Source organism: Alligator mississippiensis, chromosome 6, assembly GCF_030867095.1.
Source record: "Alligator mississippiensis isolate rAllMis1 chromosome 6, rAllMis1, whole genome shotgun sequence".
Taxonomy (NCBI): Eukaryota; Metazoa; Chordata; order Crocodylia; family Alligatoridae; genus Alligator; species Alligator mississippiensis.
The window spans coordinates 66,886,999-66,959,087 of NC_081829.1; the positions used below are offsets into that span (position 1 = coordinate 66,886,999).

The 72,089-nt window shown below is 46.3% G+C and overlaps 1 protein-coding gene across 1 annotated transcript; it reads left to right on the forward strand.

The window, feature by feature from the left end:
• Positions 1 to 37,646: 37,646 nt before the first annotated feature.
• On the forward strand, positions 37,647 to 59,783 carry LOC102576001 (lysosomal acid lipase/cholesteryl ester hydrolase). Its single transcript, XM_006268177.3, has 10 exons — positions 37,647 to 37,723; positions 40,317 to 40,455; positions 42,899 to 43,013; positions 46,000 to 46,198; positions 48,688 to 48,797; positions 49,468 to 49,604; positions 51,757 to 51,897; positions 54,627 to 54,698; positions 55,422 to 55,493; positions 57,627 to 59,783. Coding segments are annotated over exons 1-10 (1,221 nt in total). The 5' UTR covers positions 37,647 to 37,721; the 3' UTR covers positions 57,861 to 59,783.
• Positions 59,784 to 72,089: the final 12,306 nt, after the last annotated feature.

The window sequence follows — 72,089 nt, forward strand, 5'->3', positions numbered from 1 at the left end:
CAGGTCCTCCTTCCTCCCCTTCTTGAAAATGGGGACCACGTTGGCCCTTTTCCAGTCCGCCGGGACTTGGCCTGTGCACCACGAGTGTTCAAATATTCCCGCCAGTGGTTCTGCAATGATGTCGGCCAGTGCCTTCAGCACCCTCGGATGGAGCTCATCCGGGCCTGCTGACTTAAAGGCATCCAGTTCTTCCAAGTGACTCTGCACCATCTCAGGGTCTACAATAGAAGTCTGGCACGTTGCTGCTGCCTCTCTACAACCCCAGTGAGAGACTTGTCGTGCCCCTCGCTTAGGAACACTGAGGCAAAGAACTCATTGAGGAGTTCAGCCTTCTCCCCCCTGTCCGTCACCAATTGCTTCTGCCCATTTAGTAGAGGTCCTATTCCACCCTGGGCCTTCCTTTTACTCCCTATATATCTAAAGAACAATTTCTTGTTGTCCTTTACTTGGGATGCCATCCTCAGCTCCATGGTAGCTTTGGCCCGTCTAACTGCCTCTCCACAAGCATGAGCAGAGGAGGTATATTCGTCTTTGGTGATCTCTCCCTGTTTCCACTTTTTATGTGCTCCCCTTTTGGCCCGTATGCTTCCCTGGATTTCTGCGGTCAGTCAGGGAAGACTCCTGGCCCCTTTCCCTCTTTTACCCCGCATGGGGATCATCTCACTTTGTGCCTGAAGGATCGTTTCCTTAAGGCACAGCCACCCTTCTTGGGCTCCCATCATTTCATAACTCCTACTCTGCAGTGCGTCCTTGACTAATCGCCTGAGTTCATTTAAATCAGCTTTCCTAAAGTCTAGTACTTTCACCCTGCTAGTTACCTTACCCACTCAACGTCTTATGAAGAATTCTATTATTAGGTGATCACTGTCCCCCAGATGGCTACTGATCTGTAGGTCCCCTACCATGTCATCCCCCGTTGCCAATACCAGATCCAGTATGGCATTCCCCCTAGTGGGACCATGTACCTCCTGTGTCAGGTGGAGGTCCTGTACACAGGTTAGAAACCTGTGTGAGCGGTGGGACTTTGCCATCTGTGTCTCCCATCAGATGTCTGGGTAGTTTAGGTCCCCCTAAACTACCCAGGTGGTGGTGGATGGGTCATATTTGACCTGGGGGGAAGTGGGCAGCGGAGTCCCCCAGGGCTCGGTTCTTGGTCCCTCACTGTTCAATTTCTTTATCAGTGATTTGGATGAAGGGGTGAAAAGCAACCTGTTCAAATTTGCTGATGATACCAAAATTTGGGGTGAGTGGGCATGCTAGTAGGGAGGGAAAGACTGCAGAAAGACCTGAATAGGTTGCAAGGGTGGGCTAAAAAAACAGGATGCGTTTCAATATGGACAAGTGCAGGGTGCTGCACTTGGGCAGTAATAGTCGGCAGCACACTTATAAGATGGGAAACTCCCTTCTTGAGAGCACAGAGGCAGCAAGGGATCTTGGAGTCATCATTGACTCCAAGATGAACATGAGTCAACAATGCGAGGTCATGGTCAGCAGGGCTAACCGGACCCTATCGTGCATTCACAGGTGCATCTCAAGTAGGGCCAAGGAGGTGATCCTCCCCCTCTACGTGACACTGGTCAGGCTGCAGCTGGAGTACTGTGTCCAGTTCTGGGCACCCCACTTCAAGAGGGATGTGGACAACATTGAGAGGGTCCAGAGGAGGGCCACCCGCATGATCCGGGGACAGCAGGGCAGACCCTATGTGGAGAGGCTACGGGACCTGAACCTGTTCAGCCTTCCCAAGAGAAGGCTGAGGGGGGACCTTGTGACCATCTATAAACTCACTAGGGGGGACAAGAAGGGTTTGGGGGAGACCTTGTTTCCCCTACCGCCCCCCAGGATAACAAGGAATAACGGCCACAAGTTGTTGGAGAGTAGGTTTAGATTAGACATCCGTAGGAACTACTTCACAGTTAGGGAGGCTAGGATCTGGAACCAACTTCCAAGGGAAGTGGTGCTGGCTCCTACCCTGGGGGTCTTTAAGAAGCAGCTTGATGCCTACCTGTCTGGGGTCATTTGAGCCCAGTTTTCCTCCTGCCCAGGCAGGGGGTCAGACTTTAAGATCTACAAGGTCCCTTCTGACCCTACTTCTGTGTGATTCTGTGAGTGTGAACTCTGGTCCTCTACAGGCCACCAGTCTGAAAAATGTTGTGGGGTTAAGATCATGTGGGGTTCTTCTGGGTTCTTAATGTAATGAATTTTGATGTATGTTCTAAACAATACTTTACTTGTATTTCCCATACTTTATTACCATTAGCAATTTAGGGTTATAATGGCAGAATGATCTGCTGGTGTCTTGGATTTACAGTCAGTCTAATATCCGAATGGCTAGATTTTTTCTATTGTATATTCCCTAGATAGGGTCTTGTGTCACATGTTTCATTCTACTCTTCAAGAACTTTAGCTTTGATTCCTATTATATTTCTCTAGGTTTACCTTATTTTCTAGAATTTCTCTAAAGTAAAAATCAAATAGACCAAACACATACCAGAAATGTTTCTGGTCTATCCTTGGTCACACTGCAAGCCATTGCGAGTTTTGACCTTGGCTTCATGAGATAAGATAATGCCTTCTTTTTAAAAAGTTTTTGCTTGTAGTTTTACTTTCTCAGCATTGCTCAATAATAAGAAAGGGCTATAATACATCCAAAACCCCTCCTTCAGATAGAAAGTCTTATTTTAGTTCATCCAACTTTAAAGCCAGTCTATCTCCCATGCCTGCTCTACAAATAGATGGGATACATGAGGAGAGGGAGAGGTATGGAAGAATTCTGCACAGCCACAAACATCTTTCATTGTTTTAGGATTTGCTATGGTTCCTTTACCAAAGGTAGAATTTCGAGCTGACCAGAAGAAGCTATAAACTGCCATCATTGTTGTTCTCATTGGGTGTTATTGGTGGTGCATTGTCAGTGTTAACGTCTTGCAGACTTCAGTGCTGGCAAAAAGTTGCATCCAAGAGATCCCAACTGATGTCTTGTCTTGTCTTAAATAAAGACCATAGACTTGGTTCAGTGGCAAGGGCTTTGCCAGGTTTACTGTCTATAATGCATGGCCCTAACACATTTGTGATCCAAAAGGCAAGGTGTTAACAATGTATGCCCATGGCAAGGTATTGGCACAACACCACATGGACTCCCCATGGCCAATACCAAGTTCCCATGATTTCTAATTCTGCTCTTTATATGGTGGTCAAAACAAATGACATATTACATATTACATTCCTCCATTAAGATATTTTGAATATCTTAAGCTGTCCTGTACCATGTGCTTGTTCAACATTCTGCTCTGTGTGTTCCTATTCCAGCCTTATCATCCTAGTACTGGACTATCCTACATCTTGTGCAGCCATCTCCCCCTCCCTTCTTCTGCCAAGTTTTGTTTCTGTAAGGAATTCATGCATTGGTCAGGTTCAATAATCAGAACTACTCTGACCAATGCTTTAAAAAATCATTGTGTGAGCAGTATATATATTGATCAATGTTCCAGGGTGGCCAACATAAGAAGCTTAGGCACTTATCTGGTTCTTTCCCAAGGAGGGCAGCGGGGCAAATACAGTTTTGTCCTCCACATCAGGTGAATCTTCCCCTGGAAAAATCTATCTCTTTCTGCTTCTGGCTTCCAAACAACCCTCTAACCTTCATCTCAACATCAGAAGCAAACTCTCCTCTGACCAACAGGCATCAAATAGGATGCAGCCTTGCCTTGGCAGAAAATGCTTAACTGGTCAACGTACCTCCACTGCCTCTACACTCGACCCACCCATAACAAAACCATCAAAATCCATGGATTCTACACATGCCTTCCCAGAATGTGAAATATCTGACCCAATGCACCAAATGTCCTCCTGGCAACTATCTGAGTGAAACTAAATAGCAACTATGCACCAGGTTGAACTGTCACAGAAAAGCACATGAAGGACAGAGACTCGCATACCACTTTTAGGGTCACATTTACCACAGACCAACCACTCTGTCTCTGACCTCACTATCCTCATACTCAAGGAAAATCTACCTACCACCTTTAAAAAGTGAACATGGGAGCAAAAATTAATAAGCTGCCTGGACACTAAGAACAAGGATTTAACACTTATATTGATTTTATTGCACCTTATAATTTACCTGACTCCTGAATTCTTTCCACGCATGAGAATCACCCTCCTCCCTTTTCATAGACCTTGATCTCCCAGTAATCAGCTTCATTTTTTTTTTCTAATTGTCTGGTATCCTTGGCAATATCTCTCCTCTCCCTCCAACAACTGGATTTTATTGTGCTGTGCCTGGCTTGTACTGGTCAGCCTAATGAAGAATGCATTGCATTCAAAAGCTTGTCCAACTTATCCCAGTTGTGCAGTTGGTTCTATAAAATACATCACTCTAAGAAATCTTGCCTACCATAAGAAACAATCAGAGAATGAGTTTTTAAAATTATAGAGACCATACAAAACCCCAAGGGAGTTGATTCAGGTTATATTTTTTGTATATTTCATTTTTTGTGGCTTCTGAAAGAGAGAACACTTCCTCATAATTGAGTTTCTAGCCTATAGTTTCTGAGTTACTATCTGCTATTCTGGCAAAGAATCAAATTTGTCACTGTCATTCAGAAGTAATTGCTTCCTTCTTATTATATGTACAGATTTATATGGTTTTTGTCAGTGATTCAGTCAGCTGAGGAGTCAGCCTGAGAACTGTAGACAGAAGGGAAGACTGAGACAAGAGAAGAGCGGTTAAGTTGCTGGGTAGGTGCGAGTTCACAATTCCTTTACTCTGGAGTCTAGAGAGGAGTAAGAGTGAATGTAGATTCCACTGCTTCTTTCAGGAGGCTTCATTGTGGGGTTATAAAACTCGTTTTTCTCATCCATGTGATTTTTGGCATATTACATATTACATTCCAGATGGGTTTATTCATGAATGGATGTTTGCCTGCTTGAAATGGGTAAAAGAAAATAAATATTTTCATCTTCCTCTGAATACTTGAACTTAAGTATTAGAGAGTTCAAGTCCTTGCTCCACAAGGGTGCAACTATACTGACTTGACCAGGACAAAAATTAACAGAGGTGTACCTGAACTGGTGAGAACAATGGTGGAAGATGTACTGAACACAGGATCGGCAAGGTAAGTCTTGATGGTGGCTACCCTATTGGGTATTGGGAGCTCAGCCCATCCATAGATCACAGGATGGATGAAAACGGTAGATGCTTTCTTCAGGCTTCTTTTGTAAATGCTCATGGCTGTTACTGAAAAAGTTCTATGTAGCCAGGATGGGATGTATCTTACCCTCTCAACAGTGATTGTCAAAAGAAAGCAATAAAGGAGGGTTGGCAATGTAAGCCCTGACTATAGGAATCTGCTGTGTTGCTAGGTGGTATTGACTGCTTGGTTTATCCCTTACATACTTCGTTTTTATTTAGATGGGGAATGAAAACAATCTGCCAAACAGTTTCCTGCAACAACAGTTACATAGTTGAGTATTAAAGTTACACTTGGGAGTGAAACTGAGCCTGAACAATTCTTTAAGTCAAGTGATTTGCATTTTACAGAAGTAATTTTCCTCCCCCATATCCTTCCCACCCCAAAAGTTGACAGGTACTTTCCAATGCCACGCATCCTTATGCCTAGTTGAACTCATATCTATAGCTCCTTCCCACTTCATAGCTGAACTATTGGCTACTCTTAAGTTTGTCTTTAGTGTGTACAAACACTATCACGCTTCTTACAGCAAACCTCACTGAGATGTTCTCATGCTTGCAGAATTACTTTGAGATTCCCTTGGCAAACATAATTAGAGAGGCTGGCTTATAAATTTCTTTTCCCTTTATAGTGTAAGTCACCAGAAGGGATCTTTCCCATCAACTAAAATGAGCTAGGAGAGCTCTTTCAGTCATTGCCAAAAGTTTATTTTATTTAAGATTGCACAGAAACATGACCCTAGGAGTTACTGCTGCCAGGTGATACTCCACTCCAACAAGGAAAGAACTCACCACCTCAGGAAACACAGTCAGAACTAAAGAGTAATGATCTGTTAACAGCATGAATCTCTGCAGTAGGTGTCTGCTATGGTGCTATATGGTATTACATTTTCTTGCTGTTAGTAATAAACTAAAGGATTGTCTCCAAATAAAAGGATAACCTGAATTTAAATACAGAGATAGCCTTTTTTTTAGGTCCCAGGGTAGTCTACTCTAGACTTTTTAAAAAGCCCCTAACTAAAATTGCCTTGAGGAATTATAGCCTATCAAGCAAGCTATGCAGCAGTAGTCAGTTTCCTTAACACATCTTAGGAGAGCTCCTCTCCTCCCTATCTCTCCAGGTCCTGTAAGGGAGAAACGAGCAGGACATCAGCAGAACCCCTCCAATTTTGCTACCAGGTGACAATTCACAATGCATCCTGGTGGAAAGGATTTACCCACATGGATCAGATTTTCTGTTTTGACAAGCAATTTCCAGACATTTTGAAAAGTCTAAAAGATGCTGTTGTCTAGTCTTGTGGGTGTTCTGGGAAGGAGTGAAGGGGCCCGAACAACCTGGAAGAACAATAAGCTTTGATGAGATAAGTTTAAACCAGCAGTGTCTAATGATGATGCATAATTATTATAATACTTGTCTGGACATGAAGTTTGCCAGTATTTTTGTTTCTCAGGTGTAACCGGTCTGATATGGTAGTTACTAAAGGCATCACATGTCAGAAGCATTAGAAGCAAAAGTGCTGCTGCTTTTCACCCTCACTGTTAAAACTCATTTCTGAGATTTCTCATTCAGGTGAGAGAAATACTAGTGGTCCATTTGGGAACTTCCCTTTTGTGTGGGGAAACTGGAAAAATGATCAAGTGTACGTCTGCATTACATACCCAGAACTCCTGCAGACATTGCTCTGGAGCATGACTTGTCGTCCATCTTTCACTCACACATGCCAAACTAGAGGATGACATGGTGGGCATGTGTAGACAAAACAGGGGCCCTATATTGAAACGGTGGGTTTTAAAAAACACCACTTCAGTTTAGGGCTGATTAAACCCCCGTGTTGTGCGCACACCCCACTGACTTACCTGCCTCCCTGGCAGGGAGGGGAGGGCAATCTGTCTGCAGATGGAACGGTCCCTGGGCTGCAGGGGGACTGGTGCTTCCCTCCGTGGTTGTAGTGCCTCTCCCTCAGGCGGCACCTACCCACAGGCACCCAACTCAGGCAGGCCCAGGGGGCACTGCAGCCACAGAGGGAAGCACCAGGCCCCTGTGCAGCTCAGGCAGGCAGGCACGTAGGACCCAAGTGGGGGAGAAAAAAAAGGTTCAGACTCACTGCTTTTCTTGGGCAGAGCTGGCTTCCCGGGCTGCTGCCAGGCCGGCTGCAGGGCTTCATAGACTCATAGATTCATAGATGTTAGGGTCAGAAGGGACCTCAATAGATCATCGAGTCCGGCCCCCTACATAGGCAGGAAAGAGTGCTGGGTCTAGATGACCCCAGCTAGATGCTCATCTAACCTCCTCTTGAAGACCCCCAGGGTAGGGAAGAGCACCACCTCCCTTGGGAGCCCGTTCCAGACCTTGGCCACTCAAACTGTGAAGAAGTTCTTCCTAATGTCCAATCTAAATCTGCTCTCTGCTAGCTTGTGGCCATTATTTCTTATAACCCCCGGGGGCACCTTGGTGAATAAAACCTCACCAATTCCCTTCTGTGCCCCCATGATGAACTTACAGGCAGCCACAAGGTCGCCTCTCAACCTTCTCTTGCAGAGGCTAAAAAGGTCCAGGTTCTCTAGTCTCTCCTCGTAGGGCTTGGTCTGCAAGCCCTTAACCATACCAGTGGCCCTTCTCTGGACTATATCTCCAGGTTATCCGCATCCCTCTTGAAGTGCGGTGCCCAGAATTGCACGCAGTACTCCAACTGCGGTCTGACCAGCGCCCGATAGAGGGGAAGTATCACCTCCTTGGACCTGTTCGTCATGCATCTGCTGATGCACGATAAGGTGCCATTAGCTTTTCTGATGGCTTTGTCACACTGCCAACTCATGTTCATCTTGGAGTCCACTAGGGCTCCAAGATCCCTTTCCGCTTCCGTGCCACCCAGCAGGTCATTTCCGAGGCAGTAGGTGTGCTGGACATTTTTCCTCCCTAGGTGCAGCACTTTGCATTTCTCCTTGTTGAACTGCATCCTGTTGTTTTCTGCCCACTTGTCCAACCTGTCCAGGTGTGCTTGCAGCTGTTCCCTGCCCTCCAGCGTGTCCACTTCTTCCCATAGCTTTGTGTCATCTGCAAACTTGGACAGAGTACACTTCACTCCCTCGTCCAAGTCGCTGATGAAGACATTAAAGAGTATCGGTCCAAGGACCGAGCCCTGTGGGACCCCACTGCCCACACCCTTCCAGGTCGAAACCGACCCATCCACCAAGACTCTCTGGGTGAGGCCCTCTAGCCAATTCGCCACCCACCGGACTTTGTAGTCATCCAAGTCACAGCCTCTTAACTTGTTCACCAGTATGGGGTGGGATACCGTATCGAAGGCCTTCCTGAAGTCTAAGTATACGACATCCACCTCTACTCCTGTGTCCAGGCGTTTCGTAACCTGGTCATAAAAAGAGACTTGATTAGTCAGCCATGATCTGCCTGTAACGAACCCGTGCTGGTTTCCCCTCAGCGTAATTTGTCCTGCCGGGTTCTCAGAAATGTGAGCCTTGATAATTTTTTCAAAGACTTTGACAAGGATGGAGGTGAGACTGACTGGCCTATAGTTGCCCGGGTCCTCCTTCCTCCCCTTCTTGAAAATGGGGACCATATTGGCCCTTTTCCAGTCCTCTGGGACTTGGCCCATGCACCACGAGCGTTCAAATATTCCTGCCAGTGGCTGTGCAATGACGTCGGCCAGTGCCTTCATTACCCTTGGATGGAGCTCATCCGGGCCTGTCGACCTAAAGGCATCCAGTTCTTCCAAGTGACTCTGCGCCATCTCGGGGTCTACTTATGGTAGTCTGGCACCTTGCTGTTGCCTCTCTACAACCCCAGTGAGAGACTTGTCTTGCCCCTCGCTTAGGAACACTGAGGCAAAGAACTCATTGAGGAGTTTAGCCTTCTCCCCCCTGTCCGTCACCAATTGCTTCTGCCCATTTAGTAGAGGTCCTATTCCACCCTGGGCCTTCCTTTTACTCCCTATATATCTAAAGAACAATTTCTTTTTGTCCTTTACTTGGGATGCCATCCTCAGCTCCATGGTAGCTTTGGCCCATCTAACTGCCTCCCTACAAGTGCGAGCAGAGGAGGTATACTCCTCTTTGGTGATCTCTCCCTGTTTCCACTTTTTATGTGCTCCCCTTTTGGTCCATAGGCTGCCCTGGATTTCTCTGGTCAGCCAAGGAAGCCTCCTGGCCCCTTTCCCTCTTTTTCCTCCCATCGGGATTTTCACCCTTTGTGCCCGAAGGATCATTTCCTTAAGGCACAGCCACCCTTCTTGGGCTCCCATCACTTCAAAACTCCTACTCTGCAGTGCGTCCTTGACTAATCACCTGAGTTAATTGAAATCAGCTTTCCTAAAGTCTAGCACTTTCACCCTACTAGTTACCTTACCCACTCGACGTCTTATGAAGAATTCTATTATTAGGTGATCACTGTCCCCCAGATGGCTATCGATCTGTAGGTCCCCTACCATGCCATCCCCCTTTGCCAATACCAGATCCACTAAGGCATTCCCCCTAGTGGGACCATGTACCTCCTGTGTCAGGTGGAGGTCCTGTACACAGGTTAGAAACCTTTGTGAACTGTGAGACTTTGCTGTCTGCGTCTCCCAGCAGATGTCTGGGTAGTTTAGGTCCCCCATGACTACCGCCTCCTTAGCTTTTATGGTCTCTGAGAGCTGCCTCAGGAGCCCCAAATCTAGTTCTTCCCCTTGGTGTGTGGGACTGTAGCAGACCCTGCAGAGCTGCGGAGTTGCATGGAGCCTGGTGCTTCACTCCGCAGCTGTAGGGGCAGCAAACTAAAATTCCTTGTAGGAGGTTTAGTTTGCTGCACCCCAAGTCATTTAAGGTACATTATACCTCCCAATTTCCTGCAGTGGCTGTAATTAATGTGCAATACGCCACCAAGACGTTCAAACACTGAGACCATTAAAGCGATGCAAAAGCATTTAGCCTGCTTTAAAGTGTCGTGCACACACGCCTCTCTTTTTGTCTATGCACAGCCTGTGATGCTGCTTTAGGACACACCTGCCTTGTCTCTCAAGTGTATCAGAAGTACAGATCTCAAAAGCGCTGCTTCACCCCCTCACTTTTGGTCCATGCATGCAGGAGTGGCTGAGTGGGTGTGTTTAAGAACAACTCCTTGGGAGTGCCAGGGAAACAGTATGCACATGCTTCTAGGGACTATGTACCTAATAATCAACACTTGGACTCCCTCTGAATGTTATTGTCAAGGGTATCTATCCTGTAATGCCATGTGTGGGATCTCTTGGCCTATGTTTCCTTTTCTGTCCCATTTGAATGACAGACCTACAGAGAAGGAGATTCAGGCTTTGAAGTGAATCTTTTGTTGTATGTCAATGAATAATGAGTCAGTGTCTTATAGTATGTTTTTTTTGTTTCAGGAATCCAGGCAGGGGCCACTACTTAGACACTTTAGACCCAAAGAAAAATTGGATGGAACTGGATCTGGCCCTTGATGCTATGATCTTATTCATCGGAGTCATACACAGAAAAACTTTTCTGTGATCTTCTGTTGACCACAAGAAGAGCATGTGGTGTAATCTAGCCTCTACATGACAAAGGCTTGGATTGCTGTGGATACAATGAGTATTGCCTTGTAGCAATAGGAAAGTTCATGGTCATTTTTCCTACGCGAGTTCCTAGGAGTGTTTCAGTAGGAGTCCCACTGCTCATTCCTCTGTCAATTTAATTGCAGGTGGTCTCTGCAGAAGGCACAGGCAGAGTTACTGACACTTTTCCAAAATACTTTCTGCAGTTCTTGAGGTGTCCTGAGCTTGAGGGAGCAGTTCCCCATGCAGGTCTTCTATTTATTTCTTTATTTATAGACAACACCAGAGCACAGGACTTTTCCCTGTTGTTGCTGCAGTAGGGTACTAGAAGTGCCCTCTTCTCCTTCATTTTTTGCTTCTGGGCATTTTTCATGTTTCAGGTTTTGTGCTTTGCAGTTGTGTAATACAGTAAAGAAGTAATTTTGCAGATTTCTTGGGTAAAACTTTGCTTGCAGACCTAAGGGGCTGAGTCCAGGAGCTCCATTATTATTTCCTTTCTTGCCGCAAAATGATAGAAAAAATATACAGAATGTTCACTTCATTCCTGTTAACAGAGACATGTGCTGTTTCATACAGGCCCAAGATGAGGTGGCTTATGGTGTTTCCTTGGTTCCAAGCCATTACATTTTCAGAAGAATTTAGAAAACCATCTACTATGAATTTTGAACAAATCTTAATAAAGAAGACTATGAATCCTGAAAGCTTCATGAATGTCCCAAGTTATTTTTATGTTTTCTTTAAAAATGGTTGGCATGACTGATAGTTTGATGTCATTGATAATGCTCTCCATTAATATGCTCAAGGAAGATGGCTAAAAATATTCCCCATTCTAACATTTTTCACTGTGTTTCCAAACAGGTTAGTTTGACTAAGGTCCAGATTCTGGTCTACCATTCAGACGCACGTGGAATAAATCTGATTCTAATCAGCCTTGGTCCAGTCTCTAAAAATATAGGAGCGGTCTAGTCTAGTAGAGCTGGCTTCTTTTGACATAGCCTAGCATTTTGGGACACTGCAGATACTGGAAAGGAATTAATGTTTTGGGGAAAATTCCCAGTTACACCAGAAAGGTAGGATATTTCAGGCTGGAGACCTGGAGTCTTTTTTTAAAGGATTTTACCTGCCAGGCCAATAAATCCACTTGTAGCAAGTAAAGGGTACAGCAAGCCCAGAGATAAGCTTTTTTTGTAGGAGGTAAGGAAGCTTAGATGGGTTGATGTTTGAGCAGCAATGACCAGAGTGTGAGAAGTATTAAAGATATCCTTCCAAAAAAAGGAACCAGCTAGCAACCTGAGCCCATAACCTGGCTTTCTGCATTGTCTCAAATTACTTCCAAGTTAAAGACAAGGGCCAGATATTGTTCCATGTTATTAAAGTTGAATTGATCCTTTAGCTGCACACCTCTCTCTGCTACTTCACCACTGAAAACAAGCTGAAATGTACCAGAGTGGCCAGTTTCTTCACCCACGGCAACCCAGCTCCACCTGCCTTACTTCAAGTCTTGCCAGCTCATAGTAGAAGAGATTTTCCCATCTTAAAGAATCACATACTCAGTCCAGATTACACTCCCCTCCTCTTTGACATGGAAAACTCCCATCCCAAACTTCTGGGGCACTATGCCCCAAATCAGCAAAACTGCCAACTAGAGGGTGATGGCCAATGGTCTGAAGTCAACCTTATGATTAATCAGGCATCTTTTGGACTTGTATTCATAATGTACCAGGGTATTGACTTGAGAAGCAAGACCAATGCTCAGGATAAGCAATATTGGTTTATTAGACAGGGGTGCAACTACACAAACACAGAAGCATAAAACAAATACAACCTCCCTCCCCTAAAAATAGGTACAAGAAACTGTTGATTCTCTGCTGCCCCCCGCCCCCCACACTCATACACTCACATACACACAAGTACTCACACACACAAAATTTAACTGTGGGTTGTTCCCTATCTGGGTTCAAAGCCCAGATGGAAGATGGGCTAACAGTTGTCATTTTCCCATTGATGAGGGTCCCACCTGGTGGGACGTGCAGTTTCAAAGTGTCAATTCTTCTGACTGTTTTGGGTATGGAGTTTCTTCTCTGAATTCACAATGAGGGTTGTGCTGGGTTATTGGAAATCTATACTGTTCCTGATTGCTTCCTGGAATCTTATTTCCAATTGAATGCAGGGCTGCTCCTTGTTGTTTCCACCTTTGTCGGTATAACACACACACAGCCTCAATTCATTCAGGGACCAACTTTTAATATAGGCACAATTGACATTACAATGGGGTTACAACATGTCTTGACGAGCAAGGGGAGAAGCCGGTTACAACATAACAAAATGGAAGCTTGACATTACAAAATGGGGCTTGACATTACTTTGGTTAACCATAGTAATAATCAAAAACAGACCTGAGCCATGCAAAACTGGCACAAAACAGTAAAAATCAATTTAAAAATAACAGCAATCTATACAAAACACTGAAATACAAAACAGTGAATAACATATGGGGACATACAGGACATTTTGCATTAATACAAGAGCTTATCCTATGTCTTAGCTTCACTATGTCTTATCATAACTACTTATAAGGAATAGAGAGGCAAAGGGAAAGTCAGAAATGGTTGGGGAAGGGAGGGGAACGTATTTTTACAAAGAAAAACTGGGGGGTGGGGGGAGGTTTCATCATCATCATCATCCTGGATCCAGTGACTGGTTTCAACTGAGTGGTACTGTTCCCTGTATTCAACAGCAGGAGAACCTTATTCCAAAGTTTCATAGTTTCATAGTAGTTAGGGGTCAGAAGGGACCTGAATAGATCATCTAGTCTAACCTCCAGCCTCTGGTTGGAGCACATGTTGGGATCACATGACCCCAGACAGGTGTTCATCCAACCTCTTTTTGAATTTACCCAAGGTAGGAGCAAGGACCACTTCCCTAAGAAGTTGGCTCCAGATTTTAGCTACCCTGACAGTGAAACAGTGCCTCCCAATCTCTAACCTGAACCTATTCTCCAGCAGCTTCTGGCCATTGTTCCTCATCACTGCTCTCTTCCTCGTTCCTCATTCCTGTTGCCCAAATTTTGCACCATCTTCAGTAGAACCATAAGCATTTCATGGGTTTCCCCTGAGTTTCTTCCCTGCTCTGCTGATGTATTTGCTTGCGTTCCCCCTCTCCCAGAAAACCTTTCAGCAGCCACCACTGCCCTCCCCCAACTAGCAGCCCTCTCTCCCCTGAGTCCAAAATGCTTGTTTGTTGGGACTCAGGGCCATGGTTCTCAAGCTATTTGCAGAGGATTTTACTCCCTGTTCTAGTGTAAACTCTGCCTAGTTTGAGGCTGCACCTATGGTATTCGCAGCAGAGAATCAATTATCTCAGACTGCAAGGATACTTCTCCAGCCTCCCTTCAGTGGAAACTGTCAGCTTCTGCAGCATTGGAGTTTCATTAGGTCCATTTATAAGTGGACTTCAGTAACTAAGTGTGATTCTAGCCCACCCCATCTATGTACCTATGAATCCATTACTGTACTTTTCTAACACAACATCATCTCAAGAATGAGCCAGAAAATGTGATGCAGGAGGAGGACCCACCCACTTTCTGAATCAACAGTTTCTCAGCAGGTTGGAAAACAACACTCAGATGATTAAGTTCCCATACTTGCCAAATAGATGGAATAAATCTAGCCCAAGAGATCCCCGTGTATGTTTCACAATGTAATTTGCCATGTTAAATGATCCACCCTTTGCTACCTTGATTAATGTATTTCTTGCAAAATTGTTATGCAACAGTTTTAAGGCAACAGCTTCAATGTGCCTCTCAAAACCCCAACACACTTAAATGAATAACTATACCCTGTTTGTGCTTTTCAGAGGAGTTATTCTTTGACTGTTTGCTCAAGAAATCAGTGAATAGTTTTTGCACACCTGAGGGAACAGTGAAATCTATCATCTGATTTGTTTCCTAAATCACCTGTGGGAGATGATGGTATTGACTTTTGTAGAAAGAGGTATAATATGTACCAAAGAGGGAAGGGTGGGTAGTCAAGGCATTTCTGAGCTGCAGTGATCACCATAGGGCCATTGTCAGTCAGCGTAAGGTACAGCACCAGGTAGTTGAGCCAGCACCAACATCCTTGGGAAACAGACAAACACAAAAAGGCCAGACTTTCTCCTTGTTCCTAAATCTCCTCACCTTTTTCACTGAACAATAGTGGCTTGGACCTGTGGGCTGGGACAGCATTGACTCCACAGGGATCCCTGCTTATCAACAAGGACATTCTAGAAGATGTTAACAAGAAACCTTCATTTGACTTCCTGCGGAGTGAAATTATCAGGTATCATGGATACCCCAGTGAAGAGCACGAAGTTGTGACCCAAGATGGATATATCCTGAGTGTTAACAGAATTCCTGATGGGAAAGACAGTGGGACCAGAAATAAGCTTTATTTTGCTGAAGTAAGAAAGTTTTGATTGGGTGGCTTTTTTAAAAACATCATCTAACTGCCTTTTTTTGTATATGTAGCTGCATATTCCACATCTTTCAGTTTTAGGTAATGATTTTGGACTGATTTTTGAGCCTGTATCAAATCTCTAAATTAGGGTTTCCTGAGACCTTTTTCTGTATTCCTAGTTCTTACCTTTGACCTCATCCACCTAATTGGTCATAGCCTGAAAAATGCTCTTATCCTTAAAAATGTTGAATGACATGAATTAAAGGAAATGTAACTTCCATTTAACAGTTTTACTGTTTCATTGTGCACTACAAACCTCTAGATAGAAGCTCTTAAAGTTATAGCATAACAACATTACTAAAATAAAGTGGATATAAAAGGGCCTTTTTTTAAAAAGGTGGACTCTCAATCACTGAAGGTGTTCAAGAAAATGTTCAAAAGCTGCTGGTTCTGGATTAAGTGAACATATCTATTCATAGGCAGAGGAAGAAAAAAAAATTGGGGGGGGATGAGTGTATGTGCACGCATGCATGCACACCCCCCCCCATGGGAAAGTCTGAGGGGGGCGTGGAAGGACCAAGGGGGATAGTGGCATTCGTAGATTCATAGATTCATAGATGTTAGGGTCAGAAGGGACCTCAATAGATCATTGAGTCCGACCCCCTGCATACGCAGGAAAGAGTGCTGGGTCTAGATGACCCCAGATAGATGTCTATCTAACCTCCTCTTGAAGACCCCCAGGGTAGGGGAGAGCACCACCTCCCTTGGGAGCCCGTTCCAGACCTTGGCCACTCGAACTGTGAAGAAGTTCTTCCTAATGTCCAATCTAAATCTGCTCTCTGCTAGCTTGTGGCCATTATTTCTTGTAACCCCCGGGCGCGTCTTGGTGAATAAAACCTCACCAATTCCCTTTTGTGCCCCCATGATGAACTTATAGGCAGCCACAAGGTCGCCTCTCAACCTTCTCTTGCGGAGGCTGAAAAGGTCCAGGTTCTCTAGTCTCTCCTCGTAGGGCTTGGTCTGCAAGCCCTTAACCATACGAGTGGCCCTTCTCTGGACTCTCTCCAGGTTATCCGCATCCCTCTTGAAGTGCAGCGCCCAGAGTTGCACGCAGTACTCCAACTGCGGTCTGACCAGCGCCCAATAGAGGGGAAGTATCACCTCCTTGGATCTATTCGTCATGCATCTGCTGATACACGATAAAGTGCCATTAGCTTTTCTGATGACTTCATCACATTGACAACTCATGTTCATCTTGGAGTCCACTAGGACTACAAGATCCCATTCCGCTTCCGTGCCTCGAAGCAGGTCATTTCCTAGGCAGTAGGTATGCTGGACATTTTTCCTCCCTAGGTGCAGCACTTTGCATTTCTCCTTGTTGAACTGCATTCTGTTGTTTTCTGCCCACTTGTCCAACCTGTCCAGATCTGCTTGCAGCTGTTCCCTGCCCTCCGGCATGTCTACATCTCCCCATAGTTTTGTGTCATCTGCAAACTTGGACAGAGTACATTTCACTCCCTCGTCCAAGTCGCTGATGAAGACATTAAAGAGTATTGGTCCAAGGACCGAGCCCTGCGGGACCCAATGCCCACACCTTTCCAAGTCGAAACCGACCCATCTACCACGACTCTCTGGGTGCGACCCTCTAGCCAATTCACCACCCACCGGTAGTCATCCAAGTCATAGCCTCTTAACTTGTTCACCAGTATGGGGTGGGATACCGTATCGAAGGCCTTCCTGAAGTCTAAGTATACGACATCCACCCCTCCTCCTGTGTCCAGGCATTTCGTAACCTGGTCATAAAAGGAGACTAGATTAGTCAGGCACGATCTGCCTGCTGCGAACCCGTGCTGGTTTCCCCTCAGCATAATTTGTCCTGCCGGGGTCTCGCAAATGTGAGCCTTGATAATTTTTTCAAAGATTTTGCCAAGGATGGAGGTGAGACTGACTGGCCTATAGTTGCCCGGGTCCTCCTTCCTCCCCTTCTTGAAAATGGGGACCACATTGGCCCTTTTCCAGTCCTCCAGGACTTGGCCCGTGCGCCACGAGCGTTCAAATATTCCTGCCAGTGGCTGTGCAATGACGTCGGCCAGTGCCTTCAGCACCCTCGGATGGAGCTCATCCGGGCCTGCTGACTTAAAGGCATCCAGTTCTTCCAAGTGACTCTGCACCATCTCAGGGTTTACGCATGGTAGTCTGGCGCCTTGCTGCTGCCTCTCTACAACCCCCGTGAGAGACTTGTCTTGCCCCTTGCTTAGGAACACTGAGGCAAAGAACTCATTGAGGAGTTCAGCCTTGTCACCCCTGTCCGTCACCAATTGCTTCTACCCATTTAGTAGGGGTCCTATTCCTCCCTGGGCCTTCCTTTTACTCCTTATATATCTAAAAAATAATTTCTTGTTGTCCTTTACTTGGGATGTCATCCTCAGCTCCATGGTAGCTTTGGCTCATCTAACTGCCTCCCTACAAGCACGAGCAGAGGAGGTATATTCATCTTTGGTGATCTCTCCCTGTTTCCACTTTTTATGTTCTCCCCTTTTGGCCCATAGGCTGCCCTGGATTTCTCTGGTCAGCCAAGGAAGCCTCCTGGCCCCTTTCCCTCTTTTTCCTCCCATTGGGATTGTCTTGCTTTGTGCCCGAAGGATCATTTCCTTAAGGCACAGCCACCCTTCTTGGGCTCCCATCACTTCAAAACTCCTACTCTGCGGTGCGTCCTTTACTAACCGCCTGAGTTCATTGAGATCAGCTTTCCTAAAGACAAGCACTTTCACCCTACTAGTTACCTTACCCACTCGACGTTTTTTGAAGAATTCTATTATTAGGTGATCACTGTCCCCCAGATGGCTACCGATCTGTAGGTCCCCTACCATGTCATCCCCCTTTGCCAATACCAGATCCAGTAAGGCATTCCCCCTCGTGGGACTGTGTACCTCCTGTGTCAGGTGGAGGTCCTGTACACAGGTTAGAAACCTTTGTGAACGGTGGGACTTTGCCGTCTGTATCTCCCAGCAGATGTCTGGGTAGTTTAGGTCCCCCATGACTACCGCCTCTTTAGCTTTTATGGTCTCTGAGAGCTGCCTCAGAAGCCCCGAATCTATTTCTTCCCCTAAATCCGTGCTGCATCACCCCGTTCATCTCCCAGTCTCAGCTCCAGCTACCTCCTGCCCCTGAGTACGCCAGCCCTGGATGCTGCACTAGCCGCAGCTGCCTCCCAGCTCTGGCCCCAGCTGCCTCTTGGCCACACCTGCCCTGCCCCGCCCCGCATCATCCCCAGGAAGGGCCCAGCAGCTCCTCCAGAGGTGCGGCACGAGGCAGCCAAGGCTGGTTAGGGCACATGGCCCCCAATCTTTGCATGGGTGAAGGTGGGCCACAGCTGCGACCTGGAATCAACCTCTGCTCCTTGTCTCCACACCTCATCACCATCGCTTCAAAAGTGGCAGGCACCACCACGTGCATCGTGCCACTGAGCAGGCCGAGCAGTGAGGCACACAGCGATGCCTGCCACTTTTGAAGTGATGGCGGTAAGGCATGGGAACACAGAGCAGTGGCTGAGACCAGGTGTACAGCTGTGGCTCACCATTGCCTGTGCAAACATTGTGGGGCCACGTGCCCTCCCCACCTTGGCTGTCCGGTGGGAGGATCCACTGTGTTCTGATTGTTCCGTGATCTAGCCGGGCCACATTGTGGGACAATCCCCACAGTGCAGGAGGGAGTGGGCCTGGGGCAGGGGTGAGTGATTCGCCTTTCCCCTACCCCACTCTCTTCTGCACTGTGGGGGTCTTGATCTGCCCTCCCCCCAAGCCCATGGATATAAAAAAATAGATTTAAAGAAACTTACCTGCCTGCAGCTGGGCTGGCTATGATCCTGGCTGCAAGTGCGCAGGGTAGCTTAGCATGCCCGCCCCTCCCCCCAGTACTGCAGGACCCTATGGCTGGGCTGCCCTAAGACAATGCCTACTGCTGCCCTGTGTTTGGGGGGGCTGAGCCCCATTAGCCAGCCCCCTTCTGCCACCTATGTAGCTATTCCTGTGTTCTGCTATGAGTATTTCCCTTGCTTTAAGGCTTTGCTGGTTGCTGCATGGTGCATGGAGGTAAGTCAGCCCATTTTGCTCAACTGCTGCTACATGTGTCATGTGACAGGGGGTTTTAAGCTTCCTTCAGTGGTATTGGGTGTTGGCTGCTGCCAAGGATAGGGATTTTGACTGGGGTGTGCCAGTGCTCGACCTTACCCCTACCCCCTTGCCTGGGGTCCAGAGCCAGAGGAAAGCAGTGGCTCCAGCAACAGCACAAGCCAACCAGCTGATGGACTCAGCCTGCACTGACAGAGTTCTAGCAGGAGCCCATGCTGAACAGCCAAGGGTTCAGAGAGCTCATTGTGTATCCATAGCACAACTTCACCCCATGTGTGGATACCTTTAAGAGTGTTACAGAGAAATTGTTACATTTGTCCAGAGATTGCAGGATGCAACAGCAGAATTGTAGGCAAGGTACAGCTCTCTAAATAAACAAGCGTTATCATTCTTTAGCTTAACTCCTTGGTCTTTTGAGAACAACATGTAGTACCAGGAGTGGGATGTGAAGAAAGACAAGAAAAATGGCACATCTCAGAATTCCAGAGGAGTTAAAGCTGTCCAGCAATGCAGCAGAAAACTGGAAGAAATTTAAGCAGTGCTTCACCATATATATAATGGCTAGTAGAGCTACAGAGAAGGTAGATTCACTCAAGGTAGCTATTTTTTTTTTTTTAATATAGCAGGCCGGAAGCTCTGTGTTTTTATAAAAGCCTACAACTGTCAGAAGCAGAACAGAAAAGCTATGGCACAGTAATAAAAAAGTCTGAGGAATATTGTATAGTCAAACAAAATGAAGCCTTTGACTGGCATAATTTCCACATGAGACACCAGAAAGAATGTGAGACAATAGACTACTTTGTCAAGGACCTCAGGTGGCTGAGCCAGACATGCAACTTTGGAGACCTAAAAGAGTCCATGATCAGAGACCAAATAGTATTGGCTATAAGGAATACAAGCCTCAGGAGAAGACTGCTAGTGGACCCTGAGCTTAATTTGTAAAAGGCAGTTATAATGTGCCAAACAGCTGAGATAACAAATGTCAGGCTACAAAAGCTGGAGGAAAAAGCAGAACAAGCTAAACTAGACAGGATTACAAGACTGCAAAAACCTAAGGAAATGCATAAACAATACAGAAAGGAGGACCTCACTGTGAAGCAGTCAAGCAGAGGCCAAGAGAATTGCTTGAGGAAACAATGGTCAGCTACAGATGTTGTGGGGGTTTCCATAAAACCATGCAATGCCACAAACCCATGCAATGGGTTTTGGTAAACACTACAACAAATGCAAAAGATTCAATCACTTTGCAAGATTTTGTAGAAAGGAGCAGGAATCAACACAAAAAAACAGCAGGTGCTTGCTGTATGCAACAAGAAAAAGGAAGAATTCCTCATTGACACAATGCAAAAAATTCATTCTTCTGAGGATTGGACAATCACCCTGGATACCAATGGAATAATGGTAACCTTTAAAATAGATACAGAGACACGGGTCATTGTAATATCAGAATACATTATTAAAAAAATGAAAACTAAACCTGTGTACTATGAGAATAAAAAGTGAGATTTAAAGCATATAATGGGCACATGATTGCAACCAGGAGTGTTTGTGCATTGCATGTTAGACACCAGGGTAATATAGTAAAAAATTTAGTTTGTAAGAGTCCCAGAAAAATTAGTCCCAATTATTGGGTTGCAAACATGTAAAACTCTAGGTTTGATTAGGAGAATGGATACCATTGAGGGTCTAGAAAGCAAGAACATAAGAGTTTTATGATGCGTTTCAAGGCATGTCAACTGAGTACAAGATTGAATAAGAGAACCAAATACTCCCACCATACATGCTCCAAGAAATGTTCCCCTTGTACTAAGGGAGAAACTGAAAAAGGAATTAGATAGATTAGTTAACATGGACATAATAGAAAAAGTAGAGCAACCAACTGCTTGGGTTTATTCACAGGTCATAATTAAAAAAAAAAAAGATGGATCCTGAGATTTTGCCTGGATGCTAGGCAAATGAACAGGTACATCAAAAGGGAGCATTTTCCCATTCCCACCAGGGAAGAGGATTTTAGCAATGTGGCAGAAACTAAATACTTCTCCACTTTGGATGCCTCTTCTGGGTTTTGGTAAGTTCCCCTAGAAAAGAATAGCGCCAGATTATGTACTTTCAATATGCCCTTCAGAAGGTATTGCTTTTGTAGGCTACCTTTTGGACTGTGTTTTGCATCTGAAATATTTCACAGAAAGGTACAACAAATTTTTGAAGGTCTTCATGGAACTATGGTTATATTGATGATGTATTAGTTTGGGGAAATACTATGCAAAACATGACTTGATGCTTAGAAAGTCACTAGAAAGAGCTCACAGAGCAGGTTTGAAACTGAACAAATACAAATGCAAATTCAGGGTTAAAGAAATAACATATCTGGAAGAAAAGCTCTCTGAGAAAGGGTACACATTGATCCATAGGTGATGCGTAGGGGTGGCATGGGGGGGACATGTCCCCCCTGAGATCGGCCCTCACTGGCCAGGGAGTGGGGCTGCTGAGTGAAGTGCCAGCCTGTGCCCTCCTTAGATTGGCACCGGCCAGCACTGAGAACCACCACCGGCATTGAGAGAAGACCCCACCTCAGTCAGTGATTGGCTAGTGGGAGACACGCCCCCCCCTTTTAGCAGTCGGCCTCTGGTGCCCCACAGACTCTTGAGGCACCAGTAGCCCATGTATTGATTCTGCAAGGGTTAAAGCCATTACAAACATGCCAACTTTACAGATAAAGGAAGGAGTGTAAAGATTACTGGGAATGATCAATTTTGTAGGGAAATATCTACCTAACTTAGCAGATCAGACCAAACACCTTAGATCACTTCTACAAAAGAACTCTCAGTGGATATGGGAACATGAAGCTGAATTTAAAAACTTTCTTGGAAAATATAATTAAAGTGCTAGTACTAAAATACTATGACCCTAAAAGGCCCATTATATTGTCAACGGATGCTTCTAAAGAAGGGACTGGAGCAGCTTTGCATAAAAAAAATATGGGGATAGCTGGAGACCAGTAGCATACACATCTAAGGCACTCTCTAAATCCGAGTGTTTATATGCACAAATTGAGAAATAAAGTTTAGCTCTGGTATATGGCTGTAAGACATTTCATATATTCCTCTACAGGATGCATGTGATAGCTGAAACTCCTCATAAACCTTTGGTAACTATAGCAAAGAAAAGTTTATCAGACATGCTACCCAGATTAGAGAGACTTTTCTTTCAACTGCAAATACATGATCTAGCCATATAGTAAATGCCAGGAAAGCATCTACTTATTACAGATGCATTGTACAGAGCATATGATACAATGAAAAATGACAGAATTCCAGACTCAGATGTAGTACATGTTAATCTTATTAAAAGCATGATTCCTGTCACAGATAAAATGTGGGCACTAATTGCAGAAGATACTGCTCAGGATACCACGTTGCAAAAACTGATAATAGCTATTTGTGCTGGTTGGCCTGGAAAACATATACCTAGCCCTAAGCAATTGTTGAAATGAACTACAGATTCACACACCAGTGTTTACCTGTCACTCATAAATTACAGGGCAACACCCATGAAACATGAATTGTCCTAGAAGAAATGCTGTTTAACAGGAAACTCAAAATCTGGCTGCCAAATCTTATGGATGATGCTCATCAGAACAAAAAGCAAGATGTGAAAATAACAAAGATATGGTGCATATTTCAGATGGACAAATGTACAAACAAAAAGCGCAAGTTTCCTATCAAGTAGCTCCCAGATCCTATCAAGTAGTCACACTGGAAGGACAGTATTAAGAAGGAATAGATGACACTTGCCGCTCGTAAAGGGGAGAAAAGAAGCAGCATCATGAGATTCACCAAAGAAAACGGAGCTAACGTCAAAGAAACAAGACTTGACAGAGGAGATTCAAAATGACACAGAAGTAGAGACATCAGAACAAGGAAACCAAACAAGAAGTGAACCGATAAGGATTGAGAATGCAGAGAAACTGAGAAGGTCACTTAGACCTAAAAAGCAAACACAAATACTAATAGAGACCTGCTAAAATGTGCTTGAACTATGGGTTGAACTAAACTGCCAATATTAGTATTACATGGGAATGTTACATGTAAAAGAGTAAGATGAATGGATACCTTTAAGAGTGTTATGTAGAAGTTCTTACATTTGCCCGGGGATTGTAGGAGGCAACAGCAGAATTGTAGGAAAGGGATGGCTCTCTAAATAAACAAGCTTTATTATTCTACAGATTAGATCCTTGCCCTTTTGAGAATAACACACCCCTCTCCTGCATCCACCCATGTAACTTACAGTACATTGTACACCACCTACACCTGGGACAAGATGCTCTGGTTTAGTTTTCATATCCTGGCTGGAACTCTGCCAGCCTGCAAAGGAAAAGTTACAGTTTCCACATTTTTCTCCTTTAAAGGAGAATCCATTTTTAAAGTTTGTCGATCCATTTTTAAAGTGTGTTCATGACCCTTTCATATATTCTTGTGACCCACTTTTGGGTCACAAACCACAGTCTGAGAACCACTGCTTTAAGTGTTTCTCTCCCAGAACTGTCTTCTTTCCCCTTCCCCACTCTTTCCTCTCACTCTTGCTTTTTATATTCACATTCAAATTACTCTCTCTACAGCATCTGATGAAGTGAGCTCCAGTTCACAAAAGTTTGTGTTATATATACATATATGTAACTAACTAATAACTAGTTTGGCAATATATATACATATACTTTCTGTATAAGTGTTCGTGTGTGTGTGTATAATATGTATGTATTTATGTACGTATGCGCGCGCGCGCACACACACACACACACACACATTAGGCCTGCGCGAATTGAGAACTATTCAATTCAGATCCAGATTCAGCCAATTCAGATGCTGGCGATTCAATTTGGAGCTCCAAATTGGTTTTCTGCTTCAGTTCAGCTGAATCGGCTCCGAAGCTTCGGAGCTGATTCGGAGATTCAACCATAGAGTGAAATGGGGAACCAATAAAATATCTATAACTTTGTTGTATTTTGGCTGATTCATATTAAGCTTCCAGGGATGGTAGCATCTGCTGAGAGCATGAAGTCTGCCAAGTTTCATGGTGATAGGTATACGGGTTTCTGGGAAACTGCACCTCAAAGTCCTGAAAGAAAAACTCATGTCACATGTGTGTATTAAGCCACAGGGGGGTGAAAACTGCAGAGATGGTAGCGCTAAATGAGGCCACAAAGCCTACCAAGTTTCAAGGAGATAGGTGTGGGGGCTTCTGGAACACTGCACCTCAGGCTGCTGACGAGCAAAACACGTGACATAGGTGACACTGTGTATGTGTTAAGGCACAGGGGGGTGAAAACTGCAGGCATGCTAGGCCCTGCTGCAGCCACAAAGCCTGCCAGCTGTCAAGGAGATAGGTGCAGGGGGAGTCTGGGTTCTGGGGCCCTGCACCTCTGGCCACCAACAGGCAAAACTCGTGACATGGGTGCTTGTGCAACTGTGTCTGTGTTGGGGCACAGAGGGAGTGACATCTATTGCAGGCCTGGATGCTAGGCTCTGCTGCAGCCTCAAAGCCTGCCAGCTGTCAAGGAGATAGGTGCAGGGGGAGTCTGGCTTCTGGGGCCCTGCACTTCTGGCTGCTAACAGGCAAACTCATGACGTGGGTGGGTGACACTGCGTGTGTGTTAAGGTCTGCCCTCACTGGCACTGGGGCCTCTACACAACCTGGTAGTGTGCCCCAGTGAGGTCTCCTCCTCCCCGACAGCCTCAGTCCGGTCCATCACTTTACATGACAACAGGAAAAATAACTTAGTGACTGACTGAACACTAGCAGTAATACCAGCAGCATCTCAGGTAGCCAAACTGTCAGAGAGCCCTTCTTTCCTCTCAAGTAGGAAATGCTTCTTCTCTAGCATGTCTGGTAAGCTGTGCTCTCACTGTGTGTCTATGTCTGTACACTTGTGTTCAGGTGCGCCTTCCCTGGCACTGGGGCCTCTGCACAACACTGCGGTGTGCCCCAGTGAGGCCTCCTCCTCCCCTACAGCCTCGGGCCAGTTCATCACTGTAAATAATGGCAGATCAAAATACCTTAGCTGACTCAACACCAGTAGCATCAGAATTAAAGGTACCCAAATGGACCTGTCACGTAGCCTTTCTTTTTATAAAAGGAATTGACAGCAAGAAGTAAAAACATCGTGTTGTGTTGGCTATATGATGTTACTCATGGTGTGTGATGGCTCATCTTGTGTTTTTATGTATATATGTGTATTATGAAAAAAAAAAAAAGGAATACTTAACAAAAAAATACATCTTAGGAAGCTTTCAGGTTGAATACCCCTTTGTCAGGCAGAGGAAGTACCTGCAGTTGGTCCTGGATGGAAAAAGCCAGGGTGGCCTGGCATGTAATGCAGGCAAGAAAGCCAGTCAGTGAAAATGGAAATGGAGGCATTAGGGGGTGAGGGACAGGCTGGGGTGGGGGGTAGGTGGGAAAGGGGGATGTAGCAGCGCAGGTAAGAGTGCAGAGGTGCCTGGGGTGTCAGATGTCCAGCAGATTGCAGTGTCAGAATTCCACTATCTACTGTATATTGAACCCATGAGTTTCTGTACCTACTACCTAGGCAGCTGATGAAGTGCAGTTCATAGGCCCAGCTGTGAAAAGTGGTTTGTACATTCAAACAAGCACCTAACCTCATCACCAGAACTGAAGCCAACTTTCTACATTTGGCAGGTTTTGTGTTTTATCTCCAGTACCCCCCCAAACTGTACACCAGAATCTATCAAAGACAACAAAACCCAACTACCTGGGTTGGCACATTCCTCAACAAAAAAACTCTGCATCCAGTCTCTCAGGCCTGATCCTGAGAGGGAGCAAATTACAATGCAAAACACTTTTCACAGCTGGGCCTATGAACTGCATTTCATCAGCCTCCTAGGTACAGAAACTCATGGACTCAATATAGATTAGACAGTGGAATTCTGACACGCTGCAACCTGCCGGACACCTGACTTGCCAGGCACCTCTGCACTTTTAATTTCACTGCTATATCCTCCTTTCCCCCCACACCACCTCCCACCCCAGCCTGTCCCTCACCCCCTGAGACCTCCATTTCCATTTTTACTGACTGGCTTTCTTGCCTCCATTGGGTGCCAGGTCAGCCTCATAGATTCATAGATGTTAGGATCGGAAGGGACCTAAATAGATCATCGAGTCCGACCCCCTGCATAAGCAGGAAAGAATGCTGGATCTAGATGACCCCAGCTAGGTGCTCATCTAACCTCCTCTTGAAAACCCCCAGGGTAGGGGAGAGCACCACCTCCCTTGGGAGCCCGTTCCAGACCCTGGCCACTCGAACTGTGAAGAAGTTCTTCCTAATGTCCAATCTAAATCTGCTCTCTGCTAGCTTGTGGCCATTATTTCTTGTAACCCCCGGGGGCGCCTTGGTGAATAAATACTCACCAATTCCCTTCTGTACCCCTGTGATGAACTTATAGGCGGCCACAAGGTCGCCTCTCAACCTTCTCTTGCGGAGGCTGAAAAGGTCCAGTTTCTCTAGTCTCTCCTCGTAGGGCTTGGTCTGCAGGCCCTTAACCTGGAGAGGGTCCAGAGAAGGGCCACTCGTATGGTTATCCGCATCCCTCTTGAATTGCGGCGCACAGAATTGCATGCAGTACTCCAACTGTGGTCTGACCAGCACCCGATAGAGGGGAAGTATCACCTCCTTGGCCCTATTTGTCATGCATCTGCTGATGCACGATAAAGTGCCATTGGCTTTTCTGATGGCTTCGTCACACTGCCGACTCATGTTCATCTTGGAGTCCACTAGGACTCCAAGATCCCTTTCCACTTCCATGCCACCCAGCAGGTCATTTCCTAGGCTGTAGCTGTGCTGGACATTTTTCCTCCCTAAGTGCAGCACTTTGCATTTCTCCTTGTTGAATTGCATTCTGTTGTTTTCTGCCCACTTGTCCAACCTGTCCAGGTGTGCTTGCAGCTGTTCCCTGCCCTCCGGCGTGTCTACATCTCCCCATAGTTTTGTGTCATCTGCAAACTTGGACAGAGTACATTTCACTCCCTCGTCCAAGTCGCTGATGAAGACATTAAAGAGTATCGGTCCAAGGACCGAGCCCTGCGGGACCCCACTGCCCACACCCTTCCAGGTCGATACCGACCCATCCACCACGACTCTCTGGGTATGACCCTCTAGCCAATTCGCCACCCACCAGACTGTGTAGTCATCCAAGTCACAGCCTCTTAACTTGTTCTCCAGTATGGGGTGGGATACCGTATCGAAGGCCTTCCTGAAGTCTAAGTATACGACATCCACCCCTCCTCCTGTGTCCAGGCGTTTCGTAACCTGGTCATAAAAAGAAACTAGATTGGTCAGGCACGATCTGCCTGCCACGAACCCATGCTGGTTTCCCCTCAGCATAATTTGTCCTGCCGGGGTCTCGCAAATGTGAGCCTTGATAATTTTTTCAAAGACTTTGCCAAGGATGGAGGTGAGACTGACTGGCCTATAGTTGCCCGGGTCCTCCTTCCTCCCCTTCTTGAAAATGGGGACCACGTTGGCCCTTTTCCAGTCCTCTGGGACTTGGCCCGTGCACCACGAGCGTTCAAATATTCCCACCAGTGGCTCTGCAATGATGTCGGCCAGTGCCTTCAGTACCCTCGGATGGAGCTCATCCGGGCCTGCCGACTTAAAGGCATCCAGTTCTTCCAAGTGACTCTGCACCGTCTCAGGGTCTACGCATGGAAGTCTGGCACCTTGCTGCTGCCTCTCTACAACCCCAGTGAGAGACTTTTCGTGCCCCTCGCTTAGGAACACTGAGGCAAAGAACTCGTTGAGGAGTTCAGCCTTGTCCTCCCTGTCTGTCACCACTTGTTTCTGCCCATTTAGCAGGGGTCCTATTCCTCCCTGGGCCTTCCTTTTACTCCCTATATATCTAAAAAACAATTTCTTGTTGTCTTTTACTTGGGTTGCCATCCTCAGCTCTATGGTAGCTTTGGCCTGTCTAACTGCCTCCCTGCAAGTACGAGCAGAGGAGGTATATTCATCTTTGGTGATCTCTCCCTGTTTCCACTTTTTATGGCTTCTGGCTTCTTTACTATGCCTTCCATCCATGACCAACCACAGGTACTTCCTCAGCCTGACAAAGGGTTTCTCAATGCGAAAGCTGGTATCCTGGGCAGCTAAGCTGAGAACACTGGGAGCCTCACAACTGCACTGTACCCTGCAAGCATCAGGGCTGTCAAAGATGGGACAGGTCCAGGCATTCTCCAGCCAGGACTGTGTGCATGCATGTGTTAACTGGAGGTTATGATGCCTCCTACCTGCCTTTCACCAGGGGATCATTGGTCCTGGCATTTACGGGGCTGCCGCGCCATCAGCAGTCCCACCAGGCCTCTCTTCCATGGCAGGGTGCAGTTTTAGTGGTCATGCCCAGGACCTGGTGCCTCCTCCTTCCCCATAGCCTCAATCCCATACCTCCAAGTTCGTCCTCACAGGGGAATGAGCTAAGCAGAGATATGTTCTTCCCCTGCTGGCTGGTGATGCAGTTAGTGCCCCCTCCAGCTGAGAGCGGGGCATTACCTGGCTTAAATCAAAAAAAGACAATTGGTGCAGACAGAGTTAGGAGGGTGGCACTCAGTCCATCTGCAGGTGGATCTTGGGGAACCCCAGCAGTGGGAGGTTCACCTTCAAAAAAATCACCAGCTGCTCCACCAAAGTAGGATCCAAGCAGGTGCAGTGCAGTGTCACAACATCCCTAGCAATGCTGAACACCCTCTTGCTTGAAACACCGGTTGGTAGATAGGACAGGTGTTGCTGGGCAACCATGGCCAGGTCCTGCCACATCTGGCTGTGGCTTGCCCAGTAGGCCAAGGAGTCACAGTCCAGTGGCTCCACATCCTCAGCGAGATAGGTAGCCACCGAAGCTGGGGTCTGGTGCACTTGGACCCCAGCATTTAAGCCATGCCCATGGCCCACATTGGTAGTGGCTGTTGTGGAGGAAACTGGCTGGTGCTGGTGCCAGTGCTGGTGCTGCAAGTACTGGCATGGGAAAGTGGATCCCCCACTTCCACATCCCTTCACCTCTGCACTTCGGCCTCCCTGACTTTGTTGACCAGCACCTGTGTCTAGTGATTGAGGGTTTTGGTGCTGCTAGTGAGCTTTCTCCCCTTCACCCTCAGGTTGCATGTGCCCACCATCATGTGGACTGTACTGGACCACAAGGGATCCAGCCATCTCCTGATGCCCTTCCTCAGCTACCTTACCAGTGCCTGCACATCTGGTGACAGCGGTCTGCCCCAGCCAGGAACATTGATCCCCTGGAACTTCAACATTTGTTTCTCAAGTTCCCTCACTATGGAATCACCCGGCTGAGGAGGGCATTGCCAGCACTATGGGTCTCGGTGGCCTCAAGGAAGGGCTTGAGGACCACCAAGATCTAAGAGATGGTACTCCACTCAGCTCTGTTCAGGGGGCTGTTGATCCCAATATCTCCAAGCAAGGCCATCTGTAACAGGGGACCTTCTTGGGGCCAATTTTGCTGAGGCCCACCCACCTGCTTCTGGGCTAACCGCCCATCATGCCTTATTGTTAATTAATTAATTGATGTTAATTAAGAGGGAGGCTGCCCATTTTTTGCCCTGATGCCAGGGGGCGCTATCTGCAGTTCCGTTCCTCCCCAACACCGTAGCCCAAGCCTCACAGATGGCATCCAGATGTTGCCAATATCACCGGCCCCACACTGGGCCCCAGAATCCTGATATTTGAACCCCACCTGGATCCCTCCATTCAGGTAGCCTATGCCACCTTCATTCCAGGCTGCATAGCTGCTTCCCCCTTACGGGTGTGGTCCCCCTGGGACCTTTGGCTCTACTGGCCCTGGCTGAACCCCAGGCCCTCAGCTCTGGGCATTCCTCATGGTGGGCCCCTGGGCCTTCGACCCTTCTGGTCCTGGCCCCAGCATGGACCAGTTGGAGGATGTCAAGACAGGTTTGAGTCTATGGCCCCACTGTCTTGCTGGGGTCCACTTTCCAGACCCTACAAGGGGGTAACCCACCCAGTTGTGGGAGCTGAGGTTAAGGTGCGCTGACCCGCCTTTCACCGGGGTGGTAACTGGCCTGGCATTTCCTGGGGGTTCCTGTACCACTGAGAGACCCACCAGGCCACCCACTTCCAACAGGGTGCAGTTTTAGGTCATGACCAGGAGCCTCCTGACCATCCCCTATAGTTCCTCCCTTACCTCCAGGTGATACCAGCAGCCCTGCATCCAGGCAATGTTATTGCCTGGCCTTCTAGCAGCAAAATGCCCTGTTTATATGGGCAGTCCTGAATCCAAAATGGCTGCCCTAATCAGGCACCTGCTGGCTGCTGTCTTCAGGCCCTTAAAGTGGCAGGCCCAAACAGTGCCCTGCCACACCATCTCATGGATGGCCTTCTGTTTCTCCACTAAACTTTTGAGCATCAGGTATGTGGAGTTCCACCGAGTCTCCACAACCTGCATGATTTTGTGCTGTGGGATCCTCAGCTCTGCCTGTTTCTCCTGCAGCATCTTTCCCACCTTGATGCTGCGGTGGAAGTAGCCTACCACCTTCCTGCATTTCAAAATCACTTGGCTTGTAGTAGTAGTGGTGGTGGCACCATCACCAGCAGCTCCGTCCCCCTCCAAGGCATTCCTCATTATGAGGTGCAGCCTGTGTGCCTCACAGTGGATGCCAACAAAGTTGGCTTCGTGGACAGCCTTCACCATATTGGCCGCGTTGTCGGTGACCATGAACCGGGTGAGCTCGGCCTGCCCAATGAACCACCCCTGCTCATGGTCCCCATGATCTCCCTTACTGTGTGGGACTCATTCAGCACCTCAGCTTGCAGTAGAGCCCACTGACGGGCTGACTGATTGCACCAGTGCCCTGTGAGGGAGAGGTAGGTGTGATTGTTACCCCAGCTGCTCCAGATGTCGGAGGTGAAGTGCAAGGCTACCTGCGATCCTGCCTTGTGCAGCTCCTCCCTCAAGTACTCCCTCATGCCTCATACAGGGAGGGAACCATTGTCCTGCTAAAGGTGGTGCATGCAGGCACTTTGTAAGATGGGGCCAGAAGCACTATGAGCCACCTGAACCCTGGCTGTTCAACTAGGGAGAAGGGCTGGCTATCCAGAGCAAGCATCTCCCCAGTGGTCTGGGTTATCACCCTCGCCTTTGCAACTCACCTCCCTCTGTCTGCAGCTTTCCCCCACTGGTCCAGGGTGGCCTGCCTTTGCTTTGGGGGGAAGGGGGCTTTGGAGCAAGCAGGGGACTTCCCTTTTCCCTCAGCATGCTCACATTGATGCTAGGCTGAGGAGCAAGAAGGGCAAGGGTGTGCTGCCCCCTGAGATGCAGCAGCACCACCATGGTGGAAAAGTGTTTCACATCCTTGCCCCAGCTGATGTGCCTTTGGCAGTGCTGGCAAATAGCAAACCTAGGATCATCTGCCAGCTCGAAATGCTCCCACACTATGCTACTTGCCCGCTCCTGGTTTGAAGGTGAGGATGCTGCCTTATCCCACTCCTAAGCAGGCTGAGGCACAACAGCAGGAGGAGCTGCCTCAGATGAGCCACTTGCCTGAGTCTCCACAACCTCAACCTCCTCTGAGGTGCTGCTTTCTGAAGGAGACTTGGGTCTAAGGGAACTTTGAGGGGTGTGGAGCACAAACTCTGATTCCCCCTCAGTCCCCAGAATTGCTTGAGCCAGGGCACTCTGCACCCCTGGTTGCAGCTCCAGCTCCTCCTCTGGCAGTGGGAAGCTTATGCTTAGAGATGACATTGGGGTGGAGGAGACAGTGATTTCACTGCTAGTGCCTATTTCTGGACTGAGGGGAGGTGGTGCAGGTGCAGGGACATCAGGTGCTGACACTGCTCCCACCTCCTTGATTCCACTGGCAGCAGAAGCATCATGGCTGCTTGGAAAGAGAATGCCTCTATGTTTGGGAGGGCAGGGACTTGCAGCTGTAGCTGTCCCCCTACCCGCTCTCCCTCCCCTGCCAGAAGATCTGGCAGTTGCCTTTCCAGCATGCTTCAAATTCATCATTCCTGTGCTGCAAAAGGTGTCTGCATGTCGCTCCTTTTGTGTTGTATGTTTTATTCCCTTTGTGTAGCATGCATGCATTGGACTCTTCTTTGATTGTTTGATTGATTCACTAATAAGTATGAAGGCATATGTAAAAATGTGTGCTGTCTGTCTTTTTCTTCTCTGCTGGGATGTGTTTGTTTTTTATGAATTCTGAATGTGGAGTGTGACTCTGTTGTGTGTTTTATTCCCTCTATGTTATTCCCTCCAAATCTCCAAATCACCAAATCTTTTCCAAATCTTTTCCAAATCGATTTGGAAGCTCCAAATCGATTTGGAAAGTCAAAAGCAGCTACCAATTCGATTTGGATATGCAGATTCAGCCTCTGAATCATCTGAATCTTTTCTGAATCTGAATCTGAATCCGAATCCAAATCATGGTCCGAAGCTTTGCACAGCCCTAATATAGATATATATATTGTTACCAGATTTGCCCATCACTTTGGTGAGTGCTCATTTATTAGGGGTACATTTCTGGGGGTCTCTGTAATTCTATCAATGTACTGCTTGTGTTACTTGTGTTTCTATATGGAGCTGTATCTCTCCCTTCTGCAAGTTCTCACCCCCAAAGGAGCTATCTTGCAGGACCCAGTTTCAATGGGGATGGTTTCCTCCTGTCACCAAATCAGTCAAATACATGTACACACATACACAGATCAATAGGATATGTCTGAGCCAGGCTGGGTCATTTAGCTTGGACAGGCTAACACCCCCATATGCCACTAACTCAGTTCATCAGGGCAACAACAAAATGCAGTCAGACACAAGCACGCAGGTTAACAGAGTATGTCTGAGCAGGCTGAGTCTGATCAGCACTTTCAGCTGATACCCTCATGCGCCTCAAAACTCAGCACATCACAATCTCTTGTCACAATGGCCCTAGTAGTAACCCCCTTGATGAGCAGACCCCACTGTGGTTTTGGGCATTACAAGGATCTTTGGCTTAGATAAAAGAAGAGTTGCTGCAGAGCAAATGGGGAGGTCAAAGGGAAGAAGGAGTAGATGAGATTCAGAAAGAAAGTATAGCAACCAGCTTGACCATAAAAGTTATTTATTGCCTGGTATATGAACTTATGGTGATACCAGTAATAATAGTCATACAAGAGAGAGACAAATAAACAGTTACAGTACTACATAGTTTTAGTTAGGTTTTTGGGAAGTCTAGCTAAAGTTTGATTAGCAAAAGTCAGGTTTAGAAATCTGTGCCTGGAGTAAGAGAATAACAGTCAGGTTCCTGGAGAGAGAGAGAGAGAGAGAGAGAGAGAGAGAGAGAGAGTGTTGGGGTCTCACCACTCAGCAAAGCTTGAACCAGTCAAGGTTCCCAGGTGTTGTTGGACCTAGCAGATGGGCAGAGTCCTCAGCACAATCAATGGAGAGATCCCAGGCAGAAAAGGAGTGGAACTGGTGCAGCTTTGAATCTAAGTACCAGCACAGAAACCTGAGCTTGGGTAGGGGTTTTTGTAGAGAACTGACAATGGCTCAAGGGAGAATACTAGGTTTGTTTATGGGTAAACAATGGTTCATATGCTGGATAATAGGAATTGATCACTGCCGGCTATAGGTGGTATTACTCTGAGGGAGCTCACAATACAGACAGGAAGATTCAGCATTTTGGATACTGTCCCAGGGGAGCGGGGGCACTGGGACACCCCCGCAGTGGCCAAGGGGTCTGCTTACCTCCCGCAGGGCCGGAAGACCCAAAGAAACTCCACGCGCCGGCGCTGCCGGCGCGGGTCATCAGCCAGGCGTTTATCTGGCTGCAGCTGAGCGGTGGGGGCGGGGCACGCCGGCCGGGAGGAACAAAAGGCGGCCCCGCCAAAGCAGCGGGGCGGCTGGAGGGAGAGAGCTGGAGCGTGGAGCCCCAGCGAGCAGGGGATCAGCCGCCACCTGCAGAGTGCGGGACACCGCCGGGTAGAGGCGGAGCAGGCTGCGAGCAGCGCAGCGGAGCACCCAGAAGGGAGGAGACAGGAGGAGAAGTCAGCCCCAGAGGCGGGGCAGCAGGCAGCGGGGAACCCAACACCCGAGGCAGCGGGAGGCATAGCAGCTATCCCAAGAGTGGGGCCAGCTGTAGCCGGTATTGCGGAGCTGATGGCGCGGGTAACTGCGGCCGGGACTATTGGGGAAGCAGAGAGGACGTCTGCATCCCAAGGAAGGAGGGATCAGGGCAGCAGCCCCCAACTGGGAGGGGCATACCCGGTCCGAAGACAGCCGGTGGTGGCTAGGGTGACCGAGCCAAGAGAGGATGAGACGAGGACGGGTGAGAGGCCAGGACAGGAAGACCTGAGGTGGCGTATGGCCAGGGTGTAGGGGAGGACGGAGCCCCGAGAGTACCCGCGAAGAGGCGTGCCGGCACCAGGGGATACCCCAAGGGAAGACCCCCCACTGAGAGAGTCATCAAAGTCGTGGCAGGCAAGTTCTGGGGTCCCCCTTAATACCAGCCGGGGTAAACCCTGGGGCGTACCTACGAAGCTCGGGGGCACAAGATCCCGAGCCCGGGCGAAGGCGGCGCGCGAGCTCCTAATCGAACGGAGGCAGGTACAGATACCAATAAAGGAATCATTACTAGAATTGGTCTGATAAATGCTGAGCTGGGTATGTGTAGATGTGGGTTGATTAGCATTTGGAGCAAGGATTCCTCATCATGCAGTGCTTCCCTGCTTTTCTGGTTCCAGAATTCAGTGCAGTCCTTGCCTTGGAATCTCTGTTCTCCATCCTGAATGCTAGTGAAGGTGCATGCCTGTTCCATTTCCCATTTAAATGAGTTGTGATCTGGTTCCATCTCAGATGCAAATGAGACCAGGGGAGTTGCTTCACTTTTATCACCTTTGTCTGGAGGGCGTTAGGTGCGTCTCCCACTGCATCTTCTTTGTCTTCTGTAAGTCCTTCCTCTAATCAGTTCTTATTCAGGCAGAGGTGGGGAGGGGGAAAGTTCTTTGTGAGTCAGACAGGCTGCACACTGTGCCAGGGTAACCCAAGAACACGGAACTGAGAGGTAGCTCTCACTCATTTTTGGACTACAGAAAAATAATAAAGCAAATCTTCTGTTGCAAAGAAATTCCATATAAACACAACAGGCCAGAGTGTTCTTGAAAGTACATATTTTTATTATCTTGTGAATTGCGTGCAGGTGATTGCACATCTAACAGTGTTGTGGGGCACCATTAAAAGAATCAAAGATACAAAAGTACAAATAATACAGAACTCCAGTATAGAAAATCAGGAAAAAATGAATATCAGTTTATTTTAATTTTCTCACTGAATCCAACACATTTAACAGTAACCTGCATGGCCATGTGTAGATGAAATGAGAGGCATGTGTGCATGACACTTTAAAGCGGGCTAAATGCTTTTGCACTGCTTTCATGGTGTCGGTGTTTGCATGCCTCAGCAGCGTATTGCGCATTAATTCCAGCCACTGTAGGAAATTTAGCAGTGTAATGAGCCTTAGATGACTTGGAGTGCAGCAAACTAAAACAACTTTGAGGAGTTTTAGTTTGCTGCCCCTACAGCCGTAGAGTGAAGCACTAGGCTCCATGCAGCTCCGTGGCTATGCAGGAAGCCCTGCAGGCATCCTGACAGCAGCCCAGGAAAGCAGCTCCACACAAGAAAAGTGGTGAGCCTGTGATCTTTCTTTTTTCTTTCCCCCTTGGAGCCTGCCTGCCTGCCTGAGCTGCTCTAGGGCCCAGTGCTTCCCTCCACAGCTGGGGTCTCCCCAGGACCACCTGAGCCGGGTGCCTGCAGGCAGGTGCCACGTGAGAGGGCAGCCGCCACTGCAGTGGAGGGAAACACATCCAGAACCAGACACATGTGTGGACACACAGAACCAGAGGCAGACAAACGCACAGAACCAGATGCGCAGGTGCACAGAGCCAGGCTGCTGGGCCACCAGACAAAGTCCAACCCAACAATGCCCTGGGCCCGGTGGAGCACCTGTGATTCCCTGGGGAGCCAGCCCCCGGGGTGCAGCATAGCTGGCTGAAGCCCCAGCCCAGAGCCTGCCCATCAGCCCACCCACCCCCCCACTCCACACAGCTAAGCTAAGGTATGGTGTTTCCAGCAAGGGGCAGTGCTAGCTTCATCCGGGTGTGGGGGCTGGGCCAGCACTGGGCTTGGAGTCAGCAGGAGTCAGGTGGGCTCAGCTGCAAGCCCTGCTGCAAGCAGCCTGGGCTTTGGTTGGTAGCAGCTACACAGAGCTGGGGCTGGCTGCACCCAGAAGGCTGCAAACAGCTGCACCAGGCTCTGGCATCAGCTCGGTACCAGCGCATTCACGCACGCCTCCGAGCACATAGTGGGGGAGGGGCCTGAGGCAGTGCAACCCCAGCCTTTGCTCTGCTGGCTGCACAGAGCTGATGACTGGGCTCTGGAGCCCAGCACAGTTGCTTGTAGCCAGCTTGAGCTGTGGGCAGCTTCAGCAAGTAGCAGGCAGACTGAAAACCACTTTGTCTCCAGTCTTTCAGTTCTAACCCTCAAAGGAAACTGACAAAACACTTCCCAGAGACGAGCCTATGAACTCCACTTTATCAACCTCCAGGATACTAAAGATCATACACTAAATATAGACATTGGATTTAGGACACATTATAACCTGCCTGACATCTGACTCCCCAGGTACTTCTCCACTATTTATCCCCCTTTTCTGCCCCCTCAGCCCAGCCTGTCTTTCACCCATTGACTCCTCAATCTACATTTTCACTGACTTGTATGCATGCCAGCCCAGCCTCTGGCTGCTTTACTTTTCATTCCATCCAGGAAGAGCACACACCAACTGCTCAAACTTCCTCAGCCTGATGAAGGGCTGGACTCGATGGCGCTGGACTCAATGATCTTCCAAGGTCCCTTCCGTCCCTAATGTCTATGAAATCTATGAAATAATTTTTTTTTCCAACTATTTAAGTTGGTCTAATAAAAGATATCTGATTCAACCAAAGAACCTTGTCTGCCTAGATCACTTCTTACTAAACATTTGTAAAATCTATGAGGATTATTCAGATAACTATTAGACTAAAAAATTATGTAAACAAATCCTTTGGGAACCCCAAGCAGGTTGAAGCAGACAGCCACAGAAGAAGAGATAACAAAGGGCAGATTGTTTTATTTTTAATGGAGGCATTGGAAAGAACGATTTTCCGTATATTTTGTGTTTACTTTTATGTTACTATCCAGTAGGAGCATGGGCATGCTCTGCTGTGCATGCTGGCAACACATGGTAATGCATACTGATACTCTTAAGTAGACTGTTCCTTTTGATTACTTGTTATAAGCTTACATCAGTTTGCATGGTGAGTCAGTCAACTGGTGGATTTAGCCTGAGAACAACAAACAGAAGGGAAGGCCAAGACAACTGAAGCGATATGTGAGTGTGTATTACTTCATAATATGTATCTTTCTTTTGGTGTCTGTCTATACATAGGAAAACCTTCAGTGAATGTATAATTCCTGTTTCTTTTATAATCTTATTATTATTATTCCTTTAAAAGTTGCCTGTACCTTTTGGATTGTTAAGAAGGTTCTGTGGGGAAAAAGGTATATGTCTGAATAACTGACTTGCTTGAAAAGGTTGAGAGAGAATGAGCTTGAAACAGCTGAGAGAAAATGAAGAGGCACTCTTTCTCTGCTCTTCTGTCCTTTTTTCATATGATGATTAAAAATCCTCAAATAGCTAAGGTTCATCTACACTGCAGAATGGTATATATGATTTGATACAGGTCTCTTTGTACTAGTGACAGAAGTAGGGAACACTGTTCCGAACAGAGGGTCAGCATGTCCAATACTGGTCAGTAGGGAAATAACCTAATGGATTGTGGAAGACATCAGCCATGAGATTGTGAAATGGTGGATAGTACTCCTTTGAAGATGCTTTAGGCTGCTAAAGTATCTATGTAGCTGTGATAGAATTATTTCTGAATGATTGAGGTTGGCAGCACTAAAAACAGTTGGATGTGAGAGCAGGTCAAACTTTCTCCTTCTATTATTTTATCATTGGAAAATGCCTTTTTGACCAATAGGAAAATATTCTACAAAAAGTTGTATTGATCAACTATTTCAATTTTGACAATGAATTTCAAACCATTATGCAAAAATCAGTAAATGTCACAGGTTAATCCTTTAAGAATATTCTAGGAAAGATTGAAGGGACTTTAACGATCTGAAAATATAATCAGCCCTGATGCAACAATCTGTATTAATAACAGTCAATAAGCTGTGAGTTGCAACAATTCACCAGTCGTGGTATATGATATGTCTTGTCTGAACTTGAGGCTGCTTATTCAAGTGACAAATCCTGCTTTTTTTTTTTTTTTTATTTTACTATTATAGTCTGCCAGTCTGGTCTTCCAATCTGATATCTGCCAGAAAGAATAAATTCAGTTATAACCAGGCTTTAGTCTTTTTCTATTAAAGCTCATTTCTGAATCAAGCAAAGATAATGTTCTTGATAATACAGGCATTCTTGCTCCGTGGGTTCTCTGAAAAGTAATGTGGATTTCCAAGTGAGTCTCTTGTTTGTTTCATCTTGGTGTTTATGTATCATTTTTATTAGTATCACTCATACACAAGAAAGCTTCTCTGTGATCTGTCAGCGCAAGAAAGAATGATCGTATAGCCTAGCTCCGTGGTTTTCAACCTGTGGTCTGTGGACTCTGGGGGGTCTGCAGACTATGTCTAAGGGGTCAGTGAAAGATGACTATGATCAATGAGACATCTGTGAATACCCACACTTACAATTCAAAGGGGTCTATACATCCAATTGAACTTCCCAAAGGGATCTACACTTCCATTCACATTTTTTTAGGGGTCCACAAATGAAATAAGGTTGAAAACTACTTGTCTAGTTGTACCAAACCCTGCAACCCCAGGAACTGACACAGGAAGATGAAAAGGGAAGTTCCCATTTTTATATAGAAAATGATAGGTGATAGTGTCACAAGGCAATGTGCTGAGGAGAAAGGAACAGGTACAGGTAAATAAACATTAACATTAAAGTGCATACAGTTAGGTGCTAGATAACAGGTAATAAGCAGTAACAGTGTGGTGAATTAACTCAAGAACAGGTAGTGAGCACTACTGCTGTGCTACGTACAATCAAGAACCCTTAAACCTTCCCTCATGTTGGAGGTGTTCCAAACCAGCCTCTGGTCACGAGAGCACTAAGTTACCATCTGCACGTCTTTGCATCTGAGTGCCACTGCTGCAGTCCACATTCCCAGCTCTGTCACTCTTCTGGGATCTCCATCCATGCATTCAGTTCTGCTGCTGCATCCCATGCTCTGCTGCTGCAATCTGCGATCTGCTGCTGCTTTCTGCTTCCTCTCTGTCTCCGTGCACCCAGTGTCTCTAGGGATTGTAGTCTACATACAGTCAGCACAGTTCTACAAGACTGTGCCCCCTGGGAACCCCTGAGAGTTGTAGTCCAAATCCAGTCAGCAGGGCTGCTTTCCCAACTGTCCGCTTTCAAATTACAGTACATTACATTCAGTTAACACAATGTATTTCATAGCCTTCGTTGACAAAAGTCATGCATTACTGTGAATATGATAGGGCCATTCTAGGAGGAAGGGACACTGCCTTAGAGCAATAGAAATGTGAAAGGATGTATTTGCAGTTCTTTTTAGTATTTTGTTGAATAGGAGTGTGAGCAGGCATTACACTGCTCACTACCCTGACAATCTGAGGGCCCAATCTCTACGCAAAGTATACACACATAGGTATTGACAGTTTCCCAAAATAAACTCTTCTTCAGCATCGTATCCCTCTCACTAGGTCTCAGCTCAAGCTACCTGTTCCTTGAGCTGTTGTTCATTTCTATCTGATGCCAAGGAAGCAGAAAGATGTATCTGGATTTCTTTGATGTTATAAAACGAAGAAACAGCATTTGCATAAAGCAGCATTTGCACACGCAATATGCTCATAGCCTTCTTAATTACAGAGACATTCCTTGCTTCACACAGGCCCAGGATATGGATATTCACAGCATTGGTTTGGTTCCAAGGAATTTCATTTTCTGAAGCATTTCGAAAACCAACCCCCATGAATTCAGAAGAAATCTTAAAAAGAAACAGGGTGGATCCAGAATGTTTTATGAATGTTGTAAGTGATGTAATTTTCTCCTCTTTTTTAAAGGACAGTCCCCATTATTAATAGTTCCACATTTTTGAGAGTGCCCAGCACTGGATATCTTTTAAAAAATGTCTTGGTCTAGCATTCAGGTGTCCAGATTGTAGCCATATTGGTCTAGAGGCAAAAGGAATCAGAACTCGTGGTAGCGGTGATATCTTTTTTAGACAAACTAGATTTTTGCAAAAAAGAATTCTTTAATTGCAAGCTTTTGGGCACAACTACCCTTCTTCTGGCATAGGAGAAAAGATTGTAAAAGTTCTCCTTGGTAGAAATGAAAGTTCAACTACAATTGTGCAGACAGCAGTTATGTCTTGCCTATAGTACACCATGAAAAAAAATACTATTTTAGTGTTAGTCAAGTAACCCTAGACGCTTGCCCTTGACTGGAAATTGCTTTGGGAGCTGGGATTACTGAATTCTATCCCCAGCTCTGCCACTTAGTATGAGACCATTGATATGGCACCTAAGGCCATGTGTAGACAAAATGAGAAGCGTGCGCGCGCAACACTTTGAAGCGGGCTAAAAGCTTTTGCACCGCTTTAATGGTGTCAGTGTTTGCATGCCTCAGTGGTGTATTGTACATTAATTCCAGCCACTGTAGGAAATTTAGCGGTGTAATATGCCTTAAATGACTTGGGGTGCAGGAAACTAAAACTCCTTTGAAGAATTTTAATTTGTTGCCCCTACAGACACAGAGCAAAGCACCAGGCTCTGTGCAGCTCCATGACTCTGCTCCATGGCAGCAGCCCGGGAAAGAAGCTCTGCCCAAAAAAATCGGCAAGCCTGACGTTTCCTCCCCCTGCCTTCCCCAGAGCCTGCCTGCCTGCCTGAGCTGCATGGGGCCCGATGCTTCCCTCCACAGCTGCAGTGCCCCCCAGGACTGCCTGATCCAGGTGCCTGTGGGCAGGTGCCACCTGGGGGGACCCACAGCTGCCACGGAGGGAAGCACCAGTCCCCCCTGCAGCCCAGGGACCACTCCTCCTGCCAGCAGATCACCCTCCCCTCCCCGCCAGAGAGGCAGCTAACTCAGCGGGGTGTGTGCACGACACAGGGGAGGTGGGGGGGCAGGGTTTAATCAGCCCTAAATTGAAGTGCAGTTTTTTAAAACCCACCACTTCAATTTAGGGCCCCCATTTCATCTACACACACCATAAAGCATGAAATCAATAGGAGTTCTTCTGTGTTTATCGGTAAACGGTATTTTAAACAATAGGCCAAAGGATTGAGAAGGGGATCTGTCATGGTGGTTTTGGCCTCCTCTGATATGGCTTAGCCTTTCTGGACATTACAGAGAACTTGAGAAGGGGTTTAAATAAACATAAGTTTCCTGTTGCACTTGGCTTAGTAGGGCATTTACACTTTGCCAGAAAGATTTTAACTGCCAAACAGACATATTCTCCTAATAGAGTTGTTGGACAGCATTTTCCAGTCTAAAGTTAATTAAACTCTTCCCATGTACCAACAACATAGCTTCTCAGCTAAGCAGAGACTTCTCTCCCAGAAGGGAGGGTTCTGACTATGCACCTATTTTGCCTGTTATGCTGCTCTCTGAACTGTTTCTTAATTATTCCTAGGGAAAGCAGGAGCTCTGTAAATATGTTAGGGTGAGTAATCAGTCATTTTAAAAGATCAACTGTTTATTGTCTCAGCTCACATTGTTTTGCAATAATTTTAAGGAAGCATCATCAACTTTATTCCCTTAAAGATAAAACAGGCTGGCACAAGATAACAAATATAAATTATTTGTACTTTTTAGGAGTAGAAGCTGCCTCTTTTAAAAGTAAAATATCACTCCATAGTATCCAGGGCAAATTGTTCTTGCTCCTTTTCTAAGGAGGGCTATAATTAGCTATTTCACATCACCGTAGCTGATCAAGACAGTCTTTACATTGATGAGGAAGTTTTTTTACAGTAGTTTAGGTGTGTCTTTTAAAAGAAACTGGCTATTAAGCATCTCATAGCATGAGCATTACAGTTTACTGGCATATACTCCACAAATCCAGCTATGATGGCATTGCTTGAGATTAAGGTTGGATTGAAAAATAATGCAGACAGCAAGGAATTGTTCAGCCCCATCCTGTCCTGACACCTGGGTTACAATGTTTGTCAGGGCTGTCAAAGAGGAGGGGGCATAGTCCTGGCTATATGCTGTAGAGATTATTATGTGACAGTTTCCAGAACCTGTAAATTAGAACACCAAGCATTTGAACCGGAGGCCCGCAGTTTCACGGAACAGGTGAGTCCAAAAATGCCAGACCTTCTTCTTTCTCTCTTCTCAGATTTTACACTGAGGAGCAGTTTGCCTAAACCTGTGGACTGGGATAGCTTTCCCTCCATGGGGATCCTTGCTTAACACCCCAGACCATGTGAAAAATGGATTTATCTAACTAGGCCTTCATTTGGCTTCCTGCAGACTGAAATTATCAGGTATCATGGATACCCTGCTGAGGAGTATGAAGTTGTGACCGAAGATGATTATATCCTTAGTATTAACAGAATTCCTGGTGGAAAGAACAGTGGGAATAAAGGTAAGATTTTTGTCTGAAGGAAGAAACCTTTGCTGAGCTTGCACTGGACTTTGGGCTTGTGCTTTTTATGCACAACTTCTTATATCTAGGGTCCTACTTAATTTCCAGTTTCATGGATTTCGCAGGCACCACTAAATCCGGGATTGTGAAAACAACAACAACAAAAATAAAATAAAATGTTGGCTTCCCAGTGGGAGCTAGCAGTCTTTGCTGCCCAGAGGGGAAGGTGCTGGCTGACAGGGCAGTATGAATGGCTGCCAGCAGTCAGGATGGTGGCTGCCTCCCCTCCATCCTCTCTTTGAGACCTCTCAGCCAATCAGTGCTGAGAGGTGGGGCTGCATAAATGTCAGCTTGCAATCAAGAAGGAAGCCATTCCCTCATCCATCCTCCCCCCTGCGGCCTCTCCACCAATCTGTGCCTAGGGATGGGCCAGCAATAAAATAACCACAGAATGAGAAATTTATGCCACAATTAACCTGTGAAAATTGGAAGTTCCCCCATGATTAGGTAGACTCCTACATATATCACATTTTCCCATTCACATCTGAATTTTGATTCCATATCAAATCATAAAAACAGGTAAGGTTGGCCTGGTTCTGTACTTCTGTAAACCCTTTTTTGCATCTCTAATTTTTGCTTTCATGTAAGCCGAGTGACTTGCCATCATCTAAAGTATTTTCTTCTTCTTAAAAATGTTGCATCACATGCAAGAGGGAAGGATTTCTTAGGGTGAAATCTTTTATAGGACCATCTGTGTAGTTTCAATAGAGTTCACAAGCTTTTAAATACAAGACATTCTTCCTCAGATAAGGTCATCTGCCTTGGACCTGGGGCTGCATATATGAATTCAGACTTTTTCTCCTGTAAAGGCCAGGACAGGGTGTTAAATTGAGAAGTGAGTCTCCAACTTCATTCTTAAAGTGGGGAGGTATGTAGCAGGATGGCCAATTCTCTTAAGAGAAGGTAGCTAAATAGAGTAAAGAGCTGGAGCTGAGGGTGTGGCTTGCTGGGAATTAAAAACCCCAGCAGGCAAAACCAGGGTGAGTATGGAGGAGAAACAATGGATGCAGGAAATCTCCATGCTAGAAGAAGGAAAAAACTGGGAAAGAACCCTGAAGCCACAGTGGACCCGTCTCAGGGATCAGGACAGTAATGTTTATGTTTGCTTACTTTGTTTGATGAAGACCTGTATATAGCTGGGGCAGGCTGAGAGGTGCTCCAGGTAGCAGAGGCCAGCAAAGTGAGAGACTGCATAGTAGGCCTGTGGGAATAGGGAAGTATTCGTTTTGGATTTGGCCAATTCAGAGGACAGTGATTCGATTGGGAGATTTGGATTACTGTCCTGAATCAATTCAGCTGAATTGGCTTTGGAAGATTTTGGCACTGATTTGGAGAGATTCAGTGATTTGGATTGACTGGGGAGAGGCAGGCAGAGCCAGGCAGCTGCAGGCTCTCCCACGGCTTCTTCAGCTGTGCCTGCATCTCCCCAGGTGGGGGAAGCCATGGGAGAAGCCCCATGGCTACCCTGCCCAGCACCGTCCCTCCCCTGGCCCTAGCTTAGTCCCAACACTTAAAAAAAAAAAGCCCTGCACTCACTAGCTGTAGTAGCAGTGACTGGGGCCTCTTAGGGCTCATGACAGGGCACCCCCCCACACACACACACAGCATGGGGCAGCACGGGACAGTGGGGATCATCCCGCTGCCTGGCACCCACACACCAGCTTCCCCATGGTGTGGGTGCATTGCAGCTCAGCAGGGTGCGGCACACTGCCTTGGAGCTGGGGCCACTGGGGCTGAGCAGTGGCAGGGTCTGGCTGAGCCTCCCCAACCCCCAGACAGCATGTGGTGCCCTGCCGAGCCACACTGCAGCTGCCACATGGGTGCCAGGCAGGGGGTCCATCCCCACTGCCCCACACTGCATGGAGTGGGGGCTCTGCCATGAGTGCCCAGAGGCCCCAATCACCTCTGCCAGAGCCAGTGAGAGCAGGGCTTTTTTTTTTGTTTGTTTTAAAGTGCTGGAGGCTGGGCTGGGTGCAGGGGGGCAGGGGGTGGTGCCAGGCAGGACAGCCATGGGGGCTTCTCCTTCAGCTCCTCCAGCTGTGCCTGCCTCTGCCCCGGTGGGAGGAGCCACCTGCCAGCACAGGTGGAGGAGGATGCGATGTAGGCTCAGCTCTCTCTAGGCACCAGCAGGGTATAGCCCCCGTTCCTAGCGCTGCCTCACCCACATCAGCTCTGGGAGCAAGGGCTCTGCCCTGCTGCCGCTTCCCAGCTGGCTTGGAAGGAATGGGATGTGGATGCAGCAGTGCTGGGAGTGGGGGCTATGCCCTGCTGCCACTTTCCCCCTTCCACCTGAAGCAAGCCACACCCACATCCTGTCCTCACCTCCCCCATCCCAGCTGGGCAAGTGGCAGCAGAGCAGAGCCCCTGCTTCCAGCGGTGGTGTGCCCACATCCCGCACCCCTCTGCCCCCCTCTCTGAGTAACATCCCCCACTCCTGCTGGGCAGCTTGGTCCCAGCCCCAGCCACAATCCTTCCCTCCCACACAACCTTTCCCTCCCCCAACCCCAACAGACTTACCGGCTGCAGGCAGCTGTGTCAGCTGCCTGTTTAGTCTATGGCTGAATCTCTAAAGCAGCTGAATCTTTTCTGAAGCTTTTCCAAATTGATTTGGATCTTATAATTGTTCTCTCGATTCGATTCAGATTCGGAGATTCGGTCCCCAAATCGAACCGAATTTCCTCCAAATCAAATCACCTACCAAAGCTTTGCACAGCCCTACTGCATAGTGCTAAGACTGCAAAAAGATGCTTGGAAGAGGGACAAAGCCTAGCTGAAAGAAGCCAACCTGCTACACTGTGTTATTACAGTTTTCAAACAGCCACTCTGAAAAGTCTGGTTTCTACCGCTTCACAGCAGAACACTGTAACCCAAACCTCACTACACTGTAGTAGTTGCTGAATGCCAATGAAACCCTCTTCCTTTCCAGGAAAAAGGCCGGTGGTGTTTTTGCAGCACCCTCTCCTAGGAGATGCAACCATCTGGATTTCTAATCTACCTAACAACAGCCTTGGCTTCATCCTAGCAGATGCTGGCTATGATGTTTGGTTAGGAAACAGCAGAGGGAACACCTGGTCTTCAAAGCACAAGACTCTTAAGCCGAGCCAGAAAGAGTTCTGGAGGTTCAGGTACACTGAATGACTTAAATTTTGAAAATAGATGTTTCTGAGTTGATAATAATAATAGTGAGGTAGGGGAACATCTCACTTTCAGATTCCTAATACATTGCTACCCAGACTGGTAGTGACTGGAGGATGGGAGTGGCCTACAGAAATAGGGAGATGAAAGCTCAAGAGGAAAGGATGTTCAGTGGGGGTGAAATTTGGGAAAGGATTGTAAGAGGGATGTGGGTAAATGGAAGGGGATATAGCACAGTGAGGTGATGGAAGTGAGAACAAAGGTAAAAAGCATGGTGGACAGCTATAGGGCTGCAACAGTCAGAGAGAAAGAGTGAAGTGAGATAGACAATCCATGCCAGTGCAACAAATGAGGAAAAAAACTCCCCAGAATTTGGTTCTCACAGGCAAGCGAAGGATGCTGTGCTGAAATGAAAGGCTCTGTCACTGAGCAGAGTTCAAGTACTGAATCGGGCCAGAGAAAGAGCTGCAGATCAGGGTTGGCCCACACCTACCAGTCTCAGTCATGCAGTACAGAGAAGAGTCCTATTTACAAGTCTGCCAGGCTAGTAACTTTTAGAAATTCTATTTAGAGATCCTGTGTATTTGCTGGAAGCAGCAGTATTGCAAGACGCATGCTGCACATTTGACACAAACTAGCAAGGACTAAAAACCCATGAGTTGACAAAATCACTGATCAGTAGGACTGTGTGGAATTTCGCCAGGTGTTTCACTTAGAAGCTGTTTTGATGTATTTTGAGCTCAAAACAGTGAAATTGAAATGAAACAAAAAGCTTCAAAACAGCTTTGAAATGAAACAAGAGCACTCAAAACATTTTGAAAGTTTCAAACCATTTTGAGTTTCAAAACCGGGCTTGCTTGGCTTCAGCACCAGTCCCAGGTTGCAGCGGCAGCCTCCTCTCATCTGATGTGCAGATCCGGGAGCCCACACCCCTGGGAAGGCTGCTGGGCTGTGCTGGATTCCTCCTGGGGGCTAAAGCCCCCGGATCTGCAAGCCAGATGAGAGGAGGCTGCCACTACCTCTTGGGACCAGTGGCAGCAGCTATCTTCCCTGCGCTGGGTGCAGGCTGCACTCAGCACTGGTCCCAGGTAGAAGCCAGAGCCTCCTCTCATCTGTGAGAGGAGGAGGAAGAGGAGGAGTCCAACACAGCCTGGCAGCCTTCCCAGGTGTGCGGGCCCCTGGATCTGTGCATCGGATGAGAGGAGGTGGCGTCTTCCACCTGGGACCGGCACTGGGAATGGACTGTGCCCAGCACGAGACTAGATTGTTGAGCCTCCTCTCATCCAGTGTGCAGATCTGGAGGCTCGCACCCCTAGGAGGAGTCCAGCACTGCCCAGCAGCCTGAGCCTCCTCTCATCTGGTGCACAGATCTGGGGGCTCACACCCCTAGGAGAAGCCCGACAGCCCTCCCGAGGATGCAAGCCCCAGATCTGTGCCCTGGATGAGAGGAGTGCCCTTGTTTCATTTTGAAGCTGTTTCAAAGCCTTTTGTTTCATTTCAATTTCAATGTTTCAAGTTCAAAACGTGTTGAAACAGCTTCAGAACAAAACACCCAGTGAAATTTTGTACAGCCCTACTGATGAGTGATTTTGTCACCTCATGGGGTTTTGGTCCTTGTTAGTTTGTGTCAAATGTGCAGTATGCATCTTCCAATACTGCTGCAAACAGCAAATACATAAGCTCTCTGCAGAGCTCAGCACTGGTCCCAGGTGGAAGAAGCAACCTCCTCTCATCTGGGGTGAAGATGAAGGGGCTCTCACCCCCAGGAGGGCTTCCAGGCTGTGCCAGACTCCTCCTGGGGGTGCAAGCACCTGGATCTGTGTGCTGCATGAGAGGAGTTCCAGACAACAACAGCAATCTTATCTGGTGCTGGGCACGGGCTGCACCCAGCACCAGTCCCAGGCGGCAGTTCCTCCTTTCATCCAGTTCACAGATCTGGGGGTCTGCACCCCCGGGATGAGTCTGGTATACCCCACAGCCCTCCCAGGGGTGTTGGCTCCCGAATCTGCACACTGGATGAAAGGAGGCTGCCGCTGCTGTCAAATATCAAGAGTTTTGCTTTGAACAGTTTGAGGTGCAGTTTCCCAGAAACCTCTGCACCTATCTCCTTGAAGCTTGGCAGACTTCACGCCCTTAGAAGGGGCTACCATCCCTACAGTCTGCATCCAAATCAGGCAAGAAATGACAAAGTTTTAGGCATTTTCATGATTCCCCATTATAGCCTGTGGGCGAAATGTCAAAACTCGTCGAAACAGTGAAACAGTTTTGACGAAATGAAATGGGACAGCGCTTCAAAATTAAATGAAATGAAGCAAAGAAATGAAACACCATCCCTTTGAAATGGTGAAATGGACGTCAAAACAAAATGATGGTGTTTCGCATCAGTCCTCATTTCACTTAACTAAAGAATCTGTGTGCTATTGTGACCAACTCTATTAGAAATCATTCATTTAAGCTTTTTTGTGTTTTGTCCCTGTAGTTTTGATGAAATGGGTAAAAATGATCTTCCAGCAGTACTACACTTTATTCTGGAAAAAACAGGACAGAAACAGCTCTATTATGTTGGCCATTCACAAGGGACAACTATAGGTATGCCAAGGTGGATGTTAAGCTTGTCTGTACACTATCCTCTAATGATAAATGGTATATGAAGGCCTTTGTAATTACCTATTATTATTCTTAAAATCTCATGATTGTAACCAGCCTCCCAGTTTTGGAGTTTTGTAGAAGACACTTTAGATGCCTTTATGGGGAAATGCTGCCATTTTAAAATAAATTGATAGCCACTAAAATCAATATTATCAAGCTTCTTACCACCCGCGGAGGGAATCAATAAGTCAACAAGGGACTAGAGTCATTCTTATCTTGATATTTGCTTGCCTTCTGAGATTGTCAGTGCTTTATTAGTTTTGTATGTGAACATTTGTTGTATTGTATTGTCTGAATTAAGAGTCAAGAAGAAAATTATATTCTGTTCCTCAATCCAAGCCTCAGAACATTTATACTATTGTTTTACATGGTTGTAAAGTTCTACGGGTTTTTGGAAACTGAGGAGCATAAAACCCAAAAAATAATTTGCTTACTTTTGACCATCAGAATCTAACCGAACAGCATCTCAGGAATTTAAATTTTCAAGGTATAATCTAAATTGGGATTTAGAATGAACATTTGATTTTCACATTATGTATAACATTTGAACAAACCAGGGCTATTTCAGATTCAGCTTTGCTATGTTAAGAGATCTTTTGTATCTTCTCAGGTTTTACAGCATTTTCAACTAATCCAGAATTGGCTCAAAAAATCAAAGTTTTTTTTGCATTGGGTCCAGTAGCCACAGTTACCTATGCGACCAGCCCCATGGTAAAGCTTGGGTCTTTTCCTGAATCCTTGATCAAGGTATGTTATTCCTTCACTCCAACAGCCAGACACACCGTTCTGACTGCACCAGCTAAACAGACAGCTAAGGATTTGTCTAACATGGGGCCAGTACAAGGCCATTGAATGCTTCTTCCACTTATCCTAGTTTGGAGTCCAGCCAGGCATGGGATAGATTGTCAAGAGCTAAATGAGTCTGAGATAAACTCAAGATGGTTAAAAATGTATCCCTCAGATATTTAATTATTCAAATATTTCTTTTTAGTTTGGAGCCTTGCTATAATAATTTGAATGACGTAAGTAGGCAAGGCTACAGGTGTGTTTTGCTTTCTGTTTCTGCACTGGTTTAACTTCAGAAGGATCTGTCTGGAAAGCAGGAAGGAAGGAAAAGAAAAGCTCAAGAGAGCTGTCACTTAGCAAACACTCCTTTTAGAGTTGTTAAGGGACAGTGCCAGAACGAAAACACTTATACTGAAAGGGATTCCAGGAACCAATGTTATGAATGCTGAGCCATGCTGCTCCAGTACACTCCAAGAGTTTAAAGCATGCTTTTAAAAAGCAGTTTAAATCTGGGACTGTGAACATTATTGAGCATTACTTGTGGCTATTGCATGGTAGCAGAACAAGATGAAGAAGTTTGGTGTTCTAGTTATACATTTCCCTATGTTAACAAAAGCTGATTTTTATCCAAGGCAAGGGTCGGCAACCCCTGGCACGCGTGCTGAGCGTGGCCCGTGAGGCCATTTTCCTTGGCATGCTGTGGCCAGCCCTGGCTCTGGGGAGCTGCTGCCAGCAACGGAGCCCGGGCTGCTTCCAGCAGGGCTTCCAGCATCCCAGCTGCCACGCTCCCGGCTGGCAGCAGCTCCCCAGAGCAGGGGCCGGCTGCAGCCGGGAGCCTCCAAAAAGCTGTGCTGGGCTCCAGCATCAGCTCTGCAGTGAAGCATGCAGGCACACCTTACAGTGGGTGGTGGGGGAGGGGCCCAAAGCAGCACAGCCCTGGTCTCTCCCCCGCTCCTGGCATGTAGGTGATGACCCCGGTGCAGCTGTTTGTAGCCTGCCCAGGCTCTGGGCAGCTGCAGCAAACAGCAGGCAGGCTGCAAACAGCTGCACCAGGCTCATCACCTCCGTGCAGGGAGCAGGGGAGAGACCAGGGCTGTGCTGCCTCAGGCCCCTCCCCCACCACCTGCTCTGAGGTGCACCTGCACACGCCAGTGCAGAGCTGATGCCGGAGCCCAGCGCAGCTGTTTGGAGTCTCCCGGCTGCAGACAGCCCCAGCTCTGGGGAGATGCTGCCAGCCGGGATCCTGGGCTGTTCCCAGCAAGCAGCTGAGATGCTGCAAGCCCTGCTGGAAGTAGTCCAGGATCCAGCAGCTACTCAGGGCCGAGGTAGTTGCTGGCAGCCACAGAGCCCAAGCTCTGGGGCAGGGGCTTTGGGTGGGGGGCAAGGGGCAGTAGGGCTGTGGGGGCAGGGGCACAATCAGGGCATCCTGCCATGTACCTTTTGCCCTCATTTTGTTTTTCTGCCATGCCGGCACTCCGGCACCTTCCGAGGTAGGCATTGTGGTGTTTTTGGCCAAAAAACTTTGCCTACCCCTGATCTAAGGCTTTGTACCACTGGAACATTGCAACATCCCTAAACTATTGCTGCCCAAAGCTATGAATGCATATCTTCAACTGACTCTTAACATAAGTTTTTCCTGGCAATTCTATATAGGAATTAACTGCACCATTAGAGCAGAGTGGGGAATCTTGTTTTATTATTACCTGTACTGAATATCTTCTCTTTTTTTAGACAAAAGCTAACTTATAAAAATCTGAAGTATGGCAAAAGTATGTCAGTCTATTGCTCTTTGACTGACTTCCATTTTTAACTTAGCCAGTCTTCACGTTAATGGAAACAACTACATGTACTCTAATGACATCCAGAACTAGTTGTAATATTTTATTGCCATGAAAATAGGAAGATGGTTTCCTCAATGAGAATCACTTGGTAAAATAAAGAAGAAAGGATAGTTGTGAGTTTGTGGAAATATTAGGACTAAAGGATAAAAGAATGGCAAACTGACCAATGAACTTTGATTTTTTTATCTCACATTAAGTGATTATTTTATATGAAATGAGTTTATTATTGTACTCTACTTTTGTAAGAATAAAATAATAGGGATGTTTTTTAGATCTTCCTTGGTAACAAGGGATTTTTTCAACAACCCAAACATATGAAGAAACCTATTACAACCATGTGTACATCCCTGAGTAAGTTTTGTACCTCGATCCTCTCTTTCGTGGTTGGCTATAATATTCCAAACCTGAATATGGTAAGTATGAAAGAGTATTTTAAAGCAATAAAACTAAAGTAATTTCTGACATGCATGATATCTACATACATTATTTATAGACAGCATTTTTTTCCTGCAGAAATATAGACGGTAAGGTGTGATAAAATCAATCAATATTCTGAATGATTAAGATCCTCCTGCTGGCGTTGACCAACATCATATTAGATTATAACTAAAGCTGGGATCATCCACATCCTAGGTCCAAATCTTGGTTAATACGGCTCTGTATTGCACAGATTTTTGAGGCTTGTCCCTTTTTGGGCAGTTAGTCAAATCTGTTCTGCTATAGGGGACAATTCCATTAGAGGGAAAAATTAATATTGGAATCATTTTTCTTTAATGCACTTCTTATTATTTTTCGAGTACCAAGTCTACTTTCCCGTATACAGAGGGCGCACCTACAATAGACACTACGTTGTTGTAGCTCATCACTATGGTGATATAGTGTTTTGCAGGCACAAACCATGAAAGTGATGCTACATAGTATATAAAAATAACCATGTACCACCAGGACTGCGCAGTACTGGCTAAAGCAAGTACTAAATGACTGCACAAGTGCACAATACCAAATGCACAGTCATGGGTATGTGTCGATGTGCCCAGTGTGAATCAAACAGTAACAAGAACACAATTCCTTTCTTCTCAGTTCCCAAACCAAGTCCCCAGATGTTTTCTCTACAGATGTTTGCCAAGAACACAATCCCAATACTTTCTTTCATATTGTTACCCTGTTTTTCTGGTCCCTCATGTTTGTGCCAGTAATTTTCTTACTGCTTCACCAGCTCTGTCTCCCAGTTTAACATAGACATATACACTAACACATAGAGAGCTCGTCTAGCAAAACCTCCCATATGCCTATTCCAAAATGCCCTTGAATGTAAGACCACCCCCTCCCCAGTAATTACATTCTTACATGGCAAGTTATAAAATTGTTACAATTCTCCATGTATAGAGCCTAAAATCATACTAAATATGTCCCCGCAACTGCTGTGACAAGAAAGCAACAGCAGAAATTGAGGGGCAGTCCCCACCCCTTTCTCCTCTGTCCCTTGTCCCCTGTGCCTGTCCCCTTTGCTGCCTGTTCCCTGCCACGTGCCACCGTGCTGTCCCAGTGTCCTCCATGCCTGTGCCTACCCCTGTACCTTGACCCCTGTGTCTGCCACACCACCCCCTGCCTTCCTCACAAGTGGTTGAATGAAGCCCCAGGTATGAGTACTCCATATCCAAACACAAGTTATTGAAAAAACACATCCAAGTTGGGTAACCTTGTGCATCTCTGATTTTAACTCAGAGATGTTATGCATATGCCAGGGGAAAGGTTGTTTTCATCTAAAAATCGTGGCCTATATTGTGTCACAGATCATAAGGCAAGCAATAGTGGCTTTTTGTTATTTTAAAATTTTATCTAGATGTAAGAAAAATATCCTCATCAAAACATTGTTTCTTTTTTAATTGGTAAATATATGTCAGAACATTATTTTTACTTAAAGCAAACAAACAAACAAACAGATTACAAGATAAGCCTTGATGTGTTATGTCTTAGAGTCAAAACATTCCATAATGTAAATGTAAGTAAAATACCCTTAAAAGGATGTGATATGCATTGTAAGTAGCCAGATTAGAAACAGGATAGACTTTTATAAGGGTAAAGACAAACAGGTAAGATGCTTGCTGACATTATAATGTGACTTGCTAACTGAGTGATGCAATTCTCAGTTCAGGATGACAGATTTTATGAGGAATCTGACTTATTGTCGCAAATCACTAAATATTTGTAAGGTACTAGGGCTGTGCGAAGCATCGGTCCATGATTCAATTCTGTGGAGATTTGACCCGATTCAGTGGCCAAATCTCCAAATCCGAATCAAATCAGGAGACCCTTTATTCTCCCTGAATCAAATCAGAACCCTCTGAATCAATTCGGAGAGATTTAGAAAGATCTGATGATTCGGACATGGACACAGCTTTAAATGTTTTTTCTGCATACCTCGAGGTACCAGGTGTCTCATGACTGCTGTGATGCTGGGGCACATTGAGCATCATACAGGAGCATTGGGGGCTCCCCAGCATGCTTGGCAGCAGACCCAGAAGTGGATCAGAAGCACTTCTGGTCCAATTCCATGTTCACTGAGGAGCATGCAGGGGGGACCCTCCATGCCCCTCTGGCTCGGTGACTGGTGCCTCCTGGGTCTGGGGGGCACCTGGGGTCCCCCCACAGCCAATTCCTGAGCTGGGGGAGTACAGGGGGGCCCCCAGCATGCTCTCCAGCAGACCCGAAAGTCAACCAGATATACTTCTGGTCCACTTCTGGATTTTCTGCTGAGCACATGGGGGCCCCCCACTGCTCCTGTGGGATGCTTCATCCACCCCAGCATCGCAGCATTCACAAGCTGCACTGGTAACTCAAGGTATGTAAAAATAGCATTTAAAGCTGTGTCTATGTACAAATCTTCAGATTCAGATTCGGCCAAATCAAAATTGGGGATGGTGATCCAAATCAATTAATCAAATCACTGTCCCCGATTTGGGCAGAATCTGAATCGCATACGGCCTGCTTTGTACACCCCTAATAGGTACCCTGTTTTAATACAGGAGAACTGCATCCTCATCCTTTTAATCCAATGGTGAGCCACATCCTCTAGATTTTTATTTGAACCTCACTATTAAATGGATTTCCACATTCATGATAAATACTATTTTCCTTTTAGAGTCGCATGGGCATGTATGTAGCACATTCACCTGCTGGAACATCTGTGCAAAACATACTTCATTGGCGTCAGGTATTAATGACCACTTGAAACCTGTTGAGAACCACATTTGGGATCTAGAATGGCATGGCCTTCCTTTCCTATACCGATATGAAAGATTTAACTGCTCGTCATTTTGCTGAAATACAGAGATTAGTACAAAGTAATATATATCAGTAAATAGGACTTAAAGCAACAATTTCCCATTTTCAAAAGGGGATTTTGCATGTGGGGTGCCTTATGGACAGATTTTCAATGGGACTTAGGTAATGAAATCCAGAACATAGATCTATAAAATCTTCTACAGTAATGCAAGGGACCTCAGAAAGTCATCTGCCTCAACACACAAATATTAGTCTAATTAACTTGTAAAACCTTCCAGTGGTGGCTATTTCACAACCCCCCAAACTGATCTGCTCAAGAGTTAAACTATTTTTAGAGTTAGAATTACTTTCTCTGTTATATACTTTAACTCTCCCTTGTTGCAATTTTACACCATTAATTCTTTTCCTGCCCCTTATGGGCACAGAAAACAGTTCATCACCATCTTTTTGCATCTGAAGACACATCAAATCCAATTCTCTTCTCTAGATAAAGTAATTCCATTTCTTCCAACTGTTCCTTGTATGTCATGCTTTCTGAGTTCGAAGGATAGAATTAGTCTTGGCAGGAGAAGGATGCTGCCTTCTGCTTTCTATCTCCAAAAATAGTCCGCTTTTGCTTTGAGTCTAATTACTGCTGATATGTAATTAACAGGTATTACTTGCAAAACAATTCCAAGCTTATGACTATGGCTCTAAAGAAAAGAACATGGAGAAATACAATCAGGTAGGATGATATGCTTTGTGTTGGAAAATATTGAGGTCTTTGTAAAAAAAATAAAATAAAACAAGGAAACATAAGACAAAGGACAGAGACCTACACTTATAGTAAGATAAAGGAAATATTCTTCAAGACAGTGTTTCATGGTACTTTACAAAAGAGGTGGCCAGCCACAGCACACATGCCACATGTGTGACCTTGGGTGAGCAGTTGAGAGGCACCAGAGGACAGGCATGGGGTAGAGCACTCTGTGGAGCAGAGCTAAAGAAAGCATTCATGAGAGAAGAGATGTCAGCCATCACTGCCAAGAGACAATGCAATCCCTGGCCCTGCAGAAACAGTTTAAAACTTTTCTGGCCTTGCAGTCAGTACCAAATGCAGAACTTTGTATCCTCACTGGCCGTGCAAAACTATGGCAGTTTTGTGGCCAGGAAATAATTAACCTGACTCTTGGTGCTGTCCCCTCCTGTCACTGCTCTGCTCTGCACAGCTACAGCCAAAGGCTAGAGCCCCTTAGCCTCCCCTCTAGGACCCCAGAGTAGAAACTATCACGTATGTTTGTGGGCTATGGGATGATCAGAGTGGCACTTGGAGATCGAGTGAAAGGGAGAGGGGGCTAACTCATGGTACACCTCCCAAAAAGATGGACCACCACTACTTTGCAAGAGAAAAGTTAAACCACATATAAGGAGGCTGAACCCTGTGGTGAAAGAGGTAATTTAACATGGATGTGTCCAGTTGTAAAAGATCATTTAGATGTATACTTGACTGTTACAAGTAGGTGGATGTTTACTGTCAAATGATTCTTGGGTAAACCTGCTGGAGACTCCTCAAAAAAAGCAATCGCAAAGAAAGGAAGATTTAACATCTTACCTGTTCATAGCTGGTAGACTCTTGGTGGATTTTGTTGGAAAAGATAATTTAGAGAATGGTTCCAGGCGAAAGGGGGAGAGCCTCTGAATCAAGAGAAATGCATGAACCAAGTAAGTACAAAACAAAACAGAAAGAGGAAAATAGATACTGAGACATTTGCCTGCCATTTTTCAATACAGGATAATGATCTTATATGCCAGTTTAGTTGGCATTGGCAAGTTCAATAGGCTTCCTGATGCTAGCTACTGAGTAAAGTAAAAATAATCTTTCAGTTAAAGCAAATCCTGAGAAATCCTCACATTCTAGGAGCTGCAAGAAAAGGTTCATGTGTGGTATTAACTTGCCAATATGCAGACAAACAGAAATACCTACAGGGGAGATCCTGGAATGATGCCTTTCTAAACGGCAAGTGTTAAATTCATTTTGTAATTGTTTCCATTCCATTCTGAGGCTCCCATGGTAATGAGACTAACTAACTACTAAGATTTATGGGAAAATAAAGGGACTTGTCATTCAGTTTAAGAGTTGTGTTCAATGTAATTTCCAAACACAGAGTAGGACAATGGTCTTGGATTTCAGGTTTTTACCCTGAACTCTGGAAGACAAAGTTCTATGTCTGGAGCTGTCACAGAGTTCTTGTGTGCTGTGAAACAATCATTCATTTTGTCTGCTTCTGTGCCCACTGGTAAATCAGAAATAATTATGAGGATACTTTCTTAAAAGACTGTTGTATAGGTGAAGTCATGAAGGTTTTTGACTTGCTATGCTAATGTGTACCAAATAGAAACTTATTAAAAAAGAAGTGTGAAGTCATCTAAAAAGTCAGAATTTTTTTTAATACCAGTAAGCATGGAAGGGTCTGTCTGTCTTATTGGCACATGGATAATAATAAGTATATAGATGGTCTTTTACCCAATGCATCCCAGCCATATATAATCTGATTATCATTCTAAAGCACATGGAAATGACACGTGTGCTTTCATGCAAAATTTGTAACATGAACCAAGAACTTACAACTCTTTTATTGTGAACACTTCTAATCTTTTGACATTGATAGATTTTTATTTAAGGGCATTACCTCTAATTACTGGTACCAGGGAAGAATGAAAAAAAGAATTGAGCACAGGTTTTAGCGCTACTTTTGTTGTTATTTTATTTTAGTGATTTGGAAGAGGAATAAACTTTTGTCACTTCACAATGTATTTGTTAAAAAATGGCAATGGCTTTCCTGATTGCCCTATTTTAATCTGTTCCCCTCTTTTCCAGACAACTCCTCCTGCATACAAAATAGAAAAACTGAAAATGCCAATTGCTGTTTGGAATGGTGGACATGATTTGATTGCAGATCCAAAAGATACAGCCATGTTACTCCCTCAGTTTACTAATCTAGTTTTTCATGAGCATGTTCTTGAGTGGGACCATTTAGATTTCATTTGGGGTCTTGATGCAACCAAGCGTATGTATGCAAAAATCATGGACCTGATGAAGAAGTATCCCTAAAACCATGTGACAAGGCTTGAAAGCAAAGATTAGACCTACTGGGTCCTATCTGTTTTCTGTTAGCAATAGAGATGACTTTCTGATTTTTCTTTCTTTTCTTGTAATAATTTTTTTTTTAAAGATCAGTACTTGGAATTTCTGTGATTTGTTTCTATTTTTTATGCCTATGTCACTATCTTCCTGGTGCATTTAAGTTACTAGGGCATCTCCTTGTAAGGTGATGTCTGTAGCAAATCCTTGTAACACTATAAAAACAGCTACATGCATTATCTGTATAATGCTGTACAGGATCATTTAATTCAGAATGTATTAATTTCTGCAGTTCAGTCTGTCACTGGGTTGATAGCAGGGCTGTGCGAAGCTTTGGTCCCTGATTCAATTCAGTGAAGATTTGACCCAATTCAGTGCCTGAGTCTCCAAATCCAAATTGAATCAGTAGACCATTTAATTTCTGAATCAATTTGGAAGCCTCCAATCAATTCGGAGAGATTCAGTGATTTGGCCATAGACACAGCTTTAAATTTTTTTTCTACATACCCTGAGGTACAAAGCTGCTCATAAACGCTGTGATGGTGGGGCAGATGGAGCGTCTCACAGGAACAGGGGAATTCCCCAGTGTACTCGGCAGCAAACCCAGAAGTAGACCAGAACCACTTCTGGTCCACTTCCAGGTCTGCCGGGGAACATGCAAGGGAGCCCCCACTTCCCTGGCTGGGCAACTGGTGCCTCCTGGGTCTGGGAGTGCACCTGGGGTTCCACCGTGGCCGATTGATGAGCTGGGAAGGTATAGGAAGGCCCCCCCGTGCTCTCAGCAACAGATGTGGAAGTGGACCAGAAGTACTTCCAGTCCACTTCTGGGTTCACCATCAAGCATGTGGGCCCCTCCCGCCCACACTCCTGTGGGATGCTCCATCCGCCCCACCATCACAGCATTCATGAGCCACACCTGGTACCTCGAGGTATGCAGAAAAAACATTTCAAGCTGTGTCTATGGCCAAATCGCTGATTCTCCAAATCAGCATTAAATCTTCAGATTCAGATTCAGCCGAATCAAATCAGGGACAGTGATCTGAATAAGCAAATTGAATCACTGTCCCCAATTCAGGCTGAATCTGAATTGAACATGGCCCATTGCGTGCACCCCTAGTTAATTGCATTTTAACAGCATTGCTCTCAACCTAGCCAGCAGCATTACTTTTACTGCTTTGCTTTTGAAGATCATGCTTTTGAACTGACTTTTAAAGAGACTGCCAGGGTTGAGAGGCTAGGTAATTAATGCTGATGCTTGAAAGTGGCTCCATTTGTGGCCTCAAGGAATTCTGTCAGTCTATTATCCTCAGCTTTCCTATTTGCAAAATTGGTATTATAATATCTATATCATGGAAATATAGCTAACGTTTGTGAAGCTAATTCATCTTGAGAGAAATCTTTTGGATTTCCATGTATTTATTATATTTCACAACCAGTTTGCATTGTTTTAGGAGACATATTAACATTCATATACCTTATTGTCACAAGCACCTGTGATGTAAAAATACTCAGCAGTGGACACCAACTAAGCACTAGTTCAGTACAAGGCCTAAAAAACAACCCAAAATGCATTCCTATAATCAGTAACACTGCTATACTCTTTTGTGCTCAGAAATGAAGTACATGGCTCTGACTTTCCCTATAATGGTGTCATTTCCCCTTTTCTTCACCTTGATGGTTCTTTTAGAGAGTTTATGACACTGAAGAACTACCTCTGGCTCTCTACAGGCCTCCTCTCTGAAAAATGTTTTGTGATTAAGATCATGTGGGGTTCACATGGGATTTTAATGTAACAAATTTTGGGTATATATTCTCAATAATACCTTGCTTGTATTTCCCATACTTTATTACCATTAGTAATTTAGGCCTAATAAATACAGCATCATAGAATGACCTATTGGTGTCCCAGATTTACTGTCAGCCTAATATCAGAATGGCTAGATTTTTCTATTGTATATTCCCTAGTTTGGATCTTGTGTCAAATTTTCCATTTCACTCTCCAAGACCAGTAGCTTTGATTCCTGTTGTGTTTTCCCACTCTTACCTAATTTTCCAGAATTTCTCTTAAGTGAGCATCAAACATATTGAACACATAAAGAAGTGTTTTGCTCTGATCCTCTGTCACATTAGGCATGTCAACATGAAACACTATACTGCTGGTGGCTGTGTGGCAGAGTTTCTGCCTACTATGTGTGAGATTTGAGATCAAGTCCCAGCTGGGATGAATTGAGGTGAATGAAGTGACAGGGAGAAATTCTTGTTAGGGGTCTTTAAAAGGAGGCTTGATAACTACCTAGCTGGGGTCATTTGAGCTAAAACTTAGTAGGGTTTATAAGACCCCTGTATTCATTCCTATCTGGAGCAGGGGGTTGGAATAGATGATCTGCTCAGCTCCCATCAGACCCTACTTCTATGAAACTATGCTCAGTAGACTCATTTCCTGGGCAGTGAAGTGTCACCATTGACACATGCACAGCAATTAGGGTGCAGTAGACTAATTTACTGTACTACAGGATAATCCCATCAAATACAATGTTATGCCTTCTTTTTTGATTCTACTTTATCTGCATTGCTCAGTAGTTATAATAGGCCATAATACATCCAAAATCCCTCCTTCAGATGGAAAGTCTTATTTTAGTTCATTTGTGTTAAATTCAGTCCATCCATCTCCCTTGCCTGTTATACAAATAGATGGCATATTTTGGAAGGAGGGATACAGAAGAATTCTGCTCTGCCACGGCAATCTTCATTCAGTGCAGGATTCTCTTTGAACCTTTTGCCAATGGCAGAATTTGGAGCTGACCAAATGTAGCTATACACATTTTTGGCACAGATCTGATTCTACCCAGCTAAAATCTATAAGGCTTTGTAACAGGGGACCCAAACTCTGTTACTTGGACACAAGGAAAGGAGAGGAAGACTCAGTCAGAGACCCCAGAGCCTGTGCCAAAGCAGGCTAGAGAGAAGGGGGGAGATCAAACAGACAGGATCCAGAAGAGGACTGGGACAATATGTGAGAGGGGCATGTGGGATTAAAGCAGCAGGAACATGCAAAGAGGATCTACACCAGGGAGCCCAGAGACTCCTGTCACTTTAAGAAGACAGAGCAGCAGAAAGGCAGCTTGACAATTAAGGGAGTGAGAACCCAGTGCATGGCTGGGGCAAAGGGAAGGGTCAGGGGAGAAAGAAGGAATGCGGTGGCAGAGGGTGGTGCTCCTGGGCCCATAAACCCAGTTCCAAAGCCAGAGCGGGCAGTCAGACCCTGCAGGCTCAAAGAAAAGGAGCTCCCTCAGAGAAGTGGACTGCAGGAAGCAGTCTAGGGCAATGAGCCTGCTCATAGGAATGAGAACAGGTCTAGCCCAGGGAAGTTACCGTTTGTGAGAGGTGAGCTTTGCATGTCTTCTAGTTCTACTATTATATGTTTAATTTTTCTTGTTCTATAACTGGAGGAACAGGTGTGGCTATGAGCGGGGGCTGGGGGCAACAAGAGTGCTATAGGGGAACCCAGAAAAGAGACCAGCCAGGGTCGGGGATCAAGTAAGCAGTGTGGAGCTGAAGCTCAAATGCTATAGAGGGAGGCAGAGCTGAGAGTTGCCGTGCCCTGAGCCTGAAACTCCTAGGAGGATGGGGCTGAGCCAAGAGTAGCTTTGCCCTTGGCAGAGATGCCAGAGGGGCTGAAACAGGACAAGACAGGGCCAGAGGGGCCTGAAGACTAAAGAGACAGTGGAGGGTGAGACTGGAATGGCCAGGCCAGAGACAGTGGGCCTAGACTGCCTGTCAACAGCCAGAGCAACCATGAGGCTGAAGCTACTGGGGGGGATCAGAAAGGTGGAAATGAAGAAACACCTACAAGGCATGGGAGTGGCTTTAGGGGTGGAAGCATGCCATGAATTTAGCCCTCACGTCATATAAGACATGAGAAATAGATGCTGAGATAGAGCGAGAGAACACCTAGTAGGGCTGTGTGAAGTTTCGGTCCCCAATTCGATTTGGTGGAGATTCGGCCCGATTTGGTGCCTGAATCTCCGAATCCAAATCGAATCAGAGGACCCTTCAATCTCTCCAAATTGAATTGGAACCCTCCAAACCAATTCAGAGAGATTCAGAAAGATTCAGTGATTCGCACATAGACACAGCTTTAAATGTTTTTTCTACATACCTGTAGGTACCAGGTGGCTTGTGAATGCTGTGATGCTGGGGCACATGGAGTGTCCCACAGAAGTGTGGGGAGCTCCCCAGCGTGCTCAGCATCAGATCCGGAAATAGACCAGAACCACTTCTGGTCCACTTCCAGGTTTACTGGGGACAGCGTGGGGGGGGCCACCCCATGCCCCCCACCTCAGTGACTGCTGCCTCCTTGGTCTGGGGGGGCACCTGGGGTCCCCCATGTGGCCAATTGCTGAGCCAGAGAGGTGCAGGGGGGGGACCTGCATGCTCCCTGGCAGACCTGGAAGTGAACTGACAGTACTTCCAGTCCACTTCTGGGTTCGCTGCTGAGCACATGGGGAGCCCTCCTGAGCTCCTGTGGTATGCTCCATCTGCCCCAGCATCGCAGCATTTATGAGCCATACCCAGTACATTGAGGCATGTAGAAAAAACATTTAAAGCTGTGTCTATGTCCGAATCACTGATTCTCCAAATCAGCACTGAATCTTCAGATTTGGATTCATCTGATTTGAATAGGGGACAGTGATCCAAATCAACAAATTGAATCACTGTCCCCGATTTGGTCCAAATACAAATCAAATAGGGCCTGTTTCGCACACCCCTAACACCTAGGCTAACCAGCCTCCAAGTGCAGCCTTCCCCCATTACTGTCAACAAGGCATTGTTGCTTGTGAGACTGGGAAGCAGAAGCAAGGGTCTGACAGGATCAGAGTGGCCACTTGGGGGCACCATGGCAGCCCTCAGGCACCAATCCTGTCACAAGTTCCCATTCTCTTCCTGTACAAGCAGAACACAAGAAAAAAAGATTTTCCTCTTTACAATTAGGTTGGAAGGATTTGATTTTAGCTTATCTATTTTCCTCTCTACTGAAAAAAGAACCAAAGGGACAACATTAAGAGTTCCATCAGAATTCCATGCACAGCAATGTGTTGGGAGCTTCAGCTATTTTCTCCCAAGGAGGGCAGTGGGGAAAATACATCTTTGTCCTCCACAGGAAATGAGACAGTCCCTAGAAAATCTGTCCCTGGCCTCCAAACAACTCCCTACTTTCCTCAACTCAGCGTCAGAAGCAAACTCCCCACTGCCCAACAGACATCAAGTGGAATGCAGCCATGCCTTAGCATGAAATGCTTAACTGGTCAGCATACCTCCACTGCCACTACAATCAACACCCCCATAACAAAACCATCAGTGTCCATGGTTCCTACCCATATCTTTCCCAAAATGTGAAATACCTGATCCAATGTATCAAATGTCCTCCTGGCCACTAGGTAGGTGAAACGAAACAGCGAGTACACACCAGAATTAAATGTCACAGAAAAATACACAACGGACAAGGACATTATTACGATCAAATTTATCACTCAGGATCCCGGTTTTCTCTGTTTAAAAATCCAAAATTCTCTAATTAAACCCTGCACACTCTGTGTTTTTCTGTGTTTAAAATGAAACACCACTATATATATATATATATATATGTATATATATATATATATAGTTATCAGTTAAACACAATGTCTTATTGATATATTTACAATTTTAAAGCAATGTGGAAGCCTGCCAGTGCCTCAATCATAATAAAATGGATTATAAATAGCTATAAATTTCAGCATTTGATTATGGGTATTTTTAATCATGAAAAATCAGAGCTCCCTTTGCACCCTTTGCTTACCAGGACATGGGTCCAGCTGAGGCTGTCCCCGCTGTTGCTTTGTGGAGCTGAGCAGCCTTGCTATGCCAGTGCCCTGCCTCTGCCCCTACCCCTGCCCCTGCCCCTGCCAATGCCCCTCACTTCCAAGCCACTCCTCAGCCCTGCTGGTACCCATCACTCCTGACCCACAGGCTTCTAGTAATGCTGGTGCCCCTCACTCCAAACCCACAGCCCTCTGGCCCTGCCGGTACCTCTCAATGCTGATCCACAGACCCACAGCCCTGCTGGTAATTCTTATTCCCAACCCACACCCCCACTGCCAGTGACAATGCATAGCAGGTACACAGGGTTGTGCATGCACCTCCTGAGAGCACTGCTGCACCCTCTGTCAGCAGGGCAGACGAGAGCCCCCCCGAGAGCACTGGATGGGGAGTGGGGGTGCCAGGAGAAGTGGTCCCCCATGGCCGATTCCACCAACCTGGAAGTGCTAACAGCATGCCTAAAAGTGCCAGAGGCGCACTGCTGCCAGTTGCAAGTCTGCAGCATTGGCCGCAGAGTGAACCCGCCCCAGTCTCTGACTGTCCACTGGGAGGGGGGGGCAAATGCCTCCCCTGACTCAGGAGGCACCAGTCACCCATGCCCACTGCTATTGACATTAATTCCCAAGCCCCAGATCCTCCAGCCCTGCCAGTGCCCTCACTCCTGGCCCACAGCCCTGCTGGTACGTCTCACTCCCAACCTACTGCCCCCTGCCCCTGGCTCCCCAGCATTAGGAAAGGAGTGGGTGTGTGAGAAAGGTGGGGGTACACAGGCAACATGGTGGGAAGGCACATGCCTCCTGAGATTTCTGTGCCCACAGCAGGTTGTGGGACACGGGGCTGCAGCAGGGCTGAACCAGCTCCAGGCAAGAGCCACTTCTATGAGTTAGACAATGGTGAAATGCAGCAGTGGCAGTGGAGGCAACAATAATGGTGGAAACATGGAGTTGTGCCCCCCCTGGCCACTGCTGCTGGGTAGGCAGGGGATTCCTCACTTTTGCAGCCATGGAAGTGCAGCCCTCCATTCCATGCCAGGTCCCACTGGGCCATGGAGGTGGCTGCAGCCAGGAGCTGATCCAACCTAGCTGCAGTCCTGTGCCCTGCACCCTGCAGTGAGTGTACAAATCTCGGGAGGCATGTACCCCACTCCATGCATCACCTGTTCCCCCTCCTTCCCCACATGGACTGTGTCCCTTCATACCGTCTCCCCATCCCCATAGACTCACCTGGAGGGAGCTGTGGGAGCTGCTCTCCCCATTGCCTGATTTCCACATGCATGTGTGTGCATACACGTGGCACCCCCTGCCTGATCACCCCCTCCCACTCCTCCCAGCCCTAAAGAGCCCCTTGCAGGCTGAAACTCTGCCAGCCTGCAAGGGGAAACCCACAGTTTCCTATATTTTTGTCCTTTAAAAGATAAAATACACATTTTTCTCCATTAAACAAGAAAAATCCACATTTTTCCAGTTTTTTTTTCTACAGGACAGGAAACCTGGATCCCTGGTGATAAATCATACATTTCCAAAGGCATGATTTGCTTTGGCTGTTCTTTCCCATTTCAGATGCCCCTGAGAATCCTGGCTTTAATTAAAAAAATATAGGTGACTGGTGCCTCTTGTATCTGGGGGGGCACCCACAGAAGTTGGCGACAGGAACTGGGCTGGTGACCATCTGCAGAAACCAGCAGCAGTGGGGGTGGGGCAGGGCTGGTGAGCACCCACAGAAGCCCCTAGCAGAGTTGGCAGCGGGTCTGGCCCTGTCAGGTGGGGTATGTGCCCCCCGTACCCTGTCTACCAGTCGCCTATGTCATAAAATGTACCATATGGCTTACCAGTAGTGGTGATATCTTTTAGTAGACCAACTAGATGTTTAGATTAAATATATAAATATAATTTATTTAAATCTAATAAAAGATAGCAGCTCTACCCAGAGTTCTGATTCCTTTTGCCTCTAGACCAATATGGCTACAACCTTTATCTCACATATACCTTCCTAAACATAGGTAATGTTGAAGCTGCTTTAATCATCTTTAATGCACTGAGTATGAATTAAAAGAACAGAGTTAGGGAGGAGGGGAGGGGGGGAGGGAGGGTTAGCTGTTCATTTCCATGCCCAAAGTGAATTTAAGTCATTGTTCTTATGTAGATTTGCATGTCAGCATTTCTGTGATCTGCAAAGTAAACTTTAAGAAAATATCCTGTTCCCATATACAAAACTCAAGGGTACTGGGAAGGTTGTATAGAAGGAGTGTTGCTGTCATACAGAGCTATAGATTAGCATTGCTTTTTGGATACTTAGCAGCAAAAATCCTTAATTTTTATAGAGAATTTAGAAAACTCTTAGGAGAAGCAATTTCAGTACAATTAATACAAATTTTGATACTGCAAAAAAGTGAGTTGAAAGCATGCTTTATATAAATCACAGTGCCCCCCTGAATTCAAATAAAAATGATAGACACACCTTGGTTTAGATGACTTTTAGAAAATGGGATTTTAGGATGGGCAATGATTTTTGATAAATTGTCCAACCGCTGTTTACGTATCTCTGTCTCATAACTATTTTTATTGAATTGTGCTTTGCCAACACAGGTCATTTGTTCTATTTTCTTAAATTTTGTAGTATTTTCAACTAATCCAGAGTTGGTTAAAAATATTAAAGTATTCCTCCAACACAGGGGAACCCATGGACTGTAAAAGACTACTGTGTGCCTTGTGGTCTCTTCCTACTCAAGGGGAAGACTCAGGAAAGAGACCTTGGAGTCACTGTAGATAGTTTACTAAAAACGTGCTGGGCTTCATTTCTTCATTAAGAAAAGAATTGAAAACAAAACAGGAAGTATGATCATGTCACTAGACAAATCCATGGTCCACTCATGGTATAGTTCTGGTATCAAAAAGGGGGATGGAGAAGCTGCTATACCAGGAGAGACCAGAAAGGTTAAGACTCTTCAGTCTGAGGAGAAAGCTGCACAGTAATATGATAGAGGTCTACAAAATCATGAAGCGTTGGACAAAGTGAAGAGGGGACTTTTATCACCAAGTCCCAGAATATGAGTGCTAGGGGCCACCTACTAAAATTAGCAGGAGGCAGGTTTTCAAAAAGGAAAGTACTTCCTTACTCACCCACAAGAGGTTATACAAGCAGATAGCATAACCTAGCCACATTTAAGAAGGGACTAGACATCAGCCAGAGGGGTGAAGCTGGGCCTGCCTGCAGGCTGGGTCCAGCTGGGAGTCAGCTTACGAGTGTGATCTGGTAAGCTGGCCAGACCCTGTGTGCTGGCCCATCCCTACTTTCCAGTTTCAGCTGTAGATCAACCCCATGCTCTGGATCTGGCCTTGGACTGACCCTGCATGCCAGCTGCATCCAAGGCATGGAGTTCTCCATGGGGCCAGAAACTTCATGGTGGGGGTCAGTGGCAGCATTAATTGTCACAGATCTGGCCCATGAGCCATAGTTTGAGCACCATTGGGCTAGGAAAATTCATGAATGATAGATCCATTAATATTTATTAAACAGAACAGTCAGAGCTGTACCCTCTGACATCCCTAAACCAATGATAATAGATACTAGGGAGGGTGTGACGGGGGACAGGTCATTTAAGAAGGGAGAAGCACTGTCAAGGACTTCTCCTTAAGATAAACTGGGGACATTTGAATATTTTTCCCCCAAATATTCGATTATACGATGATTTCTGTGCACTTTGGAGCCTCTCTAGAATAACTTAAATGAAGGAGGCAGGCCAGGCTATAGAAGTGTGTTGTTTAAAATTATAACACAAGTTTAACTCCACAAGAATTTGTCTGCAAAATAGGCAGGATGGAAAAGACCAGCTTAGGAGAGCTCTGTCTTAAGAAATACTTGAGAGTTGTCGAGAGACAATGCTAGCACCTTTACTTTTTGGCTCGACCTCCTGCTGGGCCAAGAGGCTGGGTTTTGGCCAGCAGGTAACAGAGAAGAGCCAAAGAATCTGGTTTTAAGAAGGGTTTTAGAAGTGGTCTGTCTCTCAAGGAAGAGATGGTAGCTAGTGGGGAGAGCTCCAGAACTCTTTTGGGCTATCTGGAAAAATTAGGTTTGCCCCAGTCAGGATGACAGGACAGTAAAGCGTTATTTTGGGAAGACACGTGTTTGGGTTCTTTGTGGATTTTAAACCCTAAAAGTTTTCCTTTTATTGCAAAAAAGAAGAACCTCAGCTTCCTGAACTCAGCTATGGCTGCAGAGTAGGGCTGCCTTCTACACCTAAAGCCCAGTTGGAGAATGGCAAAGTCCCACCTTAGGATAGGTCAGGAGTTCTCATGAACCAGCCTGTGGGTCAGATCAGATCCCCAACACCTTATCATCTACCCACAGGACTCCCCACGGACTTGTGCCAGACCATGGCTCAGCAGACCATGGTCTGGCACACTAGATCTAGCATTCAGGATGGCACAGGGCCAATTATTGGCACGTGGAACAGTCAGAGGTGGCACAGGCTCCTGGGGCCTTGATCCCTGAATGCAGGACCAGGCAGATGCAGCACAGCACCCTGGGACCCAATCCTGGTGCACAGAGCTTAAAAGAGATTGGTGACGTTCAGATCCAGGCTTTTCAGTCCAATCCCTGAAAAGCCTGATGTGGCCCAACAGCCTTGTGTGATTCATTTGGCCCACAGAGCCATAAGGTTGAGCACCACTTGCTAGGGTGACCGCCCATCCCTAATTGAGAGGGACAGTCCCGGAATGGGAACCTCAAGTTCCCATCCAAAGCTGTATGACTTCAGGACAGCATTTGTCCCAGTGGATTAGCAGCATTATGCAGCAATCTAGGGGAAACAGCAAGTTTCTCCAGGGCTGCTTGGGGCTGCTGGGAGTGAGGCATAGGGGGTGTGTAACAGGGGGCCTTCTCGGGAACGATCTACCAATGCCCCACCCACCTGTTCTGGGCCAGCTGCCTGCCTTCTCTCCTGCCATGCCTTGATGATAATTAATTAGAATGTTAATTAGGTGGGAGGTTGCCCATTTCTTGCCCCAATGCCAGGGGGCACTATCTGTGGCTCTGTTCCTCCCCTACACTGCACCCCAAGCCTTCCAGATGGCATCCACAAGATGTTAATCTCACCAGCCCCAGACTGAGCTCCAGAATCCTCCAATCAGGACCCCTCTAAGGTCCCTCTATTCAGGCAGCCTACCCTGGCTTCATTTGGGGCTGCCTAGATCCCTAAAACTATTTCCCCTCTTAGGCATGGTCCCCCTGGGACCTTTGGCCACACAGGCCCTGGCCTCACCTCCAGGACCAGTCAGGAACCCCAGGCCCTGAGCTCTAGGCATCCCCCATAGTGGGCCCCTGGGCCTTTTGACTGTTCTGGTTCTGGCCCCAGCATTGGCCAGTCAAGGGTACTCCAAGTCAGGACTCTGCACCTCCAGCCCAGTCTCTCTCTTGGGTCTACCTTTCACCGGGGTGGTAACTGGCCTGGCATTTCCTGGGGGCTCTTGCACCACTGAGAGCCACCCACTCCTGTCAGGGTGCAGTTTTAGGTCAAACCCAGGACCAGGAGCCTCCAAACCATCCCCTACAGCTCCTCCCTTACCTAGAGGATGTTACATGAAGGCTTGCAGCCAGGCAATGTTACAGCCTGGCCTGCCAGCAGGTAATTGCTCTGTTTATATAGGTGGCCAAAGATCTAAAATGGCCACCACAATCAAACACCTGATGGCTGCTTGGCTCAGTTCTTAAAGTGGCAGGCACCAACAGTGCCCTGTCACAAGGTGCCATTTGCACATGCACACCCAGACACATGCATGTGGCTACGAATACAGCCAGGCAGCATGGAGAACAGTTCTCTGCAGGCACATCTATGGGGGAGAGGGGAAGCGGGGGCAGATCAAGGCCCCCGCAGCGAGGGAGGTATTGGGGCAGGGACTGGGGATGCTGCTCAGCCAGGGTAGTGCATGGAGTGGGACACAGCCATCGGAGGCTCATCCAGGTGGTGTGGGGAATAGGGGGCAGCAACCCACCTCTGTACATACCCCCCAGAGGGAAATGAAGGGCACATGCTCCCCACCCAAGATTTGTGTGCAGGACAGGAGCAGGTGCAGGCTGCCCATTGCAGGCTCAAGGCTTCTTGCCCTGCTGCCTTTCCCTCAGTAGACCCCTGCTGCCATGGCAACATGCCCCTTGCCCACCCAGTAGCAGTGGGGACAGCAGTGGCATGGAGTTGTGCCCCTCACTGCCTTGGGCAGGCAGGGGCACACAGCTGGCATGGGGCTCCTAGGGGAAGAGCAGATGGGTGGGGAGCCCTAAACCTGCAGCAGGCTGCCTGCATCTGCCCCCAACCTTCTCAGCTCTGCTCTGGACATGCCACCAGCAGAGGCTGTAAAGGTTGTAAAGGCTGTCCCACATTTACATTTTAAAAAGGTGATCACTTGGATAGGTATACTGTGTGAGTCTTAATACCTGAAGGTCTTCACTCAGAATTACCAGAGAGAGAACCAGGTGCATGTCCACCTGCAACCCCAAAAAATCTGGTCCCTTTGTCCCTTTGCTCTATGCTTACACACACAGAATAAATCAACTTACATCATCCTATAAGCAGCTGATATTAGTATTGCCTGTGATGTGTCTGTTTTGTGGCCAAAGTATGCCAGGCCCCAGTGCTGTTCAGCTGATGCGACTTGTCTTAGTGACTCAATGAAAAAAGCCTATATTCTGTAATAACAGCTTCGGGAAGTTTTTGTACTTTACTAAGGTCCTTGTCTTGAGAATGGAAATGGTAGTTTCCTCCCGGATTATCATTTAATAAAAGCAGAAACAAAGGACAGATTGCGTGCTTAAGGAAAGCTTACAGCTGATGTATTAAAGAATGTTAAGAGTTTCAGTAACTCTTGAATGCTTCACATTGCAGTTTAAGGTAGAATTTTCCTATTCAAAAGAGTACTGTAAGGAGATTTTAATGAGACTGTTGTACAGAAAGAATTACCAATTTTTTTTTCAGATTCTACTTGGTAATAAAAGAACCTTTTATCAAGTTAAGCTTCTGAAAAACAATTATTATGCAATTGTGTATTGGCCTAAGTAAGGTTTGTGCTTTGGTCCTCTCTATTGGAACTGGCTGTAATTTTCAAAGCTTGAATACAGTAAGTATGAAACAGTGCGTTTCATATCAAGGAAGCTAAAGTATTTTCTGAGATAGCTAGTGTCTGGGCCTAGTTCGTGTAGACAGCTACTTTCAGTAGAAAAGTGTGTGTGCAAGACTTGGCTCAACTCATTAACACTTTGGGGAAATAACAGCAGCTCGATGACACCAAATTACATTTTAATGATTGGACCAATCAGAATGCTGAGACTAAAGCTTGAAGTCCAGATCCAACTCTAAATCCATTCCACAAATGTCTCAATATCAGGAATTTTAGGGGGAAATGGACCAATAGCCCAAGAACAACCTATACTTCTGTTACGCCTCAGCTCTGTGTTCTTGGGCAACCCTGGCACAGGATGCAGTCTGTCTGACTCACAAAGGACTCCCCCCCCCCCCCCCTCCCTCCCCTCCTCTACATAAATGAAACTGATTAAGATGCAGTGAGAGACGCACCTAAAACTCTCCAGATAAGGGTGATAAGAGTGAAACAACTGCCCTAGGTCTCATTTACATCCGAGATGGAACCAGATGACCATTCATTTACATGAGAGATGGAAAACAGAAAGCCTGAAGCAGAGACTGCAGTGAATTCTGGGACCAGAGAAGCAGGAGAGCGCTGCATGATGGGGAATCTGTGCTTCCAATGTTAATTAACCCATGTTCACACACACCCAGCTCAGCATTTATCAGACCAGTTCTAATCTGGATTTGCTAAGGACTTTTCTCCCCCCAGACACACACACAGCTCTAAGTTTAATAGGCATCTCGGGCCGTACATTCCCCAGTCCCACTATGGGAGGCCTATTTAAACTTGATTGACTAAAACTCGGTTGCCGGGTTAGGGAATGCTGAGGCAAGAGACCGAGTCCGAGGGGGTACGGGCAACATTTGAACAATGGTTAAGGGTTCATCACAGCATCCAGCCTGCTGGAGCCCTAATCCCAGGTGTTGTCGTATCTTTCCCGAGACGACTGGTGGGAGTCCTCTCCACAAAAGGTTATGAGCACCCCAATAATTGCTTTAAGTCTGTTAAAAGACTAGTAAAATCTGGAAAAGTCATGCTAAGCTGAGGCTTGTGCACAACAAGTAAAAATCCAAAATCCTGATGCTGCAAGCTATCTATTGTTCCTGAAGAAACCATGAGATATCCCATCAGGATATCTGCCATCCATAGGAATCTCAAGCTGGCTCCCAAGTATTTGGGTTACTCCCTAATCTTAAGTGTTTCC

Bases quoted from the DNA above. Each gene is read 5' to 3' on its own strand.
- LOC102576001 (XM_006268177.3), top strand. The intron at 46,199-48,687 runs GTACACTGAATG...TTGTCCCTGTAG, and splicing joins AAAGAGTTCTGGAGGTTCAG to TTTTGATGAAATGGGTAAAA. The intron at 48,798-49,467 runs GTATGCCAAGGT...GTATCTTCTCAG, and splicing joins TTCACAAGGGACAACTATAG to GTTTTACAGCATTTTCAACT.